We start from the raw sequence: 72,089 nt of genomic DNA, 5'->3' as shown, positions 1-72,089 counted from the left end.
TAGTTTGTTTCAATGTTTGAGGATAAATCAGAGACTATATAATGCCAGAACAGAGTAAAGGAGTTGAAGCAAGGTGGGGGAGGTCTTGAATGGCAGGCTTGCAAAGGTGTACTTTCTCTGATAGTCAGAAGGAAACCATAGCATTGTTGAGAGGCGATACTCATGGAGGTAGCCCATTTAGAAGACTCTGGTGGCAGAGTCTAGGATGCACTGGAGAGGGTACAGACAGAGGGCAGCGAGGTGGGTTGAAGAACATTGCAACAGTCAGGGCATAAGTCAAAAAGGAGCTGAACTAAAGCCCAGGCTGCAGAATTAGGAAGGAATGCAAGAGTTGTCATGAAGGATAAATCAGAAAGATTTAGGATTAGCCAGAAGGAATGAAGCATGATTCTGAAGTTTGGAATCCTAGTCGCTAAGTACCATGGCAAGATAAGTGAGGGAAAAGAACATATTGAGTCAAAAGATTTCGGTTTTGTGACAAATTGTATCTGAGGTGAGGGTGGGTCATCTAAATAGAAACATTCCATAAGCAGATAGATGAGAGGACTGGAACTTAGAGAAGGGTCAGTGGCTGAAATACGAATTTGAAAGGAATGACAAAAGAATCAGAAAAAAATTCACAGGAGTCAATGGAGAGAGAGAGTGGCAAATGGCAGGAAACCAAGTTAGGGACGCCATCCCGGCAGCTGTTAGGTTTTTTCCATCTTGATACCAAATATTTTGGCGTCTTTTGCAACACCACATCGCCAGTCTCTGACAACAGTGAGTGTCACCATCCACCTGGAAGAGGTGTCAGATACCGTAGGTGAAAAGTCTCCCACAGAGTGCCCCACTTCAGACTCCAATTGCGAGTTCAGGGTCACCCTGACTGATAACTATAAATCTATAAATCCTACAACCCCCTCTTCAGTTTCAATACTTTGCTAGGACAACTCACAGAACCCAGAAATCACTTTGCTTAGGTTTGCCAGTTTATTAGAAAGGATACACATGAACAGCCAGATGAAGAGGTACATAGGTGAGGTCCAGAAGGATCCAAAGCACAGAAGCTTCTATCCTCATGGAGTTGGGGTGCACCAGCCTCCCAGCACATAGATGTATTCACTGACTTGGAAGCTCTCCAAATACCATCATTTAGGAGTTTTTATGAAGGTTTCATTCCATAGGCATGATAGATTAAATAACTGGCCATTGGTGATTAACTCAATCTCCAGCCTCTAGCCTCAATCTCTTTTCTCCCAGGAGAGAGGGGGTGTGCAGCAGTGATGTTTGAGACTGAAAGTTCCAAGCTTCTAATCAAGGCTTGATCTTTCTGGCAACCAGCCTCTATCCTGAAGCTATCTAGGGGATCCCTAAGAAATGCCTCGACAAAAGAAACTCCTGTCACCCTTATCACTTAGGAAATTCCAAGGGTTTTAGGAGCTCTATGCCAGGAACCAAGAAAAACCACAAGGGCTGTTTTATATAATACTACAGGGATTGTCCTCATTGAAGAGTCAAGGGCAGGAAGAGAATCTAGTGACAAAGCAGTCTGACATGTAGGACAGGAACCAGACTTGAAAGTGCCATGAAGATAAGCTGGGGCACTTCCAAAGGAGCTGGAAAGTGGACATTTAGCTTTTCTTTAGACTTTCCAGCATCTGGGTCCCTTTGCTACATTTGGGAAATTCCTCATCTTACTATATGCAGAGTCTGATTACGTTCCCACCCTGCATTGCAGCTAGGAAGCAGGGGCAAAACCTCGACTCTGCCAACCAGACACCTGCGCCCCAGGCTCTGAACAAGAAGCTGGGGATGCTGCCGGGTACACTGTGAAGTGAATGGTGGCAGCAGCAACAGGCTGGTCCAGTATTGGTGCCACCAGTAGTGGAAGCAGCAACATCCAGGGCTGGCAGCAGATTCGATGAATCAATTTCCAGCATGACTGGGAGACTCATTCTTGGCTTCCTGGCCTCCAAGCCTGATTCCATGCCCTCACCCCATGTCCATCCCCCAAACCCCCAGATTATTTGAACTAGCCAATACCTTTGTGTCCCTTTTCTTCTTAAACCAGCCAGAGTGACTTCTGTTGTTTGCAACTATGACCCATGGCTAATACAAAGTTGGCAACTTTGTCAAGTACTGCAGATTATTGCATTCAATTTCATGATTTGGTTATTTGTGACTTTTAGACAGATATCTAGTAATGAGAATAAAATATTATTAAGAGTGGAAAAAAGAGTGAGTTCTAAGATAATACTTATCTAGCCACATGTCTGAGATCAATATTGTGCTAACCAAGACTATCAATTTGTTGGGGCGCCTGGGTGGCGCAGTCGTTAAGCGTCTGCCTTCGGCTCAGGGCGTGATCCCAGAGTCCTGGGATCGAGCCCCACATCAAGCTCCTCCACTGGGAGCCTGCTTCTTCCTCTCCCACTCCCCCTGCTTGTGTTCCCTCTCTCCCTGGCTGTCTCTTTCGGTCAAATAAATAAATAAAATCTTAAAAAAAAAAAGAATATCAATTTGTTGGGGCACCTGGTTGGCGCAGTCGTTAAGCGTCTGCCTTCGGCTCAGGGCGTGATCCCAGCATTCTGGGATCGAGCCCCACATCAGGCTCCTCCACTGGGAGCCTGCTTCTTCCTCTCCCACTCCCCCTGCTTGTGTTCCCTCTCTCACTGGCTGTCTCTATCTCTGTCAAATAAATAAATAAAATCTTAAAAAAAAAAGAATATCAATTTGTTTATAGAGTTCTGGAGGACTCATCACGGTCCAATTGTTAAAAGTCTTAGGCCTTCTCTTGTTCAGAGCTACATTTTATGTGTTAGATGAGGTTACAGACTGTTTCATTCTCATTCCTTCTTCCTCCAACAGAGAGAGACCCAGTCTTAGGATCATAGCCAAGAAGAGAATCGCACAGATTGGTCCAATGGAACAGTAGAAAGGTCTGATTATCCTTCTCTTTCCTCCCCTCCTCTCCTTCCTGTGGCACAAAACACGGGTTCATGAACTGGGCATCCTCAGTTCTTCACTCTCTGGTCTCAACCTTTCCACCAGGGTCTCTACCTCTCCCTTCCTTCACATGTCCCATCATAGACGCAGGACTCTCTCAGAGCACATTCCATTCACAAAAGTGACATGTTCTTTCACACATATGAGAAAACACTGCTATATTTTCCTTCTGACTAAGATGGTTCCCCCACTTTTCTGCCTGGCAAACTCACAGGCTTCCTGTATGACTCAGATTGAATATTGCTTATTTGGGGAAGTCATCCCGAGTTCCACACTTCAGATTAAGTGATTCCTGTTTCTGTTCTCCTTTAGCACTGCTCTCTAAACAATCGATTATGCAACATATCTGCCTGTATCTATTTATGAATTACATGGGTGCCACTATACCAATGATACATAGCTAAAAGCACATAAAAACAGAAAAATTTAAAACGTGAGATAAAAAATGCAAAACAAATTCTAGTATTTTTCCTTGTCCCCTATCCCCACCGCCAGTCCAGCCCAGTCACATCCTTTGTACATTATTCTTTTTTTCCTTTGTACATAATTCTATCACATTCATAGCATCAATTGCATCCTATCATAATTCTGTTTCAATATCCTATTGAATTTGCCTTTGTATCTGCACATAAAATAGGTGCTTATATATATCTGTTGAATTAGCCTAATAACATTACAAGAAATCAGTTTTTTAATAGTTTCAAGTCCCCATAATTTCTCAGTGATGACAGATGGAAGAAATTGGTATATTGACTGGGTCATGTGAACAACTGCCGTTTAAAATCAAGTGAATTGCTCTCTTTCATTTAAACTGCCCCGATCTTGTGCTCAGTTAGGTTTTCTTTCTGTCAGTCCTGGATTTATGCTTTAGAGCACAAATAAATGACAGTCCAATCCTGGATCTGGAGCTATTAAAAATTTCAGAATCTGGGTTTGTTTTTGAAATGAAGTATTTGGACATTACCATCACAGCTAAGACTGGGTCATTAATTTGCAAATGTGAAAGTCTTCCCAAACAAGCCAAAAGCCCAGTTATTCATGACAGACTTGAATCAAAGAAAAAAACCAATAGGAATATACTTTAAATAGTCACAATTTCCATTTCTGAAAATTCTATTCATTTTGGGCATTCAAGGCTCAGTGCTTTTTCTTATGAAAATTATCTGACTGTGAAATACTTGCTTAAAAATAGAATCTTTAAAAAATACTATTATGTTGTGGTACTCTCCAATGTTCATCCTACTTGTTTTAATTATATGCTGGTGGCCGAGCTACATAGGCAACATATTAATGTGTTAATATTTAAGTGAGTTCTGTGAGGAAAGCCAGCATGCACCTGCCTGATGGGAAGGTGGCTCGGTAAGTGCGTGTTGACTCACGTGATGTTCTAAAGCTTCGTTTCCCAGCATCCTTCCAATAACCCCTCCCCCCTCCAAATACTCCAATTAAAAGGAAAAAAAAAGCTCATCTGAAATAGGTCTGTACAGAGTCTTTACTGAGCACTTATTCTTTCTTTTATTTCAGTTTACTTCTCCCTCAAGACAATGGTAAATTTCTGCTGAAGGCTATTTGGAAACAATAATACGGGGTGAACTGATGGCAATACTGCTTTTATTTGGGAAATCCTACAAATGAGAAATTGATAGCAAGTTTAAAGGAGTGAAAGGAGTTGTTCAGCATTTGAGTTGGTATTTGGGGTAGTAGACCACTCATTCCTCCTTTCCTCTAGGGGTTTATTCCTGACTGTCCCACCTGAGGAACAATAGCCGAAGTACTGCTTGAACAATGACCCCATTGCTGGGCTATCGTTAAACTGGATGCATAGGGCTGGGGCTGTACCCACGGTGAATATGGCTGAATAGCGCTGAGGCCAAGAGGCTTCCCTTCCAAATATTAGATGACTGGGTCTGTACTGCAGAGTGAGTCCACTCGCCCAAGCAATCAAATGGGCGGGATTGATATACTCTCCCAGCAGCATAGTTCTGTGGAGGCAGAATGTAAAAAAGGAAGTGCGTTTTGTCCATCCTGACCTTTAAGACCAGCTCACTAGCAAAGCGCAGACCAGGGAATGCCTTGAAGTCCTACTCCACCAGATCAGCAAGTCCTCTTTCTGTAGGAGTACTAATAGAGTACTAATGTAGGAGTACTAATAGAGTAGAGTTGAGTATAAGGATAAATATGGGTTAAAGTATTCTATCCACTCTGGGGAAGGAGGCTTAATAGGATAAAGTCTGAAAATTCCTCTTCTCCAATAATGGTAATATTCAGTTCCAAAATTTGCTGGTGTTTTCTAAATTTCAGGGGTTTGAGGTTATGCATCTGTCAGGTTAGACCACGTTATGCTGCAGTAAGAAATGACCCCTAAACTCTCAGAGGCTTACGTGATAAAGATTTATTTCTCTCACATTATGCGTCTATCAAGGGTCAGCTGTACGTCTGCTCTGTGTCCTTTTGACTCTAGGACCTAAGATGACAGAACAACTTCTACTTGGGACATTAGCGGTTGCTGTAGCAGGAGGGGAAAGATACAGCAAATAATACAACACTTTTGCTCACATTTCATTGGGGAAAAGAAGTTGCACAGACATATATGAGGGAGGGGATGTGTCTGTTCTTTCTAGGAGAAGTCGCCCTAAGTAGGTCAGCGAATATGATTAAACTATATGACAATCTAATGCATGCTGTTACATTCTTATGTTTTATGTTGACCCCAGGGAACTTTAGAAAGGTAAGTCTGGAAATGGAGAAATACTACTAAGAACATATTCCAGCCCCAGGGATGCTTCATTATCAAATACTCTAAAAAAAAAAAAATAGGCTTTTTTTGCTCACAATACAAGTCCTTCTCAAGAGGCTCTGATCTATGATGTCCTCACTCAGAGACAGGGGCCTTCATCCCTTCATCTGCAACATGGTGGACCCATGGCAGGGAAAGAGAAAATAAGAATTTGCACATTCTGTCTTAAAGACTTTCACCAAGGGGCAACACAAGACACTTCTACTCCTATTCTGTTGACCAAAGTAGATCACATGGCCATGCCCAGATTTAAAGGGAAAGTACTATCCCACGATGTTCTTGGAAAGAGGAGAACCAAACCACAGTTGAACTACCCACAGAAGGTACTGAAGGTGGCCTAGGCTGAGCAATGAGAGAAGAATCCAGAATCTACCAGCCACCTATGACTGCTCTGGCCAGATTACAAAGAATAGGGGACAATGAAAAAAAAAAAGTACATCTTTTGTACGTCTCTTCAACTTGAACTTCTCTTGGGGAAAAAATAAAAAGGTTAAAGTTTCATATGTTGATGCAAATCTTGAGTTATTTTATTTACTAGCCCTTTATTATCTGGGCTGGGTTCCTGTCTGAGCTCACCATATAAACCTGCCAGACAAACTGAATTAGCCATGCAAATAAACTCTGGATGACTTCTCAGCCTCTTATAGAGTATGACCCTGGGTGTAACAATATCTCTTCTTGATTCAGTGTAGAGATGATGGAAACCACCTCATAAAGGCCTGATGGGCTCAAATACTCACCTTACAGACTTTGGGGGATGTGCAGAGAAGATAGGGTAATTCTGTGAAGGGGCCAGAGTAAACTTCTCCATTAGGCACAGAGGCATAGTGTCTGGGGCCCCCCACTTCTTTCAGGAAGTTCTTTGAAAATCAGAAGAAAAAAAGATCTTTTATGTTGAAGAAAGTGTTTTCATGTATATTAATATTCATCTTTTTACCAATGCTTTAGTAAAATTTTTCTTGTTTTATCATGAGGGAAGGGGCTCATGAAGACAGAAGTGGCTAAGACCCATGGAAGTCATAATGCGGTGCTAGAAAGGGCACCCAGGATTCTCCCCTAACCTCTCTGGAGAGCAACGGAAGTATGGTTGACTCAACCCAATCATTAAATACCCTAGGATTAACAAGCCAAGAACACAAATGAGGTAATTTGGCCTCAAGGGGAAAATAGGGCCTCGCCCTGCTCCCCAACCCAGGGCATACCATATAGAGGGTGCTAAAAAGCATGTTCAAGGTCTACGTAATAATTTGGGAATCAAGAGGAGGTGGAGCTTTGCTGGGTGATTGAGTGTGATGTGGAAGGGATTACATTGTTAAGCCAGAGCAGACAGTCTACTTCTGGATTCTTCTCTCCCATTACATCTTGGAGTTGTTCCCAATGTTGTTCTTCCTTCTCCCTATAAGGGGTAGGGGTGCAAGATTCTGCAAGTTCTAGCCTATGCCTTAAGAAGAAGCTATTGTTTCTCAGGTTGCTCATCCTGGGTGCATTTTTGCCCTTAGTGTCATCTTCCCTCACTATTATCTCCTATCTGCACTGTTGCAAGAATGTCCCAAATGGTGACCCTGTTTCCACCCTTGCCTTCTATGGTATAGACCTGTGTTACACATTATGGTAACCACAAGCCACGTAGGGCTAGTAAGCCTTTGAAATGTGACTGCTGAATTCAGAGGTGCTATAAGAGTGAAATATACACCAGATTTCAAAGATTGAATATTTTTTAAAAGATGTATGTATATTATCTTAATAATAATTTTTATATTGATTATATGTTATATTAATAATTCAGACATTAGGTTAAGTTAAATATACTAAAATTATTTTCACCTGTTTCTTTTTGCTTTTTTAAAGCAAAAAAGCTGTTTCTATTTGCTGCTTGAAAATTTTTTAAATTATGTATGACTCATTTTTTGTGGCTCACGTTACACTTGTATCAGACAACACTGCTCTAGACTTCATGCAACACCTAGAGTCATCCTTTGGGAATCATGAATATCACGTTTCTCCTCTATTCAGAACACTCCAAAGGCTTTTACATTTTACTCAGAGGCAAGTAATAGATCTTATTGTGGTCTGTAAGGTCTTATGTGATCGTAGATGAAGCCAGCTACCTCTCTGAACCCCTCTCCTACTACTTTTGCCTTTGCCACTCCATTCAGGGCACAGTGGCCCCCTCGGTAAACATGCCAACCGTGCTTTTACCCCAGGGCCTTTGCATGTGTTTTTCCCTCTGCTCAGAATCCCTTTCCCCAGATACTGGTATGCCACTCCCTCGCTTCCTTCAGGTCTCTAATCTTTTGTTACCACCCTATTTAAAGTAAAAGTGTGTGCACGTACGCACATGCATGCACACACAATCCCCTGAGTCACCTGTTCCCCCCTTATTCTGTTTTAGTTTTCCTCGGTACTTACCAGAAGCCATCAGTTTTTCTTCTTTCTTCTGTCTCCCTCTGTTAGAAAGTAAGCTCCACGAGGGCAAGGCTGTTTGTATGTTGTTTACTGCTGAAGACCAAGTACCTAGAACACTGCCCGGCATGCAGTAGACACTTAATGAATGTTTGTTGAACGAATGAATATCAGAGCAGTAAATATGTGTGGATCGGAGTGGGGGGGGGGGAAAGCCCAGGAGGATGACCCTCAGGTTTGCCACTAGCCTAAGTAAAAGGATCTCCTTCACCACCAAGAGATTTGTACACCGGGGTTTGCAAAAGCCTCTCAGTAATGGGGTCCCCTTTGCCTGACTTTGTTCTCTGTAGAAACTCAAGGACACGACAGGCCCTGGGGATGCTAGGTGCCATCCAAATATTATCAGCCCTAACACAGCTCACAAAAACCTCTTTTGTGTGTGTGTCCTTTTTTTCTTTTCTTTTCCTTTAAACACAACTAAAACAGAATACAGTGCTTTAAAATTCTTACGTTAAATGAAAGGAAGCTAAGAAATCCGAATAGTGTAAAACCAATTACTGTAGGACTTGGGCTATGCTCCTACAAAAACTAGGGTCAAGTTCCAGATTGATTAAATTTTCAAGGGCAAGGCCTGGCTTCCTCCAGCTTCAGCTTTCATCTGTCTCCAGCTCATATGTGCTCAGGGCATTACCTCATTTCCAACTACCTAGTACACTCCAGAACATTGCCCTCAATTCAAGGAGAAACTGGAATGCCAACTTTTCTAGCTGCAAACCCTTGCTTGCTAGAGACCCAGTTCATAGTTTATGGTTCCCTCCAAACGCAGTTAATTCCCACTTCTTCCAGTCAGCCTCCTCTCCTGCCCTCACTGGCTCCAAGGTTCGCTTCTCTGGGCCCTTCTCACCCCTGCCAGACTCAAGCGAGCCTTTCTGGCAAGATTTGGCAGCTTGGTCTCAATTAACAAGGAAATGGAGTACCTGGAGGCCGAAGGCCCCAGGTGGTAGAAGAGCCTCTTGGAACTCAGCCTCACCATCTGAGAGCGGCTCCATACTGTCTATGCCCCTTCCCCAGGGGAGGGTTAGGACCTGCTCTGTGTGAGATCAGAGGGGAGTACAGTACCCACCTACACTCCGGAAGTCACACCCCATTCCATCCCCACACAGCTGCCCAGCACCAGAGAGAGTAACCTGTGTCTTTAATGTGATGAACATTGTTTCCTTCTCTGAGACTCGCCTGTGAGGGATTTTGTGGCTTAGGCTGTGCTTGAAGCCAAGGGAGGGAATGACTTAGAAGCACTCTGCTCTGTTTCCTCTCACTGCCTGCATGTACACCCGCTACCTCTCTCACCCAAGCCTGACAGCCAACGCCTTTCCCCCACCTGCCCGCCCCTTTCCATCCAGCAAGGACTTCCCTAAGTAACACCTGGCTCCGCCACTTAACAGCTGTCCTTCGGGAAATCACTTAATCCAGCAGGGCTGTACTCTCAGTGTAAAATGAGGATGAAATAGAAGGTACCCATCCCCGAGGGGCCTTGGGAGCTTATCTGGAAAGCACGTGTGACACCCACTTGCTCTCCTCTTCTGAGCTGTAAGTACCGTGTCCACCTGGAGCTGCAGGGCCTGACTTCCTCCCCAAGACAGAAGGAAAGAGCAGAGCTCAGCTGAGAGTTGGATAGAGAAAGAACAAGTCCTGATAAGCTCAGTGGAGCCCCTGGATATGGTTGAGCCTAAACCAGATGTACCCCAAAACTTCCAAGTTGGGGGCATCAACAAATTCCCGTTTTTATTTTGTTGGGTGGTTGATTGGTTGTTTTGTTGCCTGCAATTGCAAAAGCTCAAACTAAAATATTGCTTTTCTATGCCCTGGCTCTTAACTTTGGCAGCTTCGTGTAAGATTTTCATGAGTCTCTGGCTCCCCTGGGTGGCAAAGAGAATAAATTCACCTTTCTAGGATTCCTACTCTACAGAAGCATTTTCATTTCTACAATTTATTCACACTTTGGCGCCTCTAGTCACGGATGTATTTGGGTTACTCTTAGCCCACAGGTGCTTTGACAGAGATTTTTTTCTCATAATTTCCCCCCACCCCCACCCCCTCCCCCTCGCTGTGGCAGTGCTGAGTCTACTGAGCCAGTCGAATCCTCTCACTGGTCCTATTTGGGGTGGCTACTGGGTTTGGGGCAGTTGCATAGTGAATGGCCCAAATCAGGGGAGCAAACAGTCACCTGCCTCCAGAAGCAGTCAGGGCACAAAGCACCATTTTGGTATTATTACAGGTTTCACCAGCTATGTGAACCCGCCCAGGCTCTGCCCCAGCCATGTGAATTAGCCTCATCCAAATTTCTCTGAGTGAGGAGAGTGCAGAATTGAAAAAACGTGCAAGGTGATAGTCATTTTCATTATGCAATTCATAAAGACATATTTAAAAACACAAAGGTTTGGCCATATTGATTTTATTTTATCATGATTAATTTTCTGGAGAGCCGTTGCTATTGCAAAAAAGCAACAGTTCTCGGACCCCTTACTCACCTTTTAGTACTCGGAGACCATCTGGAAACACGTCTTTAGTACGTGCCACACCGTTCTGCTCACATTTTTTACATAATTGTTGCTCATTCCTTCCTTCGACCCTTGCACTTCAGAAGCACTAACCTGCTTGTCCTTACAGGTTATCGTTTACCTCCTGTGTATTTGCATCCTCTGGCAGAGAAATGGAGTATCCCTCCCCCATCCTCCTCGCCTCCTCAGCTCAGGTGTATCTACTTTATCCCCCCATTCTGCATCCTTGGCCCAAGTTGGGCTAGGTGTCCCCCTTCCATTTCCAGTAATGTTCTATGCACAGTGCTGTCATTACAGCGATTACATTGGATAATTACCAGCTTATGAATTGTGTCCTCAACTAGACTGTGAAGCTTCAGGTGTGGTCTATTATCTCTTTTTTCTTTAAAAAGTGCTTCCTAGCACAGGGCTTGGCCCAAAGTTTATTAAATGAATATATGAATTAGAAGGGCAGGAGAAGATTAAATAGCATTTGCTGAGGACCTACTGGCCAGATGCCTTATAGCACTGTGGTAAGAATTCCACAAGAGAGCGTAAGTAAAGGACCTGGAGACATACCTAGCACAACGTGGACATGCATGTTGAGTGAATGATGGTAGGTCCACATTCTGAAGAGGAAAGCTAAGGCTCAGAGAGCTTAAGCTACTTCCTGAAGTCACCCAGTTACAGTGAGAGAGCTGAGATTTGAACATAGCTCTCTCTGGCCCCCAGGCCTGGCCTCACCTACACCCTGTAGCCTTCCACTTCCGCCTCACCATCCCTCACTCCAGCAGGTAGGCAAATTTTTTTCTGTTGATCATGATCTTTGAATCAACTGTAACACTTTTACATAATGACTTTCCATGGGAAGAATTCCACAAATATTTGTTGGATGAATGGGTAAATGACTAGACTGGGGGAAACTCCCAGTGCCGTACAAACACAGCCGGCTGACTAGTCCATTTAGTGCACAGTATTAGATTACTCCTTCAGAAAATGTACAATATCACTATAACAATCTATTAAGCAGAAACATAATGCATGATAAAATAACAGCAGGTAAAGGGCTTTAAGAACAATGTAACAGAAGTAAAGGTAAAGAAAATAATCTTTCCAGGACAATGACAAAGTTAAAATCTGTGCTATTCAGAATATTTTTAAGAATTTCTCACAACAGAGAGGAGGCATTTTTTTTTTAAAGATTTTATTTATTTATTTGACAGAGACAGCCAGTGAGAGAGGGAACACAAGCAGGGGGAGTGGGAGAGGAAGAAGCAGGCTCCCAGTGGAGGAGCCTGATGCAGGGCTCGATCCCATAACGCCAGGATCACGCCCTGAGCCAAAGGCAGACGCTTAACGACTGAGCCACCCAGGTACCCCGAGAGGAGGCATTTTAACCTCCCTGCTAAAATCTGATCCTCTGATCTTGAATTATCTGCAGAGATATTCACACAGATCTATCTAACGTTTTGAAATCTGGATGGTTGATTGTCTAAGCAGTTAAGCAGTATGAGTAGCACACTGTGAAATGTGAGGATAAGTAAAGAGTTTCAGGTTCTCTTACTGGGAGAGGATTAGGAGGAGAATGAAGCTAACTGGAGGCATTGTGGGTGACCAAGAGATCAAGGAATCAAAGCAGTAACAATCATAACTGCTGTCCATCATGCTCCTTTTCTGTGACAGTCACCTTGCTTATGCTCTATGATTGAATTAACTGGTCCCCACAAGACCACAGTGCAGTAGGATTTCTTATCCACATTTCACAACTATGATTTCAGAGAGGTTAGGTATAGTAATTTGCCCAAGGGATGTTACAGATGCAAAGATTTACACCCAGATCCATCTGACTCCAGACACGGAGGCTGATGGATTGTCTTGTGACTCTCACAAGAGAGTAAAGGCAAATTCACAACCCTGCTGCCCAGGCTGTGAACCTTACCGCGCTGGGTTCTAAGAGCTGTGCCCCCTTCAGTGTGCTGAGGATGTGGGCTGATCACCATCAAGTCTTCAGTACAAAGCAAAGGCCTTGCACACTGAAGGTGCCCATCCACTACAGGTGACGACAAGGGCTACTCTGTAATAAGCAAGATGCAAAGTTGACTAGTTAGGAAGAAAGCATATTAAGCTGAAGGCTAATAGGCATTTTAATTATGTAAACTGTAAGGACATATTTAAAACTCCAAGTTTTGGCCATATTGGTTTTATTTTTTGTGACTAATTTCCTAGACACCCACTGCTATTGAAAAAAGTCAACAAGGTCCTTGCAATCCTTCTTGGAAACAGCCCAGTGCTCCTCACTGTTACAGTCTTCCTGCCACCATCCCTGCCAAGCATCCCCACATTCTCTTCTGTAAAAACTCTGCCCCAGGGATGAGTTCCATTCAAGGACAACTGTGATCCTCAAGGACAGTTCCTCAGTCACAGTCATTAGGGTGGGGCTTCCTATACTCCCAAGGAACAAAAATGTACTCTTCTTTCATCTCTGTCCCCCAAGGGAACAAGCATAGTTGGTACCTCCTCTTCCTTCGGAGGTGTCCTTACCATTGGAAGATCAAGCAAGGCCAGTGCAGGGCCAGAGGAAATAAAGTTCTGTAGTGGTTTGTTCTGGGAGAAAGAGGCCCTTTTTTCACTGCTTCGCACTTAATGATATAAAACAGGACTGGGGCTGCCTTTTGCTGGTAGGCCTCTCAGGCCTTGGAAGGTCAAAGAGAAATCAGACAGGAACAAAACATGCATATGTATAGAACCTTAGCAGAGGCAGGTCAGGGATTTGCATTCTGGGCCACATAAGAGACACAACCAACAGTAAATGAGGAACCCAGAGGCGGGTATAAAAAGGCAGGGGTTGGGAACTATAGACATTCCTGAACTTTTGCTTTAGGTTGACCCTGTTCCTTCTTGTACAGACAAAGGAGAAGAAATTTACATTGTCAGAAAGTAAAAACAGTTGACAAATGGTGAGCTTCTCAGAAGGGAGACTTTGCAAGTGTAGAATAAAGTGCAATAGCATATTTGTGGAGTGTACTTTTTAAAATGAAAAATAACAACACACAAACTTCCTCAGGAAAAACAGACTTAATATATAATAATTTAAATAGCTGGTTTCAGGGTTGTTAGTCAGCAATATCAGGTTCCTACCAGTAATTGCGTTTTTCTCTTTCTGGGAGGTTGGAGGGATACATCTTCTCCAATGCTTTACTCATAACGTACCTTATGCCTTATGTTTGTTGATAGAGAAGGCAGTTGGAAGGCACGTGCTATTATTTTGGAGTGCCTCGTCATTCAGAATTGGCAAGAGTTTTTGCTCCCTTTTTGCTATTTCTCCTTTTTTATTGGAGAATTAAAGCAACTTTAATTTGCATGAGTCTTAGTTCTCATGTCTCTCTCTTTTCCAATTATTCTAGCTGTCCACCGTTAGACAACTGACTTTTTGTGATTATATGCATTTTTGCTGAGATCTGACTTTGCAATCAAGTAGCCAACGCTCCTGAAGGATCTAGAAAGAGGGATTTCATTTCACTCTGCACAAACGAAGTAACAGTTCAACTTGCCCAGTGAAAACAAATCCTGAGCAAGTTATTTATTCCAGCACTCCCACCCTCCTGACTGGGTTATTAATTCATTTGGGAAACTGAATATATATACGTTGGTTCCATGAATCTAAGGTGCCATCTTACAACAGCATCCATAAAAGCGCTAACATCCCTGCAACTCAGACACACCTGGTCTCAGAATCTACCTGACTCAAAAAAAAAAAAAAAAAAAAGCACTGACACTTTGGTGGTTGTTTCCCACCAAAATGAAGGTGCTTCCTTTCAACAGGGAAAATCCAAATAGTCTGCAGTGAAATGACTCATCTCTATGTACAAGGACTTAGAATTTACCCCATTATAGCTCAGAAAAGAGAAGACACAGGAATACTAATTTTTCTTCCTTTCCTTTTTCTTACATGTGCTGAAGAAACAAAGAAAAGGGAAAAAAAAGAGGAATCTATTTCTGGCCTACGAATTTAGTTTTCAGGATGAAAAATGTAGGGCAACAATGATTCCGATTATCCAAATGTGAAATCTCTCATTTCTACTCTCATAGAATGGCTCAGGTAACCATAGATTTACGAACTGTTTAATAATTTTCAGTAACAGAGCAGGAATTCTAATGACTAGTTCGTAGGTGAGGAAACGAAGGCAAAGAAATGTGGTGAGTTACATATACTTGTCTGAATTAATTTATAGTCACAAAGTCCTTTTCAGTCACAGTCAAAATCAACTCCTTGGAATGGGCAGGGCAGGTATTCACAACAGCAAGCATGTCCTTAGCTAAATAGCAGACACACCATCCCTTCTCACCTACTGGAGGGAACACAGGATGGAGCTGGTTGTCTTATTCATAGTGAGGTCATTGTTCTTCCATCTCTTAGCCTCTGGTTTCAGAATCAAACATTACTCCATTTTTTTCTCTATTTGTGCCAGTTAAGCTTAAATAAAATCTTATAGATATTCTAGCAGTGGTTCTCAATCAGGGATACTTTTGCTTTTTTCTGCTACTGGTAAAGGCTTCGGGTGCTGCTAAACACTCTAGGACAGCCCATATACAATAAAGAATTATCTGGCCTAATATGTCAATATGCCAAGCTTGAGAAACCCTGTATTAGAAGAAAGCTGACGAATGTCCCTTTTCCCAAATAAGTTTGTGATATGTTTCTATCATCCAAATCATTCACCAAATATTTACTGAGCATCTATTAAGGCACCATGAAGAAGAAAAACAAGATCACTGCCTTCCTGAGCCATACAATTTAAAAAGAGGAAATAACTAACTAAATAAATAAATAAACAATATGTCAGAGTGTGGTACATATTGTAAAGGAAATAAATGGATAACAATAGAGAATAACCAGAAGACACTCTTGATAATATAGTCAAGGAAGACCTACCTTGATAAGGAAATGAGGATACTTTTAGCCACGAATAACAGAAACTCCCAACTCAAACGGACTTAGTAAGGAAAAACATGGTTTCACTTATATCCAGAGGTAGGATGAGTCTCAGAATTGAGTTAATGCCTAGACTCCAATTTCTATCCAAGTCTCTATATCCAGCTTCCTTTTCTGGATAGGAGTAAGGTCGGTTGTAATCATGAGGTCTCATAACGTCACATAATATGGCTTGAGGGAAGGCAAGGGAGATGGAATGGGGCACACAGATAACAGTCACATCCCAGGGCTCTAAGCAATAGCACTGAGAATCACCTGATTGGACTGTGTAGGTCACGTGCCCATCCCGAACCAATGACTGTGGCCAAGGGGAATGGAATGTGCAGATTGGCTTAAGCCCATAGGTGCCCACCCTTGGCACGGGGTCTGGCATCAGCTTCTCCTTAACAACTAAACAAACACTGGGAAGAGTGATGTACTTACTGGGTGACTTGCTCTGTAGAAGATGAGGTTCAAACTATGCCTTGGAGAATGAGAAGGAGCTGGCCTAGCCAGGGACCCAAGGAAGAACATAGGGATGGCAGGGCGGGGCACAAAGGCTTTGAAATGGGGAAAGGAGGCCATGCTGCTCCAAGGGAAAAGTGGTCCACAGTAAGCTTGGAGGGTTAGATAAGAACATTATCCTCTAATTTGAGTTTTTGCTAACCACATTTGTTATAAAATATGGCGATCCTTTTTAGGTTGGAAAAAAAGTATTTCCTTCAGGATTTTTCCATGCATTCCTACTTTTAGGTAATGGTTCTAATGTCACTTAAGATTAAGACAAAATAAGTTTTATCAGAACTAATATTAACTTTCAAAGAATAATTTTCAAGTTAATATATGAAAAGAAAAAATCCTTTAGAAAGCAAATATTGAAAGAAACTCAAGTGGACGAGATTTCAGATATTTGAGCATTCAGAGAAGCTATACAAAACTCATCTTGATTTAGAACAAGTTTTATGTACTTCTGTAACCCCCAGCACCTGCCACCCTCCTAAATACAGAGGTGGCCTCAATAATACTGATTCACACCGGAAGTTGAAGATCATGAGCACTTTCAAGTTCATTATTCTACCTACATATCCACTGTTTTGACCATCTCTCCTTTCCTTGTAAGGAAGCCCATCACTTTTTTATATTGACTGCACATTATCTCTCTGAATGGCATGTTGGTTTGGGCTTTTCTTCTTTTGTCATTGTGTTTTTGTTTTATTGTACTTTGGGAGCTGCTTCTGCTTCTGATTTTGATGACTCTGTTGTTCTCCAAGACAAATATGGGGGACCCCCCCCCCCCGTAACTGCACTGATAGCTGCTAGCAGATTTAGGATAAAGTCACCTTAACTTCTGGTTTATCTTTGACTCCATAATTACATTATAATGATGTGTTGCAATTATGTTTATCCGTTCTTAGTTTCATCCTAAAATTTGACACTATGACAAATAGTGTGAGAAATTATGTGTATTAAAAATGTAATAAAATAATAAAATATGATAAAGTAATAAAAACAAGGATTCTAATTAGATAATAAATGCAGCATTATCTAATTAGATAATAAATGTGGTAGTTCATATGGTCCCTACTCGTCCCAATAATTAGTTAAAGGTTATATAAAATGTTAAATAAGGTTAAATAAAAGGGGGCTACAAAAATGTACAACTCAGCATTCACAGCAGTGTGAGCGGAGATGTAAGTTCTGGTACTGGCTTTTCTTGAGTAATATTACTGTTGCTACAATTTATTGAGTGCCTGCTACCAAATTGGTGTTTCATTTATAGGTAATCCTTCCAAACTCCCAGCGAGATAGTATGATCTCCATTTTTACATATGAGGAAACCGCGGCTCAAATAAGAATTGGAAGATTACACAGCTATCACATAATAATGACATATGTTTGGTGGTTTATATACATTTTCAGTCATTATATACAACCTATGAGGCGGAACTCAAGAAAGCTTAGTAATTATCTCAAGGTCTCACAGCTGGCAAATTAGTAAGTCTCTAGAGCCAGAATTAAAGCCCATGAAGTTTATCTCTGGGAGGCTGGCACTCTTAGAAGCTGTGCTATAAAACATCTTAGTATTGCCCAGGATTTGAACCTGACTCAAATCTGTCTAGTTCTAAAGACCAAGAACGGTTCCTTTCTCCTTTCTGCACAAGTTTCCTCATATACAAAATGTGAGAAGACCAAAAAATCTCAAAGTTCTATTTCTGTTCGAAAATGCTACAATTCCATGGATTTTAATATATAAAATTTTGTTATGCAAACAGCATGGGGGCCAGAGAAGTTTTTGTAAGGCAAAACAAAAATCATCATAGCTACCACTATTTTGTAAGAATACAATCACCTTTCGTTAGCTAATGAAGCCTTTAAAGGTTAAGTAGATTGTCTAAGTGCCATGCCAACCATCATAAAGCACATATAGTTTACTTCACGTGTAACAAAATCTAATCTAGACTTGTATCTAATACAACCTTCTAAGAGTTGTTGCACTCTTCAGAAGACGGATTTTTGTATCTTTGGGTCACCACTCCTAACTTACCCAGTTACACACCTTTGAACTGTGCTTTTATTTCTCTGTGCCTGAGGGAGAGTGAGCAGAGAGCTATCAGGAAAACTTGAAAGACACAGAAGTGTGTAAAAGACCTAATAATAGCCACAGAGTGCCCACTTTTTTCTTTTCATACGCGTCTCTTTACTGAAAATAAGTTGATAGCACCATCACCATTCAGGGAAAGAAACAAAAGTTGTTTTCTGATCAAACCTAGAAGCAAAACTTAATATTATGGCTAGGAGTGGCAGGGTAGAATAAGGTCCGCTGAAGTAACACATCAAAAATAAGCAGCAAGAGATACCACAGGCAGCCTTCCATATTACGTCACATCTAAAAACGATTCCCTTAAAAACAAATCAATAACAAAAAAACCTTTTACATTTTATTCCACAAAAGAATATCCTGCCGACTGAAGAATACAAGAACATTTAACACACACCCTGAGCCTATTAGCGGCTTAAACGGAAATTCCCCCTTCTAGTTCATAATTCCCAGGTGGTGGGGTAATCGGTACAACAATAGAAGCGAACACAAAACAAACAGCAAACAAAATGCTACTGCTACAGAACGCGCGCAAAAGCACTAAAGGGAAACCAGCCTCTCCCGGGAGTCTCCCAAGACAAAGCCGGATCCCGGCACGCACTGCGGCCAAGACTACACATCCCAGCATGCAAGGCGCACTCCATCTCCCAACTGGACTACGGTTCCCGACATGCTCTGTTGACAGCCGGTCGGCCTCCTCAGGGTCTAGGGGTCTAGGGTCTCCGCAGAAGTGGGGTTTGTCTCTGCCCGATCAGCCTTCCAGGGTCGGACACCATCACCCACTAGTAAATTGTGAAGATTACGATTTTCCATTTTTCCATTCTTCATTGTCCGTTTTATTAGGACAGCAAAGAGCCTGGTGGCTAGGGCGGGCGGGGACGTAGGTGGGTCAGCCTGGCCGGCTTGAGCCAATAGCGCCGGAGCGGCTTTTCTGCCACTATGGCAACCGCGGCCGTCCCCAGAGGGACCAGCCACCCATTGGGTAGAATCTTTCGAGAAGGCTCGAGAAGAAGGAAGCGGAAGTGGCACGTGGAGGGGCCGGTGGAGGCGCCGGTGAGTAAATGCCGCAGATTCTGGAAAGTTCTGATCAGTGCGATACATAAGGCTGAGGAATTGGGACCTCCCCTTCTGGGTCGGTAGTTGAGCGCCGCGCCGGTGAGCTGTGGGTGCAGATTGAGGCAGTCAGCCCGAGCTTGCGGAGCGACCTGCGGAGACCGATCGCCGCCTTCTTCCGTGCTTAGTCCTCTGAGAGCTGCCACTGTCCCCGGGAAGGCGGAGGCGCCAGCCAGGCCGACTGTCCGTTCGTCCGTCCGAGTGACAGAGGAGCGGTCGGACTCCGCGGGAGCCGCGCGCGGCCGGGGCAGGAAGCGGCTGCTGAAGGAGCGGGCGGGCGGCCGGAGGACGCAGACCCAGACCCAGACCCAGAGCCCAGGCGGAGGAGGACCGCGAGCCGGCCATGTCGGTGGTGGGGCTGGATGTGGGCTCGCAGAGCTGCTACATTGCGGTGGCCCGAGCCGGGGGTATCGAGACCATCGCCAACGAGTTCAGCGACCGGTGCACCCCGTAAGTGGGAGCCTGCGAGGGCGCCAGGGGAGGTTCTGGAGTGAGGAGAGGAACCCGGAGGGGGCTGGGGAGCGTGGGTACCCGGGGCTTGCGGGCTGGCTGCGGAGCGCCGGGCCGATCGGAGGGCGATGTGAGGAGTGGTGCGCTCCTCGGTAGGGTCTGGGTACCGGCGGCCCGGTAGGACAGGACGCTTGCCCAAGAGTAGGGGTGGGGGCTTGCCGCCCGGATTGGACAGGGTGGGGGTGTCTCGGCGATTCACGGGGCCAAGAGAAGTCCTAGAGTGTAGTAGCCCAGGGTCGACGTTTCGGGGGCGGGCTTCCTACTGGGGGCCGAGCTGCGGCCAAGCCCCGCGACTTCGTTCCTTTTCTTGGCAAGCCTCAATTCGCTCTTTCCGCGGCCGCCCCCGTTTCTCCACGCGGCTTCTCTGAGCTGCCTGTGCCGCCCCCAGCTTGTCCCCCTCCCTCCGAGCATATCTTTGCGCACCGCAGATGCGGGGCTGCTGAGTTTTTTCTTCCGCATTGTGAATCTCGAAATGAAGTGGAAGCTTCCAGAGCCTGTGTGCTGCTTCTTGTCCAGTGAGCGGGCGGACTGTTGTTAGCGACCACAGAATCACTCCTTTCATAGATACCTCTTCTTGCGCACTTTGGGTTGCTAACGCTGTCAGCCTCAGTGCCTGGGATCATTTGTGAAGATGTAAACATTCTTTTGCTCATTTTATGAGAGCCATTCAAGGGGAATCCTAAATCGTGTTCTAGTTTATTAATTTTGCACATTTTAAATACAGGAAATAAAATGAAATTTGCACAGTTTTGTGCTAGAACTCGGGGATGAATGTTGTCACCGAATTAAATGTTATATTCTACAGCAGCGCAGGGTGGGCAAAGGTAACATTTTATTAAAGCAACTTTTTCGAGGGGCTTATTTTCTGAAGATAATACATGAAAACATGCCTGCATGTACATTAATGAAAACAATTGCTTCTCCGGAAAATTAATGTAGGTATTTGTGTTTTAAATGCCTTAAACCCAAGATAAAAAGCGTAGAATGACACATTGAAGCCCAAAGGTAGAATGACTTTATATGTCACGATTTGAGTACAAATGGCCATTTATGAAAGTGCATGGAAAATCAGAAGATAAGCAAATATTTGACGAGTAGCCTTGGGAATTATTCCATGATATTGCCTATTTGCAAATTTACAGTCTGTGCTTTAGCTGTGTAAAGAGCTCTGTAATTGGAGTATAGTAAGAAAGACTATATCAGGCTTTCATGCTTAGGTACAGTTCACATCTTTGTTCTCTTTGATCCAATAAAGGGAAGAAAAGCTGTTCAAATGAGAGTAGGGAAAAAAATGGGTATCTGGCTGTAGTGACCACCGTGAAACTAAAGACAATAGATAAAGTCTCTAAGAAGGGTAAACAGGGGGCAGCTTGGAATTCCCTTTAATCTTTTGATGTAATAGCTGTTTGACTCATTTGCATTGGCCACTATTGATTGCAGTGTGGAAAATGAGTAAGTCGTTCTGCAAGTGAGTAGTTACTGAGTCTAGGATGATACACTGTTTTTGGAAGGTTCTGGCCTTTGCTTGAACACTTCTTTGGCTTTTAGGATGCTGTTTAGCACCTGCTCAGAAAATTTAGGTTTAGGGTGTCTCCTTAATAGCAAATTGAAAGTTGATTTAGCCTGGTGTATAATGCCCTCAGCATATTCCCATTTTGTTGCTCATCTCACTATTACTCCTACCTGCTCTCTGACTGAAAACCTAATTTGCTTACCTCCTCCTGACAAGATTTTGGGAGTTTCTCTCTGCTCTGTGCTACCTGAGAAGGCTGTCTCACAGAAGTCCTTTTTCATCTCTTCAGGGCTGACTTAATGTAACAAATTATTCACTCCTTTCTTTCAACCCCATTCTGCTGTGATACTTGATCTGCGTCATTTTTACTTGGTTTCATTAAGTAGAGTCTTCCATGTAAGAGCCTCTTGTGCTTTTAAACTTCAGAAACATAACTTAGGCCTATTTGTTTGGCTTTATATAAACCTTTTTTTTTTTTTTTTTAAAGATTTTATTTATTTATGTGACAGAGAGACAGCGAGGGAGAGAGGGAACACAGCAGGGGAGAGGGAGAGGAAGAAGCAGGCTCCCAGCCAAGGAGCCGGATGTGGGACTCGATCCCAGAACGCCAGGATCACGCCCTGAGCCGAAGGCAGACGCTTAACAACTGCGCTACCCAGGCGCCCCTATATAAACCTTTTGATACTAAAGAGGCCGATGGTGCATCAGAAGAGCATGGATAAGATAGTGATACTTAGATTTGTACAGAGTTGCCAACTGAGAAGTGGAATGACACCATATATTTTGTTAATCATGTATCTAAGGCCAAGTTAATGATACCTTTTATTCAAAGTATTTTCAGAGTTAATGTGCACTTCCTAATAATTGGGGACCTGGAGAATTATACTGGTATTTGAGGTATTGGAAAATGTCCCCTGAACCATGAGCAGACTTTTTTGGCTAAGATGGCCACCTAGACTGGATTCTCAGAGTAGCAATTAAGCAGGCTTCTGCTGAGTATCTGACCAAAGCTTTAGAGTCCAAAATTGTGCTATACTTCTGCTGTCCTCCACCCGCCATGGGTAAGAAATTACTATTCTCTTGTCAGTTAAAGATGTCCACATCTATGCCTTTTAACAGTTTGAGACATGTGGTTTGTATATCTTCTAGATCAGTCATATCATTTGGATCAAAAAACAGGACAATTGGAGTTGCAGCCAAAAATCAGGTATGTTCTTCAAGAGAATTCTGGTCATTTTTTTAAGGGAGGGGAGATTTTTAAGGTAAAATCTCAAGGGCATTCAAAAGTATGAAATATCTCAGCCTATGTATTTTTGAATTTTAGAAATGTAATGCAAGTATTCTTTATGAGCCCTCAGATGGCTCATTTTCCTTCTGTTCCCTTCCTCTTTTCCTAACATCTACCTTAACTTTCTAATCTGCCAACCTTAATTTTTAGTAATTTTGCTACCTTCTAATTTATCTAATTTTTAAAAATTATAAATAAGACACTTGAAGTTCTTTCATGTGGAATTTCTTAGGATATACATTTAAGAGTTAAAGATTCCTTCTAGAAGTTCTGTGTTTGAAAGCACGTTCAGGTTATTTAATAATCAAGGTAAGACTGGGAGAACTTTCTGTATAGACCTGTACTGTCTTATAGGGTAGCCGTTGGAAACATTTCAAATGTACAAATGTGAAGTAAGTATGAAATACACATGAAATTTTGAAGTCTTAAAAGGAAATAAAGTATTTCTTTGATATTTTATATTGAGTACATGTTGAAATGACAGTATTTTGGATCTATTAGGCTTTAAAATAAGTTACTGAAATTAATTTCACCTGCTACTTAATGTGACTAGAAAAGTTATGCGTGCCCCTCCCATGTAAGCCTTATAACTGATGAGCCCTTAGCGTTGGGGAGGAAAAAAATGAAAGAAGATGAAATATGAAATCTCTTCTGAGAGGCTTTTAAAAAGAGACTGAAAAAGTTCTTTTAAATACAGAAAATAGTATTGCTGAAACAGAAACAAAATTCTAAACCCTGGAATGCTATAATAAGGCTAGTTGGAAGAGATACAAGATATAAGAGGAAAAAAACAAAGGCAAGAAAAATAGCTATATATACCCAAAATAATATACTCAGAAGGAAAGAGACACATTAGTGAAGTAGCTATCTTCCTGAATATGGCCGTTTAGAATATTGATAATTCCAGACCTAAAATTCTGTTGATTTTTTTGTGTTTATTTGAGGAGAGTCAGTTGAGGCTCAGATCTAGCCTGTAGGTTATTAGATATACTTCAAGTCAGTTTCAGTATCACAGGGAATTTTAGTATATAAACATGCTTCAGTTCTGTGTTATTTGAAAAACCGGTGCTGACAACTTTAGTCTTCCCTTTAAAAGAAGTGGACCAGAGGAAACAGTAAATAGTAAACAATTTTGGGATTTTCATTACTTCAGAAGTCTCAGTTTTTAATCTTTGAACTATTTCTATATTTTAAAGTTCCCACTGTGGACTTCTGTGAGCGAAATATACTGTGAAGTGTGGGACTTTTCAGTCCAGAGCCTAATCATCAAAAATATGCAGTTGAAAGCATTAAGTCACTTTGGAACTTCTTGAATTATCCTTGCCTCTTATGCTTTTGGTATAGATAATAAACATTCCATTATTGTCCCAATCCATGTATTTTGTGGCACAAAATGTTTATCCTGACCACTTACCAATTTATTAGACTGTAACAATTAATTTTAACTTAAAATATAATTTGACTTGTGCTTCTTGATCTCCTTATTCATTTATTCATTAGGTATAAAACTTCAAAGTTTAGTGGGGAAAAAGGAATAAAATAAAGGGATGCAGTTCTTAGTTTGTTCAGGGCTTTAGTGATAGTTTCACCATCTTTGATTTTATCTTGCAGATTTTGAAATCTTTTTAAAAGTCTGTGGTGCCAGTATTGCCTCCTGTTCCTTCTCACTGCCTGCCTTCTGGCATTTCCCGGGGTTGCGGAGAAAGTTATTTATGTTCTTAATGGTTTGAGTTGTACAGTTGACTTTCTATAAAATTGTAATAGCTGATAGATGTTCAAATTAGAAAAAAAAAATTAAATTTCTAATTTCTTTTGCAGCAAATCACTCATGCAAACAATACAGTGTCTAACTTCAAAAGGTTCCATGGCCGAGCATTCAATGACCCCTTCATTCAAAAGGAGAAGGAAAACTTAAGTTACGATTTGGTTCCAATGAAAAATGGTGGAGTTGGAATTAAGGTAATACAACTGAGCAGGCTTAGAGTCCTTAGTAAGAAATGGAACTCACCTATAGAAAAAAACACTTAATTCTTAATAAATATTTAATTTAAAGTTCTTAATTACATGGCCGAGCATTCAATGACCCCTTCATTCAAAAGGAGAAGGAAAACTTAAGTTACGATTTGGTTCCAATGAAAAATGGTGGAGTTGGAATTAAGGTAATACAACTGAGCAGGCTTAGAGTCCTTAGTAAGAAATGGAACTCACCTATAGAAAAAAACACTTAATTCTTAATAAATATTTAATTTAAAGTTCTTAATTAGATGAGATCTTTTTTTTTTTTTTTTTTTGGTCAAGTTCTTGTAAACTGTAGGTATGTTTTAAGGTCTGAAAATTATTCATATCCTATATACTGCTGGAACTTAATTTGTGTCTCCTAACTTTTTTATAATTGTTAAAATTTAGGTTTCCTTAGTGGTGGTTAAAAAAATCTCAGTTGTGTTGTTTTATCAAACAAAAGTCTATTCCATGACCACCCGATTACAGTTGTTTGGAGAGCAATCATGTAATACAACCAGAAATCTGTTTTTAAACTAGCAGGAGCATTCCTATCATAAGATCTACACAAAATAATATTTGTCATAGTGATTCATCTCTTCAGTTAGAGTGGAGATTTACTACTTTCTATAATATTTCGACTACTACTTTGGGGAGAGGAAAAAATCTGCCCTAGCTTTTTTCCTTCTCGTCATCTCTAGAGAAAAGTTTTTCTTCCCTTTTTTTTTTTTTTTTTGTTTCTCTTTCCTTTCTTCTTTTCTAACAGCTGTAACAATAAAGCTTTTCCGGAAGAGAATATGTAATAACATTTGGAAGTTAGTATTAGCATGTAGCTTTAACTACTACAGTGTTTAAAACATTTTCTTTCCTCAATATAGGTCATGTACATGGATGAAGAACATCTCTTTAGCGTGGAGCAGATAACAGCCATGCTGTTGACTAAGTTAAAGGAAACTGCTGAAAACAACCTCAAGAAACCAGTAACAGATTGTGTTATTTCAGTAAGTAGAATTCAGCAAGGCAATGTGTTTTATTTTAATTTGCCTTTTTTGCCGCTCTTAAGTATTACATGTGTGAAAGCTGTTCTATTACTAGAGATCAAAATCCTACTGGACTATGTTAGCATAGGGTTCGGGAGCAGTTCAGAGTATGTTTGAGTGGTATTTTTAGCCAGAAGTTGCAGAGGTTCTTGGCTGGAGGAGCAAATCAGAATCTCCTGGGGGGTTCCTTGGAAAAAGAGACTCATTGGTTGAATGGGGAGGGTGTTCTCATACAGTCAGTTCACATGCTGTTAGACAATTTGTATACTTAATGGGAGATTTTCAGAATTCTGTCAGTTGAGAACCAGTTCATTAGAAGTTTTACAGTGTCACCTACCAGTAGTGACAAAACTTCTAAGATTTTTTAAGATTTTATTTATTTGAGAGAGAGCGTACAAGCAGGGAGAGAGGGAGAGGGAGAAGCAGATTCCCTGCTGAGCAGGGAGCCCAACATGGGATTCCCAGGACTCTGGGATCATGACCCGAGCCAAAGGTAGATGCTTAACTGACTGAGCCACCCAGGGGCCCCAAGACTTAAGATTTTTAACACTGGCACATCCACTACCTTGAATGAACAGTTGGTAGGTTATCAAGGCGTATTCTAAATGGACAAAAGTCATCTTGTATTTGGATACCAAAGAGGTAGCAGAAATTCCCCTCCCAAATGTCTAGGATCACTTTTTGATCTTCTGTGGTTATGCCCTGGACCAAGACGGTCTGTGATGGACTTACTGTGTCATGCGTGGTCTTTGCATTATAACATGGGCACAGTGGCCTGCCCAGACCATTCAGAAGCTTTTATGGCAGTGTGTCTTAGGATATGAAAGAATAGAGGCAGAGGCTTAAAATTTCTCCTATTATTGCCCTTCCAAGACAGAAGGTGTTCTAAAACAGTATTTGGTTGTTGCTTGGAAAAAAATATTAATCTCTGGTAAAAGTAAAGAATTAAGTTTTAAGTCCGTGGTTCTTCCTTTTTTTTTTTTTTTTTTTTTTAAATAAGCAATATGGAAGACTGATGAAAGCAGTGTTCCTGATTTGAAAGGTGAACAGAGACCCACTTTTGCTCTTGCCTCTCTTTCTGAAGCAGCTACAAATACTTTGGGGAAAAAAATGAAAGCCGCTTATACCAAGTTTTCTCTTCGGTACTTTCTAGTTAAGTGAGTCTATGGCTGTATTGTTAGACACTTCTCCTGAAGAGTGTCCTAGTTAACGTGCTGTCCTAGAAAGCGATCAAAAGAGTTAACCTAGCTGGAAGCACAGGTCGGCACCATAAGAAACTTCATCCCATCCCTTGAGCTGTTTTTGCTCTTCTTTCTTTTAAGAATATCAACAGGCTTTGCCCTGCCTAAAAATGTTTTTATAATCTTAACAGGTCTACAGAATTAGAAGGTACCCTTTCCTCTACTAATGCTTAAATGCAATGAATAGCAAAACTATAGGGTAGTGGCATATGCTAGAATTAGCTCTGTATTATCTTTAAGCTCCTGCAGTATTTATCTGTAGTTCAATTATGTTTAACATTAAATGTTGACTTAGCATTGTGATTTCCAGCTGTCAGAAATTTAAGACTGGCTTTGGAAATGGTATTTCATACACTTAAATTTAAAGCTTTTTTTTTTTTTTTTAAGATTTTATTTATTTATTAGAGAGAGACAGCCAGTGAGAGAGGGAACACAAGCAGGGGGAGTGGGAGAGGAAGAAGCAGGCTCCCAGCGGAGGAGCCCGTTGTGGGGCTCAATCCCAGAACCCTGGGATCACTCCCTGAGCCGAAGGCAGACGCTTAACGACTGAGCCACCCAGGCGCCCCTAAGGCTTTCTATTAGATAGAAGCAATTGTGACTTAGCGAATACTCCTGATTAATTTTTATTTTGGGTTAAAATTTGGTTACAGTAAAAATTACTTTGATAATAAAATTTTGGGGCAATTTTTTTTTAAAGTAGTTACTCTAAAAGTTAAGGAACTTGCTAGGAATTAAGTCTGAAGTTCTATTTATGTGTTGTGATTTCACTGGCACCTGTTTAGCTGAACTGTTGTTAATTCATTATAAGTGGTTGTGAGGAATTTGTATGTATATGTTGTAGACAAGTTAAAATTCTTTCCTTTCTTGTTGGTAGGTCCCCTCTTTCTTCACAGATGCTGAGAGGCGATCTGTATTAGATGCTGCACAAATAGTTGGCCTAAACTGCCTGAGACTTATGAATGACATGACAGCTGGTAAGGGAAAAAAAAAAACCCTTATTTTTGTGTAGAAGTGAATATACTATCAAAACTAGGGTTAAGACACATCAGATATCATAACCAAACACTTTTTCATGTACTTGTAGAAACATAGCATATTAAAAAATATGGGTTAGATTTGAAATTAAAGAATTCTAATTTTTCAGATGCTTACGTCTAACGAGAAATTGGCACTTTGTCAGATTTATGATTCTGTTTTCATTAAGAAATTCTTTTATGTGTATATTTTAATCTTTTGAGTTGTGTGTGTTGGATTTAATTTTTTATTTCCTTACATGGCTTTTATAGTTAAGTTTTCCCAAAACCTTAGGATTTGGGGTTTTACAACTGTCTTGACAATAAGTATTGATTAAGTAAAAAAAAAAAAAATTTCCCTTCTATATTTCCTGAATATATGCAGTTAGTCATTGATAATTCATCTTCTATCAAATATTGACATAAACTATATCATTTACCAGTCACTGTATTAGGTACAGATATAGTGGTAAGCAAAGCAATCACTGTTCCTTCCCCCTAGAGCGTTTTCTAGATCTTTATAATTACAGGTGAACAAAAGGTCAGTTACAATTTAGTGTATTCAGACAAAACAAGTAAGACTTTTTTCCAGTGTATATCTAATATATGTGTTTTATATCTAATATATATGTCTTTCAAATCTAATATGTGTTTTAAAACTGCTAAAGTATTGATAAAGATGTGTTCTTAGGGTATATGTATTTAGAAATACAGTGGTTTCAAAGTTCAGAAAAAGCTAACAGTCTCTTTAAGGTAGATCCGTTATTTGCCTTGGATCTAAAAAGAAATTGGTAGGAACTGCAGTTGCTGTAGTTGTATATTAAATTCTTAATTTTTTTGGATAAGCAGTCTCCTGGCAGGTTGTGGTTCAAATGTAAGTATTGCGTGATGAGCCTGCTACTGTTTGTGGTTACATTTCATTGTATTTGCACCTCGCACATTTTCTCTGTCACATCTCTTCATACATTGAAAAGTGATAGAGCATTGTTCTAAAATCAGAAAGGGAAAAAGTTATTGATGCCATGAAAATTAGTTCGAAGTCAGGTATAAAAAGAATGTGTTCACCTTTAAGTGTTTGAAGTATAGTCAAGTTTCCTGCATGTATAATTATTTTGGTAATGATGAAATTCCTAAGAAAATGTGAACCAAAGAATTGAAACAATTATTTTTTTGTAGTTGCTTTGAATTACGGAATTTATAAGCAGGATCTTCCAGGCCTGGATGAGAAACCTCGGATAGTGGTTTTTGTTGATATGGGACACTCAGCTTTTCAAGTGTCTGCCTGTGCCTTTAACAAGGGAAAATTGAAGGTAAAGCCATAAATTGGAACTCAGTGACCAAAACATATTAAATGTGTTGTATTTGTCATTACTTTAAGCAGCTGAGCTTCTTGACTTTGCTTCTTGGTAATGAAGAGTTTGGGGTAACGATATTAATTAACAAGGAATTATTCCTAAGGTTGCTGTCCGTAAAGATGATGTAATTATCTTAACATTCTCCTAAGTATTCTTGCTTAAGAAAGAGCAGCTTTTAGGATTATCTTCTATGTAATTATTAAAAGTAAATCAGAGATTAGCATTTCATTTGGATTTGGTAGTAACATTTCTCTTGACTTGGATTTCATGTTGTAATTTAAGTAGAAGTCTTGATCCTATTTCTCTTTAGTTGGTTGAGTAGCAGTATTTAAAGATTCTAGTTAAAAATACGATTGAAAATAACCAGATTATTTGTCGTTTTAACTAAATTAGGTACTGGGAACAGCCTTTGATCCTTTCTTAGGAGGAAAAAAATTTGATGAAAAATTAGTGGAACATTTTTGTGCGGAATTTAAAACTAAGTACAAGTTGGATGCAAAATCCAAAATTCGAGCACTCCTTCGTCTGTATCAAGAGTGTGAAAAATTGAAAAAGCTAATGAGCTCTAACAGCACGGACCTACCACTGAATATCGAGTGCTTTATGAATGACAAAGATGTTTCGGGAAAGATGAACAGGTGCGTCTTGAATTCTGCTAGATTAAATAGAAGAAACTTTTGGTTAAATCTATAGCCCAGACGTCAGTCTAGCTATGGTGTTGAGAGTCTTGGCCCACATTTCAAGATTGTATACTACACACGAGGACTGTTCACACCATTAGAAACTAGAGTCACTTCTGCAAAGAGGTGGTTTTTTATTTATTTTAGAGTTGGGGTAAGGGCAGAGGGAGAGAGAAAATTTTAAGCAGGCTCCACGCCCTACAGGGACCCCGATGTGGGGTTCGATCCCACAATCCTGAGATCATGACCTGAGCCGAAATCGACAGTTGGATGCTTAACCAACTGAGCCACCCAGGCGCCCCATGCAAAGAGGTTTTTTAAAAAGATCTTTGCGAAGTGCCCTCACAATGGAGTCTCTTTGGTACCTATCATCTCTTAGTATTTCTAGGCCAGTAATTGAATAATGATTTCACAAAAAAACTTTTAGGATTAAAACGGCAGTCTTAATATAAAAGTGATTTTTTTCCAGTAATACCAGTAGAACTGATTTTCTCCCCCATTTCTTTTCTGTACCTGTTTTGTATATTTATATATATTTTTAAAAGTTACAAATTACAGTACACATGGAATCTGAGGTTGTCGAAGGAAAAAGAAATTCATTGTGTTAATAGTGGTTAAAAAAAAATGGACAGGATATTGGCTTTAAGATAACGTTTCTAAAGATTTATCGTGCTCCTCTTATTTGCCAAGGGCACAATTTGAAGAACTCTGTGCTGACCTCCTGCAAAAGATAGACGTTCCCCTTCACTCTCTGATGGAACAAACTCAGCTCAGAGTTGAAGATGTGAGCGCTGTGGAGATAGTTGGAGGCACTACGCGAATTCCAGGCGTGAAAGAAAAAATTGCCAGATTCTTTGGAAAAGACATTAGCACAACACTCAATGCAGATGAAGCAGTAGCGAGAGGATGTGCACTGCAGGTACTGCTTTCTCAGCCCTTCTTTCTCTTGGTGCTCATTTCTGCTTCACTTCATTGTGGCGGGGTCATACGGAAGCAAGCCCTGTGTCTAATTAGGTGTCACAAGGGAGTTCACTTCCAAACACATCCATAAGGCTGTGGGGAAAGAAGCATCTTCAGATCTGGAACATCCAGGAAATTTTCGATTAGAGGAAATTTGCAGCTGATGTTTCTTAAACTGCAGATCAGGAACAGGCATGATTCTGAGGGCACACGGGAAACACAACAGTCAAGCACAAATCAGCTGTGTGGTGGTGGTGGCAGTAGTTCCAAAGCACTAGAGGGGAATTCGAACGGCAATGTGGTGTGATGAGGAAATGGTTTGGGGGAAGATTTGCGGGCCTGAGAGTATTAGTTAACAAGAAGTTTTAGAAAGTAGCTCTTCTTCCTCCTCCAAATTGATTGTAACTTGCTTAGCAAGTAAGAAGGCCACTCAGAGGCTTAATTTGTTTGGGAAAGCGAAAGCACCAAAACTGGATATGAAAATTAATATTTATATTAATATATTGGTAAGAAAATTATTATTTTCTTTGATTAGAAAATTGATATTTGCTATTGATAAGAAAATTTATATTTAGAATAATAATATACTCATTAGGTAGTTTTTACTAAAGTTTCAAGAGAACTGTGCTTCAATTTTAATCTAGTCAGCACAGTTACTTTTAATGCAAGACAGCAAGACTTTGTGTACACAGAGGTTTTTAGAAGGACTATGCTTAATACTTTAAAAAGGGAGAATATGTATCCATTATTACTGATAATGCATTGTAGCCTCATGATGCATCATGGGGTTTTTGTTTTTGCTTTTTCCTTGATAATGGAGTGTACCTCCTTAACTAAGTCTCTAATTCCCCAAAAGATTGGAAGTTTATAATTTCTTTAGAGGAAGGGCTTATTGTGGCCTGTCTTTTGAAGGATGCTGTGCTAATCAGAGATTGACTTTTAGTTTAGTCGTGTATTTAGTCAGTTGTATGTGACTCGTCTGAGTCCACCTGTCGGGCATTCCCCACCTCAAATTTGAATTTACCATAGCTTCCTTCAAAAAATTACCTGAAAATATGAACCTTTTGGGTCTTATCCATTTTCAGTTTCTTAGACATTTGAAAAGTGATGTGGACAGAGCTGTTTGTGGATATATACACAGATTCAAAAGTGATACAGCTTGTAGTTGAAATTGCTATCAGGGCATTTCTGGCAAGTCCAGTGTTTTTTTTCCTAAGCTCCCGTGAAACTTGTTACTAGTCGCCAACTGTCCTGAGAGACATTGTATTATCGGTCTATGTTTAGTGATCGGCATAGTATTTAGATGTTAGATCCTTAGTACTTAAGCTGGCGTATGCTGTAAATAATTTTGAATTTGAATTTAAACTTAGCATCCAATTTGAATTGTTTTATATTAAAAGGTGAGTGCAGTTATTCATAATCTTATGATAATCCTTTCTTTTTCTTTTAAAGTGTGCAATTCTTTCCCCGGCATTTAAAGTTAGAGAATTTTCCATCACAGATGCAGTTCCTTTCCCAATATCTCTGGTGTGGAACCATGATTCCGAAGATACTGAAGGGTATGTAGCAGAAGATAACTTTATTCAGCTACTGTATTTTAATATAAAGAGGAAAAAAATCAACAAATGACTTTTACAGTTGAGGGTCTGATTAATCGGGATCTTTGAACAACCAAACCTATCAAAATACTTCTCTCATTTTGGTGTTAATAAATGGTGAGATAGAATTGGCGGAGATTCCCGAGCATTTATTCCATTTTGTGAGGCGTAGTAAGCTGAAGTGCTTGCAATACTGAATGCCTTTTCCTTTCCTCTAGGGTCCACGAAGTATTTAGTCGAAACCATGCTGCTCCTTTCTCCAAAGTTCTCACTTTCTTGCGAAGGGGACCTTTTGAGCTAGAAGCTTTCTATTCTGATCCTCAAGGAGTTCCATATCCAGAAGCAAAAATAGGTGAGCAATTAATTTGGTGTGTTTAGGCTTTTAAAGACTTAGTGTACCAATGTAAAAATTTTTCTTCTCAGTGACATTGAGTGGAACATATTCCGTGTAAAGACATTGTCAATTTAGAGTAATGGTGGTGGAGAAATCTGTTCCTTTTATTGATGAATACATTGGCCTGTAGCGATGAAACGACTTGCTTAGTGCTGCTGTTTCTTCCATGTTTTTGTGTTTAGGAGCATGTCCGTCTTTCTTTTCTTCTGATACAGTCTCTCCTTAAAGGATTGCCACCTGTTTTTAATATCAACCTTTCTTCTAGATGGAATGTTACTTCCAGTTTAAAACCTGGCTCAGAAACCATTGCAACAACTTTTCAAGTGTACCTTTCTTTTGTAATCTCTCTTTAAAAATGTACCTTTCTTTTGTAATCTCTCTTAAAAGCACATCTTTTTTGGTACATTTTTCTTTGAGAGGTTTGGCACTATCCATCTGTTTTGACTCTTGGTAACTGGAAATTTATGGGAGAGCTACAGATATCTTCCTGAGTGGCCATGTGCCTTGCCCAGGCTGAAGGTAGAGTTTGCCAGTATTGTAAGATCTGTTCAGGACTCACCCTTGCCCCACACCTTTTCATAATGAAGTTGTTTGAAGAAGTCTAACCTGACTAAAAATGTTCTGACACAGAAGAGGTTTTTTGTTATTGTTTTGTTTTTAAACAGTTTTTATGAATTTATTGCTAGGAAATTAGTTTGAGAAATTGTTCACTAGAGATGGTTGGACTCTCTACATTAATTCCCCATCATGCAAAGGATAAAATCCAGGCTTTTTAGTATGACATCAAATCAACATGTTATCACCAAAACTGAAAAGTTTGCATGTACTTAAAGAACGATCTTATGTCTCTCTCTCCTCTAACTCATCTCGGATACTCCATAGTAAATGCTGTTGCTTTAAATGGGTCTTATGGTAATTATTTCCTGTGCTCCAGTGATTTGATAATTATCGAATGCCTACTCCAACATCTCTCATTGACTTGGTAATTAAATCTGTAACTTCTGTGTTTGTGTAAACAGCACCTTAAATATAAAGATGTCAAACCCCATATAGCGCTTTGCACATAGTAGGTTCAAAATACTTCATTTTGGTTTAGTGGCCCCTGGATTAACAAGGCCGTCAGTGGAGATGGTAGCTAACACGTAGCGCTTGTTCTGTAGTCTTCCATGCTCACGTGAACACTCACCAGCTCAGTCCACAGAAGCATAGATAGCTTAAATATCCGTGCAGTAGGTTACACGGCCAGGATTCAAGCCCAGAGACTGGGTCAGAGTCCATACTCTTAAGTCCTATTCTGTAATGCTCTGGAACTACTGTATTTTGCATAATAATTTCAGGCTTTGATAACAGGTTTTATCAAAACGTCTCCTATTTAAAACATAGGAAAATGTTTTGATTATTCAGTCAGAAAAACAGTATTCCCTAAAGACTCTGTAGGATTAAAATGCATCCGGTGCTTGGTATCACTTGAGATCTCTGCCTGACACTTGCTAACAGATTTTCATGTCTAGTGTGTGCTTACCCATCTGGAGAAATAGGGTAGGAGGAGGCAGGGATTTCTCATCATCAGTATCTTACAGTATCTGTTAAATAAAAACAATATAACAAGAGTGCCTTGCCTTTGAAGGTTTTATGGCCTATTAAGACTAATTCCAAGTATTGAAGTAATAACCATGCAGCTAAATTTATTTTATGTTAATAGTATATGTCAGTTGGTAGAGAAAATGGGAAGATTTGGGAGTAGCAATACTTTGAAACTGTATTTCTTGGCCTTTGTCTTCTTTACAGACATTTAGATTCACTTCGAAAATTGTCAATTTCTTTTTGTTCTAGGCCGTTTCGTAGTTCAGAATGTTTCTGCACAGAAAGATGGAGAAAAATCCAGAGTGAAAGTCAAAGTGCGAGTCAATACACATGGCATTTTCACCATCTCCACAGCATCAATGGTGGAGAAAATCCCAACTGAGGAGAATGAAGTATCTTCTGTTGAAGCAGACATGGAGTGTCCAAATCAGAGACCAGTAGAAAACTCGGACAATGATGTAAGTTTGTTCATAAGCCTTTGGGTTGGAATATGTAGTTGACTCAACTCTATAGGAAAAGAGTAGGGAAGGGTTCAAATACATTTTTCTTAATTTTATTTAGAATTTTGGGGAATGATGATAGCAATTGCTAGATGTGATAATATATGGCCAGAATTTGGTGAATTACGCTTAAATTTTATATAGTTAATTTGAACTGGCACATTACAAAATCATTAGAGTATAATAATTTATTACAAAATAATAAATTGGTTTTTTTTAAAGGCATTGATCACATACTGAGAAGTTTTGATTGATGATTAAGAAAAAAAGAAAAGACTTAAAAATTAATTTGGTAGAATATATACTAAATATTAAAGCTGATTCTTAAAATATTATTGTAAAATTGGCTTTGGTATTTCAGGACTTATTTGCTTTTATTGACCTGATTTGCTATATTGTGGGAGGGAAGGAAGAGAAGTATCTGCATGAGGTACAGAAAAAAAATTGTTACTGTTCATGTTCTTTGAATTAGCATGAGTGCAGACGAATTTTAAGAAACTTCAAAATAGATTCGCTGTTAGAGTTTACTTCTGGATAATAATAATCAGAAATAGCTTAAATGAAGAGGCAAGTGAACAGTGTTTTAGTTAAGATGTGAGAAAGTGTGCTATCCTGTGGTCAGACAACTCTTATCACTATCATTCCTAGAACATTTAAGGAATATTATTATCTGAGCCTTAGCTTTGTTCTCATTTTTAAAAATTTCAAAATAATGCGTTAAATGATCAGTGCCGTATACTTTTCCATTTGGGCTATGGACACCATTATTCTAATGCCTGTTGTATCAATTTCTTAGTACCTTTTGGATCTATTTACATCACGAGTGCCTTGTTTCTGAATACTTCAGTGTCTGCCTTAGAATCTTGAAGCTCTGAAAGAAACATTTGAGAGACTTCAGGGTGGACAGAAAGCAGTTAAATTAGAATGTTTCAGGCTTCTCCCGAAGATGGGAGAAGACTAGAGCAAGCACTGATTTATTGGGGATTGAGGTCTACTAACATGTAGCACATATTCTTTATCCTGAGATCTTCTGAGGTGGAAATAGCTGGATCACGAGAAGAAGGTGGGGACAGAAGGAGTGTTGGGTATCTCTAAGCTGAAATGATGAATCCCTGAACGACTGATAGTTGGCTGTTTTATGCAACTGTTCAGTTCATTGAAATGGCGATATGTCGAGACGCTGATGGCTGCTGGTGAATTTAAGTTTTGGAATTTTGTTTCTGGGAGAGAGGCCTGGAGTAAACCTATTTCTTGTGCTTCTGAGAGTTAATAGCTGTACAAAGCTAGGTGAAAGTTTCTTAAGGGAGAGTTCTTGGTAGTCATCACATCAATCAAAATGCCTACTGCCTGGTTGTTTAACAATATTAACTGCTCTCATTCAAAGAATTTCTTACAGGTTTAAGATTTGTAAGGAGTCTTCAACTATTTTGTGTTTATTTTGCTTTTATCCAGTATCTTTTCTCCCCCACCTATTAAGATTTCAGAAATTGAGTGTACTGTCTTTGGTGCCCTATAACCTTTTAAATTTATATAAGTACACCTGCTTTCTACATCCTTTGTGCCTGGGCTTTCATTTCAGAAAAATATCCAGCAAGACAACAGTGAAGCTGGAACACAGCCCCAGGTACAAACTGATGGTCAACAAACCTCACAGTCTCCCCCTTCACCTGAACTTACCTCAGAAGGAAACAAAATCCCAGATGCTGACAAAGTGAGTGACTCTTCTAGTTCATTCCTTTAGACAATGTTGCAACATGTGATCATTAATGATATCATTAAATCTGCAGTTTCAAGAGCAAGCACCAAGTTAACTTACTCTGTATAGGGTTTTTCTTTTAGTTTTTTATGTGTTTTTCAATTAAAACGAGTTAGAGGTACTCAAGCTCAACGAAGGGAATTGAATATCCTGCTTTAGACCTAAAAGCTTCTCTTGATTAACTGCTGGTCCAAGCAACAAGAGGCGAATGCATGGCATTTCTTGTCTTCTCTGGTGTCAGAGGTATCTGCTAATGTGGGGAGAGAAATAGGTACATCCCAGTGCTGTGTGATGAGTTTTCACTTGAATTAATCTGATGATAAATACATGGGCTATAGGAGTCTAGTAAACTTTTTTCTCCTCTCAAATCACCTGTCAAAATTAAATTGATTATGGTCTGCTAATAACCAGATTGTACTTCAAAGTCATTTTTCTTTGCCATGCTTCCACAGTATGTATTGGAGGCTAAATTAAGTATTTGTGCCGGTCCCTTGAAAAATGACAGCTTCTAATCAGACCTGTAAAATTCATGGTGGGATAGATATCGGGAAGTTCACATTGTCACTCCAGATCATTCTGTGCTTTGCAGAACTTCACTCTTCCTACAGGTTGCATGTAAATTATTAACCTTTCATTAGTGGTTTGGTTTTCTCTTTCCTTTGGATGAATTACAGAATTGGTCATCGGCAAAAATACATTTTATACTTGATAAAAGTTTCCAGTTTTTAATCTCATGCCCCGATTGGTCCTGTGCGGTTCCTAAGATGAGCTTTAGTTCCTGACTCTGAAAGCTCTGTGATGAGGATGGTGGAGCAGCATTGCTTTCTTTGCCACAACAGCTCCTTAATGTCCCGTCCCTCCCCTCACTTAGTGTTGAGTATTAACTGACTCGTGCTGATAGTCTCAGTGCCTGTCTGGAACGTGACATTGAGTACCATCTCATGTTCTTAGTTGTAGGTGGGACCGCTGGCATCGAGCCCTTTGGAACATTCTCACACACCCCTTTGGAGGGTTCTTCATCTGTGCCTTGTCGAGTGCCATTTTGTGATCTATCGGTTTAGTCAGTAGTTGGTTTAATGTTGTGCCGTCAGAGTCTTATGCTGACTTTAACTGCCACGCGTGTACTGTCATCCATTTGTTTCCCAAATATCTGTTGTACTCCTGTGTTTTGCGAGGTGTGGGTGTCCTCTAATTCATTTGCCTTGTGGTCTGTGCCCCCAGAGCATGCACAGTATATTGGGGGGTTCTCAGGTACACTAGAGTGAAGAAGACATGGGGACTGCAGGCTGTGATTGACTAGATCCTTGCTGGTGAGACAGCTGGCTACACTTCTGAGGCATGTGACTTTTAGGAATACTGAACTAGAAGTCTGGGAAACATGAGTTCTAGTCCCATCTCTGTCTTTGTCATTTTAGGCAAGCCACTGAACCTTTTTCAAGTTCCAGTTTCTTCTATAAAGTGTCTAGAGTTCTAACAACCTTTTAACTTCCCAGAATTAGCCAGTGGTGCTACCCATTATACTGATGGGCTAGTCCGTCCTATGTGACCATCCCAGCCAGCCATGGTATATGTTTTATTCCCTTGGTTATTTTCTGATCTGTTCTACAGCTGAGTTTCCTAAATTGTGTTCTTTGTCATCTCAGCTCGTAAGAACCTGTAGAAATGGAAATACATAGAAAAGTGTTGGAAAATTAAAGGCCTTAGGAGATACTTCTTTAGCCCTGTATTTACATATTTTGAAAAACCTGCAGTAAACTCTTAGCATTTGCTGCATCATTTCATTTTCTACTTTAAGGCTCCTTTGTCTCTTTTTAGCTTATGTTTGCTTATGAAAAGGGGTATGACTCAAAGGCAGATAGTAGGAATAAGGATATTTATGCATACATATATGTATGTATGTGTATATATAATCCCCAGGTTCAGTAGGAAACTTCAAAAGGCGCCCCTCAGTGCAGTGCTAATTGTAATTGCAGCAGGTATTATACTGGGATAGAGGGACTCAAGTATAGAAGGGGAATAGAAGTGATCCTAACGTGTTTAGCATTGGTCACAGTCTGTTTTAGTTACTGTTAGATTCTAGACTGTTACTTAAAGATGTGGTAACATAATAAGTTCTGACTTTTTTTGGAGTCCGAGACATTGCTTTACGGGACTTAAAAATTAAAGACCTATGAAGAAAAGTTTAAAAGTTTTAGCAGAAGAGATTAAATTTAAGCTTAATATGCAAAGAGAAAAATATCCTCGTGAATTCTTGAGAGAAAGTATGACGTTTAAGTTGTCATTGCAGCCCGGTTTGAAATGGGAGGGTGGGAACTAGGTGATCTGCACTCCAATTTAGCATTTGAGGGATTTTATTTTTAGTAAGTATGATAAGGAGGTTTTGTTGTTTTCAAGAATTATTTAGGAGTTTTTCCATTTCTTTTTTACCCCTTCCTAAGGCAAATGAAAAGAAAGTTGACCAGCCTCCAGAAGCCAAAAAGCCCAAAATAAAGGTGGTGAATGTTGAGCTGGAAAGACCTTCTTAACATGTACATTGAGACAGAGGTAAGTACTTCAGGTAATTATTTTCCATTCTGGAATGTATTTAGTTGGTTGGCCCTGTTGCCCATACTTCTAATAGAGAAATAGCTGTGCTTTTTTCCCATACCGCATGTTTTATACAGTTTCAGGAAGAGGATGAATCCAAAACTAAAGGTTCTTCAGTTTAATTTTTTTAAACAAGTTTTGTTTACTTTTTTGCATCCTTATGAAAGAGATCTATACCATAGATCATTTTGCTTGGTATATAATTGACTGCCCAAGTTCTTGGAAGACATTGGATGCCAGTATGTCCTAGCACAGGGCACAATACAGTTGGTGTCTCAGGCCATACTAAATATTTCTGTTAAAATACTTGTGCTTCTGTGTGGTCAGAATAAGTGAAATAATTGAGATTCGGTTTTGTTGTTTTGTTTACTGAGATGGCAACATTGTGTTTCAAAATTTAATAATAAATTGTAGCTCATTAATATTTTATAAATAAGTAGATAAATTTACTTATAGTCCTTGATTTCAAATATGGTTGTAGCATATATATTGGCCAATATTAATCCCAGTGTGAGACAACCATATAACTACCTAAAAGAAAATACAATTATAGTGAATTGGGTTTTTTTCCTTCTTGGTATTAAACCTGAGATATGAAAGCTATGTAATTTATTATATAATTAAAAAAAAAAATCACAGTCCACTATGTGTGTTTTAGTAAATGAAGAACTTTGTAAGATTGGTTATAAGCTTTATGAGGTATAAATTACAACTGTTAACACTTTTTTTTTTTTTGGTATAATTGTTGATTTTAACTCTAGAGTCTAGTTAACATTCAGTTACAGATAACAGAAGACTAAGGCTGGAATTAACGTTTTCTGTTTTCTGACAGGGTAAGATGATAATGCAGGATAAATTGGAAAAGGAAAGAAACGATGCTAAAAATGCAGTGGAGGAATATGTGTATGAGTTCAGGGACAAGCTGTGTGGACCATATGAGAAGTTCATAAGTGAGCAGGTGTGTGTGGAGCTGTTTTTATTCAAATAATCTCATAAAGTGTTTCATATCAGATTTGACATTTAAATCTCTCCTAGACTATGTCATGAGCTTTTTGAAAACAGAAAACTTGAAATAGAAAGTGAACAGAGTCCTGGAGAGAAGCTCATTAGTAATGTGCCGTTTTATTCTAACTTGTCCTAATGACTTTTTAGTTTTTACCATCCAGAAGAAAGAACCTATCAAACATTTATGTAGAGTCCGTGACACTAAAGGTATGGGGGCTAGAAAGATAAGAGAAAATCCTTGGTTTTAAAGACCTCAGACCTTTTATTTCTGTTTTTTTGTTATGACTCTGGTTCCCTTGGTTGCTCGTGGTCATTGTTTTATCCCGTAAGACTCATTCATCCAGTCATTCCAAATTTTATCAGGCACAGTATTCCCCTTAGCCCTTTTCTAAGCTCCCAAAGTCAGTGTGGCTCTGAGTAAATCCCAGAAGCACAACTGTGAAAATGGGGCTTAGAAAGCAATTGGCTAGATAAAAATCTGGGATGGTTTCAGGATTAACTCTGAAGTTAAAAGAATTTAAACTTAGGGGTCTGTTTTAGTTCTAAGATCCTTGGGCTCCCTTGTAATAAACGTTAGTTTTCGGCTCTGCCCTGACATTTCCTGGGTTTCTTATTCTTACGGTTGAGATTCTGAAGGCGAGATGACCCAAGCAGGATAGACCTCCTAAGGCAAGAGTAGAAATACATTATGGGAATTGGTTTGGAATGATTTTTTTCAGGTTCAGTGATTGAGTTGTGAACTTGTCTAATTTCCCTTTGATAGTGTGGGGTGAATAGAAAGTTACCTGATTGCTTTGGAGAGCAGGAAGATAGTTGCTCTTCCATAACCCCATTTCAGTGTATAAATTGTCCAAAACTGGAACTCTCTTACACATGTCCCCGTGTAAGAGAAGCCAAAGAATTATTGTTCATCTTTCCTATAAAATCTAGTGTTCATTGTTCCTTGATACTTTTCAGTAAAGAGAATCCAGCTAATCAGAGTGCTGTCCTAGAAATAAGATTGGTGGGGCGCCTGGGTGGCACAGCGGTTAGGCACCTGCCTTCGGCTCAGGGCGTGATCCTGGCGTTCCGGGATCGAGCCCCACATCAGGCTCCTCCGCTATGAGCCTGCTTCTTCCTCTCCCACTCCTCCTGCTTGTGTTCCCTCTCTCGCTGGCTGTCTCTATCTCTGTCAAATAAAGAAATAAAATCTTTAAAAAAAAAAAAAAAAAAAAAGAAATAAGATTGGTGACTTAGTGTTTAGCATTTCTGAGGATGACTCTGTTTTGTTGGGAAAACTTTTTTTTTTAAGATTTTACTTATTTATTCAACAGAGATAGAGACAGCGAGCGAGAGAGGGAACACAGGCAGGGGGAGTGGGAGAGGAAGAAGCAGGCTCATAGCGGAGGAGCCTGATGTGGGTCTCGATCCCAGAACGCCGGGATCACGCCCTGAGCCGAAGGCAGACACTTAACCGCTGTGCCACCCAGGCGCCCCTGTTGTGAAAACTTTTAAATTGCCACTGATACGGACTCTCGTGTTCCGTATACAGGATCACCAAAATTTTTTGAGACTGCTCACAGAGACCGAAAACTGGCTCTATGAGGAAGGAGAGGACCAAGCTAAACAAGCATATGTTGACAAGTTGGAAGAATTAATGGTAGGTCTATCTCTCCCCCTAGAAAGTGGTACTTGTGTTTTAGACTACAGACTTTCGAAATGCAGTGAGACAAATGTTAATTTATTACATTTTGTTTTAGAAAATTGGCACTCCAGTTAAAGTTCGGTTTCAAGAAGCTGAAGAACGACCAAAAATGTTTGAAGAACTGGGACAGAGACTGCAGCACTATGCCAAGATAGCCGCAGACTTCAGAAATAATGTAAGTCTTTTTGTACAACGCGAGGAAGTTACCCTAGATTTTAATAAGCTGATACTAAGTTGAGGAACCTTCACTGTGAACACATCTTCTTAAATGAGAAATTTGTTTTTGGTATTTGAGACTGGAGATAGAGTTGAACTTCATGGAAAATTGGGTCAAGTTAGAGGTTACTGTTACTTTTTTTTTTTCCAGATTTTATTTATTTATTTGAGAGAGGGCATGAGCAAGGGTAGGGCAGAAGGAGAGGGAGCAGCAGTCTCCCCACTGAACAGGGAGCCTGATGTGGGGCTCAATCCCAGGATCATGACCTGAGCCGAAGGCAGACGCTTCACCGACTGAGCCACCCAGGTGCCTCATGTTAAATACTTAAGTCTACAGAATGACCATGCCTTTTTCCATTCAGGATGAGAAATATAATCATATTGATGAGTCTGAGATGAAAAAGGTTGAGAAGTCTGTTAATGAAGTGATGGAGTGGATGAACAACATCATGAACGCTCAGGCTAAAAAGAGTCTTGATCAGGATCCAGCTGTACGTGCTCAGGAAATTAAAGCCAAAATAAAGGTAAGTATTATTGTCCGATTACTGCTGTGTTGTCTTAGAAACTCCAGTTGCAATCCTGTGAACCGTAAACATAGCTCTTTCTTTGATCAGTCTTATACCTCATCCTGATTGAGACCAGATTTCTCAGTTCCTTATTGATACTATAAAATATAGAAAACCGTATGTTTCTCTTAAATTTCCATTTCTTCATTATTTATTCAGTTCAACAAATATTCTTGTTGAGCCCCTACCACGTGGCAGCCATTGTCCTCAGGTTAAGCTTTGAGTGTACAAAGTCAGTCCCTGCCCCTGTAGCAGTCACCCACTCGCTGGTTCGAGGAAGGCTTGACAGCAGACGAGGAGAAGTGTATCAGATGGGGTCAGGTGCTGAGGGCAAAAATAAAGTAGTCAAAAGGGTTAGGAGATTCTGGGCACTGGAGAAGGACCCACATTGGTATTTTATCAAGGAAGGCCTTGCTGAGTGTGTGAGACTTTGAAGGAAGTTGAGAAGAAAACCAAAGAATGCTTTCCCTCTGGAAGAATGTTGACACACAATGAAGGTTAAAGAATTGTGAGCCTTTTTTTGTTTTTTAAGATTTTATTTATTTATTTTAGAGAGCATGTGAGTTGGGGGGGGGGCAGAAGGAGAGAGGGAAAGAACATCCCAAGCAGACTCCACGGTGTGGAGTCCAGTGTGGGGACCCTGAGATCATGACCTGAGCCGAAGAAGTCAAGAACTGGAAGCTCAACCAACTGAGTCACCCAGTGCCTCAAGAATTGTGAGCCTTTGAAGTTGGGGGGCTCTAAGCTTGAATCCCAGTCCTTCGCGCACTGGTTTTCCTGATCTTGAGGTTAAGTTACCTAACCGCTCTGGACCATCTTTCTTCTTTCATTGGTGGAGATTAAAATTTCTACTTTTTAATATTGTTGTGAGGTTTAGATGAGGTAATCATATGGGAGTACTTTGCAAGTTCGTGACTCATCATAGAATATTTCCTGCTCTTTTCTCTTTTGATCAGGCTTCAAGCCATAGTTTTGGGCAAGTGTGTAATGAGGAAATTGAATTCATTGAGATATGTATAATTGGAGTTGATAGAAAAATAACAGCTCAGCTGCTGTGTTGGGAAAGTAATTGCAAAAGACAGGATGGAGCGGAGTTAACCTGATTACCAGTTTTGTTTTCCTTGCTTTTAGGAGTTGAATAACACTTGTGAACCCGTCGTGACACAACCCAAGCCAAAAATTGAATCACCCAAGCTGGAAAGAACTCCAAATGGCCCAAATATTGATAAAAAGGAAGAAGATTTAGAAGGCAAAGAAAATTTCGGTGCCGAGCCTCCACATCAGAACGGGGAATGTTACCCTAACGAGAAGAGTTCCATTAATATGGACTTGGACTAGATAACTTTACGTTGGCTTAGTCCTTCAATGAATAAAATATTTTTGCCATAGTATGTGATTCTACATAACATACTGAGACTATTTATATTTTCTTTTTTAAGGATGTTTAGAAATTTTGTGTATTATATGGAAAGAGAAAAAAAGCTTAAGTCTGTAGTCTTTATGATCCTAAAAGGGAAAATTGCCTTGGTAACTTTCAGATTCCTGTGGAATTGTGAATTCATACTAAGCTTCTGTGCAGTATTACCATTTGCATCACTGAGGATGAAATTGACTTTTGTCTTTTGGAGAAAATAAAACAAACTGTACTGCTTGTTCAAGAGGGCTGTGATTAAAATCTTGAAGCATTTGTTCCTGCCAAGGTAGTTTTCTTGCATTTTGCTCTCCATTTCAGCATGTGTGTGGGTGTGGATGTTTATAAACAAGACTAAGTCTGATTTCATAAGGGCTTTCTAATATTAATTCTGTCCAATAGAATATGACTTTTTGCTTTGATATTAAAAATCAACGAGTAAAGCAAAAGCTAGTGAAATGTGTTAGCAGCATGCAGAACAAAAACTTTCAACTATATCTCTTGTTATACAGTACATTGTCATGTGAAGGTGTAAATTGGAAGAAATGTTGATTCTGTTTGTAACTGATATTGTGAAGCCTTTTATGAGCTTTAAAATAAAGTTCATCTTACGGTGTCATTTCTAAACGGTTTTGTCATTAACTCAAAAATGGAATTGGGAAGGGGCAGGTGTATAAATTGTAGCAGAAATGAAGTTACTTTGTATGAAAATCCAATTTTCCTTTTTGCTGCTCCTTACATATGCTTTCTCCTGATAGAAAAATGGCATATATTTATCACATTAAACGTTTTTTTAATATAAAGTTGAATATAACTCCAACACCGGGAAAAAACCGTTAACTTGTTGCACATCCTTCAAGCCTTGTCCTCCTAAGGAAGGTGTGTTGGGACCAGTATGCGTGTTCTGCTGTTGTGTAGGCTGTCTTTTAAAACTGTTCATAACCAAGGGAAGAAGTAAATATAGTCAGGTGTTGTAACTGCGCTGCTCTCCTGAGTTCCAATATAAAGACATACAAAAAAGTGTTTTAAGCAGTCCCAGTGTCAGTGGAGAGGTTTCTCTGGGTTTTGCTATCTAATGCTGCAATGAATCCTGTCTATCTGCTTATTTTCTAAGGGCAATGAATCCTGTCTATGCTTCTTTTCTAAGGACAAGAAGTGTTGGGGGTGTGCTGGGGAAGACGTGGGCCTACGAGAGATAAGTAACCACACTACCCTCAATGGGGCCAGTCTTACATTCCTTTAATGAGGACCAGCTTTCCCTCACCAAGGCGCAGAATTCATGTTTTATCTGTTGCCAGTCTATTATAATACCTACTGTTTAGCAACTGTGTACCAGGTATTTCAGAGTTTGGTCCTCAAAACCTCCTGGGTACCCCAGTCACTCAAATTTTAAAGTCCACACTCCAAACAGCCACTAAGCACTAAGTAACTTGTCTTTGTGTGGCGTGTACTTCAACATTGTAAGTGTGCCTATTCCTCTTTCCTGAATACTTTATTCTAATTTGTGATGTTTGTTGATTTTTTGTTTTATAAAATGTTCTTCGTAATTTTTTTTCATTTTTTTTAACCATTTAGAGTGTGTCTCTTTTGTGGTTTTCCTTCTGTTCTCTTAATGCATGTTAATATATACTCATTGGGTATATGATTCCCCCATTGAGAAGTGAAGATAGGTTAGTGTTCTGTGTATAATTGGGAAGCTCATTAAAAAAAAAAAAAAAAATGAAAGCTTTTTAAAAATATGAATGGGAAAACTTTTTTACTTTCACCCCAAAATAGTACCTGGTGATAATGATAGAGGAACTATCAGTCTGGTCCAAGTTTGTTTTTGTAATTAAAGGTTAAAAATTTTCTGTAGTATCACCTTTCTGTAAAGATGAGGTATTTTTTAAAATGGCTCAAATGGCTATAGTTTGCAGACCTCCGCGTTGTATTTTTGGATGTGGGGGAAAAAGCACATTGTCAACATTGACTACTTTGATTATTATATCTAATACAGGCTTACACAATTGATATATATATCTAGTCATCACCTAGAATCCTCAGGACATGGACTAGTTTCAGTAGTCCTATTTAACAAAGCATTGATTTTTATATTTAATTTTCACTTAAGTTATTATGTCATGACTGATATTTCAAAATGTCTACTCACTGGAGAACACAGGCAGTAACCTCTGACACTGGCCACAGTAACTTCTTACTAGATAGGTCTTCTGAGGCAAGAAAAACAAAAGCAAAAATAAGCTATTGGGACTTCATCAAGATAAAAAGCTGCATAGCGAAGGAAACAAAACTAAAAGGCAATCTTCGGAATGGGAGAAGATATTTGCAAGTGACATACCTGATGGGGGGTAAGTATCCAAAATATATAAAGAACTTAAAAAACTGAACACTCAAAAGACAATCCAGTTAAAAAATGGGCAGAAGACATGAATAGACATTCTCCCAAAGAAGACTTACAGATGGCTAACAGACACATGAAAAAACGCTCAACCTCACTCATCATCCGGGAAATAGAAATCAAAACCACAATGAGATACCACCTCACATCTGTCAGAATAGCTAAAATTAGCAATACAGGAAACTACAGGTGTTGGTGAGGATGTAGAGAAAGGGGAACCCTCTTACACTGTTGGTGGGAATGCAAACTGGTGCAGCCACTCTGGATATAGTATGGAGGTTCCTCAAAAAGTTAAAAAATTGAACTACCCTAGGATCCAGCAATCACACTATTAGGTATTTACCCAAAGATACAGAAATACTGATTTGGAGAGAGACACGCACCCGATGTTTATAGCAGCAGCATCAACAATAGCCAAACTATGGAAAGACCCTGAGCATTCATCAACTGATGAATGGATAAAGAAGATGTGGTATATATAATGGAATATTACTCAACCATCAAAAAAAATGAAATCTTGCCATTAGCAACAATGTGTATAGAGCTAGAGGGTATTAACCTAAGTGAAATAAGTCAGTCAGAGGAAGACAAATACCATATGACTTCACTCACAGGTAGAATTTAAGAAACAAAACAGATGAACATAAGACAGAGACACAAACCAGGAAACAGTTAACTGTAGGAAACAGGTTGCTGCAGGTCGGGGATGGGCATTAAGGAGGGTACTTGTTCTGATGAGCACTGGGCGTTGTACGTAAGTGATGAATCACTAAATTCTCCAGAAACCAGTATTACACTGTATGTTAACCAACTGGAATTTAAATAAAAACTTAAAACCAATAAAATAAAATAAAAATATCTACTGATTTTAGTAATCAGTAATGGACCTCCGGAGTCTAGTTCATCATGAACGTTGGTTAAGTCTGAGCAATGATGAACTTTTGTGGGTAAAATCCCTAATATTTACTTGATCTTTATTGTCCTTGATTTCTCATCAAAAAGTACAATATGGCTCTTTTAAAAATAGCAGTCAAGAGTTACTTTTAGAAAGACCAAAAAATAAACTTCAGCTGTTGCCAATGACTCGCTTTTATCAGCAGTGTTCAATATTTCTTTTTTGACATTACCACTTGTCAACTTGTACCCAGACTGTTGCCTTGCCTGCGGTATTTGCTGTGCGGGAAGATCTCACTATCTATATGTAATCAGCACAAAATAACCACGTCATACTTTTCTGGAGAGATGGAGTCCTGGTTCAATGATATTTTGAGAGAGAGAGAGTCGCTTTCCCAAAGAACGGAGGAGTTTGGGCATGGTGAAGCTCTTGCAGGGGCCAGGGTGAGGGGGAAGTGTCCCCTGTGCCCTTGCAGCTTGCTCTGGCAAATGTGCTCTGGTTTTCTCTTGGTGGTCTAGCTTTGCTAGCCTTGGCTACTTCCTAAAAGACAACCAGTCAAAATTAGTTATTTTTGAGCCTGTATTTGCATGTGTTTTGTAAATAATAAGAGCATGTGTGACATATTTGAAAGCTTTAGAATAATTAGCTGTTCCAGTCTCTAGTTTTATTTTCTCAGAATTGTTGCATGGTGTGGGTCCCTTCACAATTCTTACTTTACTTAAGGACAGGTGGCACTATGATACAGTGGAAAGAGCACTTTTGGGGGTAAAAAAGGATTTAGTTTCACGTCCAAGGGTCCAAACTGTGCCTCCCTCAGCCCCCTCCCCAAGTATACTATGATTCTTGGATCACCGAACTTTCCCAAATCTCCCATTTCCTCATCCAAAGCTTCATCACATACCCTCGGCAGAGTCTCTGATGTTGTGCACCCTTCGGTGGCAGAGCTTCTCAACCTCAGAGCCACTGACACTGGGGAATGGGTAATACTGTGTCGTGGGGGTTGCCCTGTGCCTTGTATAATGTTCAACAGCATCCCTCCTCCACTAGGTGCCACTAGATGCCCCTGTTGTGACAACCCAAAATGACCCCTGCCCCTTGAGATCCACTCTAGGGAAAGTGACTGAACCTCAAAATCATACGGAAAGAGAAGGTTCGCAAGCGGGACGTAACCAGCCCTGAGTGTCCCCGCGCTCTGCCAGGTGCTCTTACTCGGGCTTCACAATCCTTTGAGGGGGTGGGTACTTCCCGGTTTTCAAGTGGAGAAATGGGGCAGAAGACAGTCCGGCCAAGTTGGAATGTTGATCGGAACTTACATCTGACTGACTGCAAAGCCTGTGTTTTCTCTGTGGCAGTAGAGCGAGAGAGGGTAGCACGCACTGGGGTGTATCAGCACTGTCAAAATACACTTGTATCATCCTTGGAAATGCTTCACGAGAGGATTCAGAATCTGTTTTTTGAAATTCTCTGTTGAATTCAACGATCTTACGATTTGCTGTTTTTTTTCCCACTAGGCTGTATATGGTTTTGTAAACTCATGCTTATATGAAACACCAGAACTTTTCTTTACCACACACAGACCCTTAATCCAGTATTTTCAACCCTGGTCAAGAGACAGAAAAGGAGAGGGGGCGGGGGATTAAGCAAAATATCAGTGTATCAAAAAGAGATGAGTATCGGTTCTGTTAGACAATTGCAATTGTTGATCATGCTTTTATTAGGCTTTGCAATTGTTCATTTAAAAACAAAACAAAAAACAAAAACCAAGCTTGCCTTTCCCTTAAACTCTGGCCTAGAAACAGTATTTGCAACACTGGCTGCAACTTACAATGTTTCAGGGGCTTAAAAAAAAAAAATACACCCACACGCAGAAGTTCTGATTTAATTGGTCTGGGATGGGACCTGGGCGTCAGGATTTCCCACGGTTCCCAGATGAGTGTAATGTGCAAGGTCAGGAACTCCTGAGCTGCTGACCGCTTGTGTAGCATCTGTGATAACTGATACTTCAGCCCGAAGAATTTGAAGTTTCATTTTCCCAGCATTGATACTGTGTTCTGTAAACTGATATGTGCTCATCCATTTACCTTTTTCTGCATGTAGCCTCTTCTCATGGGCTGTGGATGTTCAGTTCTCACTTATAGCTCCCCAACTTCCTTACACCTCCCCTGTCGCTTCGCACTAGGGGAATTTGGGGACTGACGTGAAATGGTTGCTGCGCTTTTCCATAGGTCTGTGTACATTACTTTACTGGCTTCTGTTTTCATCACTTGAAGTTTGAGTCATCTTGAGAATGAACCCCCGTGCCGGCAACTGAATGAATGGTAAGAGTTATTTGCTCCAGTGCTCTTCGGGGGCCCTTCCCTGCATCATCACCACCCCTCACCCCAACAACCTCTGCATATAGTTATATGCCTACTCCATCCATCCCAGAGATTTCCTACAAATGTGCTCCTTTTAGATACTTTGGTCTTTTATTACTAAAAATCAAACAAGCCAAGTAGAGAGAATCGGGAAACAATCCCCTCCATCCGCAGTCCTGGCTCGGGCTCAGTTGGGAATTGTGCTGGATAATAAATTAAGTGCTTGCATGGCTTCTAAGTCAAGCATACTGGAGTTTCCATTCTGGCTCCACTTTTTACAGTCAGCATGGCTTTGGCAGTGACCTGCCAATTTCCTCTGTAAGCCCAGTTTCTCCCTCTACAAAGTGGTTGTGAGGACAAAAGGAATTTAGACGCGTGAAGTGTTTGGTGATGGGGGCACAGAGCGGGCGCCCAGAAGGCTTGCCACACCAAGAGGAGGGAGTCACTTCCTCTTTGCTAGTTTTCTTCTCCAACATCAGCATATACTATTTACTCCTCAACTGCTATCACTGCACACACACAAACACAGCAATATTTTTAAATTTCCTCCCTTTCATGTTTTCTGTAAAAAGCATGGCTTTTTAAATAGACACAGGCACTCGAAGCATGCCTGTCTTCCTGCTCAGCGAATTAACCACTTGCTGTGGGGTTACCGGAAATTCAGCCCATTTATTATTGCTGGGTGCCCAGGACTACCTCTTTGCTAACCACTTCCAGATTTGGAATGTTTTAAAAGCCAGATGGTGCCAAAAAATGGCTCTTGGGAACCATGACTTCATAGTCCATAAGCAGAGAACAATATTTTCCCAATTCCCAAAAAGTGGTGACTGTCAGGATTTGTGAATTTTCCTGTTTACTAGCATAAAAAAACATCTAAAAAAGGAGTGTGCCTGCGTGGCTCAGTCAGTTAAGCATCTGGCTCTTGATCTCAGTTCAGGTCTTGATCTCACAGTCATGAGTTCAAGCCCCATAGAAGGGTCCACGCTGGGCATGGAGCCTACTTAAAACAAAACAAAAGAAAAACCTCTGAAAGAGTTACCTTAATAATATCCCTTTCCCTTAAAACAACAAATACCAGAGTAGCATTGTTTTTTTTTAAGTACTCCTACCTTTTTATTTAGAAAAGTTAGTAAAATATTACAGTCATGGCAACACTCACCTCTCTCTTCCCCACATACCTTCTCAGAATAGGGACCTTGTCCTCCTCCCAAACCACAAGTCCAATGCCACACCCAAGAACCACTTGTTGGCTCAATAGCATTATCAGGACCACTTGTCCCCTAAATGTCCTTTACAGCTACTTTTTAGATCCAGGATGCAATCGAGGATTATACACTGCCTTTGGTTATCATAAGCAGCCCAACCCTTTTTTAAATGTGTAAAGTAAGTTTTGATTGAGAATGTTGGACATTTTACAGCAATACTATTCATAAATGTTTTGCCTAAGGAGAGCTTTACTGAGGAATTAGAAGCTAGTTCTTTATTAGTCAAATAATTAGACAGTACTTGTATTCACTTAGATCAACTGCAGCTTTATAAAAGCTTTGGGGGTGATCTTGTGATTAGGGTCATAACATTCTTCCATTAGTAGATAAGACACATCCAAGAGTAAACAGCCCTACTGCTTAACGGCTACCAAAGTCAGACCTAGACTAGCAGATCTCCACTTCACAGTCGTTGTGTTTCAGTGGGACACAGGCGTCCTGCACACAATTGGTCCCTACATTTTCCGCTCACGGCTGATGTGTCGCGGTCGTGAGCCCTGCGTCCTCAGGAGGAAGCCCTGCCTTCGCTGTACTAGTCAGGTCTCTCAGCTGTCAAGTGTGAGACACCCAACTTCAAGTACTTTGGTTCAAAGAGGGAATTTATAGGAAGAATGATTACATGTAATTAAAGAGCACTGCAAAACCAGTGTGGGAATAACCTGGGGCGACTGGGCTTCCAGAACGTCGGGACGGCATGAGCCCGGCACGCCTCTCCTCTGTCCTTGCTGATGTCTGCCCTGCCTCCTGGATGCACGCCTGCTTCCTGGGCTGGGTGTGAAGTCCCCCAGCAGACCGTGCTGACCCGCACCTGTGTCCAGGGGTCAGGGCGGGGGGGGCACTTGTGATGGGCGCCCTCCTGGGGCCCAAACTGTGCCCACAGGAGAGCTCTGTAAGAGCATCACCTTCCATTCAAGCCCTGGGCGACGTGGCAGGAGGAGCGCGTCTCAGGACGCTTGGCACAGCGAGCCACAGGGTCTGCCAGCTCCTAACCCGGGTTCCCTGGGCTCTCCGCAGCCCAGAGCATCACACAGCACCCTCGCGGGGCATGGAGGAAGGTGGGCAGGAGGTGATTCTTCCGTGCTTGGAGGGCAGCCTCAGGAGTCCAGCTCTCCCTGCCCGTCCAAAGTTGTGCGCAGTAAGGATGGGCTGGGATGCTGAGAGGGAAGCAGGCCGTTCTTATGCCTTTCCTGTCGCTGGGAATCATCAGGAATAACCCAGCAGTTCGCAGATCCCTTCTCTGAACTCGGCGCCCGTGGTTTGCCCCAGAAGGCTCACCTCCCCCGAGCCCTCAGAGTGCTCCTCTGTCACTTCAGCGCCTCTCCTCCCTGGTGTGCTGTGGGCTCCCAGTGAACGGCAGGGACAGGGACAGGCTGAGTCCCAGGGCTCTGACTTTGGCGTCATTCCTCAACATGGAGCCCGCATAGGGGGGAGGTGAGGAGAGCTGACGTCACCTGTGTGCGTGTTGCGTTTGAACTGTGCCGAGAGCCCGGGCAGAGAGCCCGTGAGCAGGGGGGTGCCGGTGCGGCACTCGGGGGGAGGCCTGAGCCGAAACAGACTGCCAGTTAGCGCGGAGGCCGTGCCCCAAGCTCTGGGTGTAGAAGCACAAATGGGCCATACATGGAGCCAGGGTGAAGGGTGGGTGGTTGGGGGGCCTTTGGGGGAATCAGGGCAGGGGGCGCACAGGGTCCCTGGGAGTCACTCCTTCTCCCCAGGGGAAGCCACAATCCTGTTCCAACATTTCCGCATCAACCCCTTCTCTGAGGGGAGGCTGATCACAGTCTCAGGGACCCTCTTCGACAAGCCCCGGCTTCCCCAGACAGCTACAGGAGGATAGCCTCAGACTGCTCTCCCTGGTTGCCCAAACTGGCCTGACCTCTCCTCCTACGAGGAAGTGAGGATTTATTAACTTCCGTAAGAAATGATGCACCCTGTCAGGAACATGATGATCTGTGTAGACTTCAGCCTGGAGTCGGTCCCAAGGGCCTGCAAGACCCCTCTGCAGACTTGTTTCCGGGGGCCAGTGGCAGCCCCCTGCCCCCTGCATGCCCTCTCCCTGCCCCCACGAGACAAACCAAAAGCAGGATTGGACACATGTGGATTTCTATTTCCGGCCCGGTATTCCAAAGAGATCTTTGTGTCATGAGACTTGACAGTGTCTGTAAGGGATGGAGTTTGAAATCCACTCTTGGCTAAAACTCTGGATCGCATGGGAAAGAGGGGAAAGTCAGTTCTTGGCTGCAGTTGAGATTCGGAAGGGTCCCAGGTAGGAAACAGGCGGAGGCAATGGGGCGAGACCTGGGTGACACCAGATAGACAGAAGGGAGGACCCAGGACGCCTGGGGGTTCTTTCTGGGCTCCATGACAGTGGCTGAAACAGGTGGTTCTGATTTCCAGGGCCAGTTTACTCAGTGGGACCAAGGACGTGCAGGCACTGGAAGTGATTTAGGGTTCTGGTTTACTGCTCCTTCTCCTAAGTTTACATGGGGGGGGGCGGTGTTCTGCAAACACCATGTCAATCGTTTCTTTACATCCATTCACTCCAACTGCTCTGCTCTCAGAAATCACCAGTGAACTTTCTGGGGCTAAGGCTAGTGACCTTTTGGGCCTCATCTCCTCTGGCAGCTCTGTAGCACTCACTGCTCTCCATGCCTCGCTCCTCTCTCATGGGTCGGGAGGCCAGAGGTCTGAAATCAAGTTGGTGGCAGGGTTCCCCTCTCACTGAGGGCTCTGGGGGGAGCATCCCTCTTTTCCTATCCCAGCTTCTGGTGGCTCCAAGTGTCCGTTGGCGTGTGACCTCATCTCTCTTTTTCATGTCACCTTCTCCCCATGGTCACCTTTCCCCCATGTTCTCTCCTTTGCCTCTCTTACAAGGACACTTGAGATGGCATTCAGGGCACACCCAAATAATCCAGGGTCATCTCCCCCTGTCATGATACTGAGGTTAATCACATCTGCAAAGACCCACTTCCCAGTAAGATCACATTCACGGGTTCTGGGGATGAGAACTTGCTAGGTCTGGGCAGCCATTGTTCAGCCCACTACTCTGCCCTACAGTGGACAAGAAGAAATAGTGCCTGTCTTTCTTGCAATGTTTTCCTGTGTTTCACCAGAGAGAAATCTCCCAGATAAAATGTGCTTGCTTTGTTGTTGGGTAGGAATATTAAGCCAGTAATTAAGATTTGTAAGCCTTTAGTAATACCTCTGATGATCAAAAAGAGGCATGGAGATGACATCTGTCTTCATGAGCGTCACCACAACAGGAGGCAGAAGAGAAAGGGAAGGCTAGAAAGTGTGTCTCAGAATGGGAGGGAGGGGCAGGCGTGATCTATCAAACTGGCCAAATTATTTCAGACTAGCGTCTGAACTATAGAATATTCTCTTTGGGATCTTGGAACTGAGGGTGGGGAGAGAAGAGGCCCAGGTTTAACCTGATCAGAAAGGGCAGGGGGTGGTATGAGGGGTGGAGGGTAGAGGCTGACCTCGGGGAGGGGTCTGGGCATGGTCAGGATTCAGGTAGGACAGAGTGGTTTCCAGGGTCTAGAATAATGATCCTGCCCCTGTCTTGAATCTCAGAGGCTGCCCGTCAAGCATCTAGGAGCTGTAGCCAGCCTCCCCCAAGCACCTGGAGTGGAGAAAAGACTGTGGTTCCTCTTTGATGGGCCCCTGCTTTCTACCAGAGCTTCCCAGGAAGGCAAACAAATTGTGCTCCAAGGCTTGGCCAAGTGGCGCTACTCTGGGTTGTCCCCAACAGAGGAGAGAAGACAGTGCCATCACTCAAATACCACTGGTGAGAGATGGGGATCCCAACTGGGCTTCACCACACATGGTGGGTCAACTCACACCAGAGTCTTCAGCTCGCCAAAGTCCAGTGGTAAGATTTGGAGAGGAGAAGGAAAGACCTGCTCAGGCGCTGAGCTGTCATAAGCCCCAGCTCAGCTTCCTGGAGCAGTCCAACCGAGGGTCGACTGGGCATCCCAACTAGCAATAAAATGGCACCTGCTTCCATCTTCTGTTGCTCCTTGTTGCATGTCTCCCCCTGGGCTCTCACCAGTAGAAGGGGTTATTGCCAGGGCATCATCAGTATTTCACATCCTATCCGGTCTCATCCTTCCCACCAGCTGCCCAGCCATTCTCCCCACTTGGTAGTCCATGATGCCTCATGCTGTCCTTTATGTACAAGGGAAAGAGGACAGATGGAGGAATCCGGAGACGTCGGTCCCAGACGTGGCTCTTGCCACCTTCTTGCTTATGATCCTGAACGAGTTACTCTCTGTTATGGACTGCGTGTTGGTGACACCCCCAAATCCATATGCTGAAGCTCTAACTGCCATGTGGGGGTGGTAGGAGGTGATGCCTTTGGGAGGTGATTAGCTTCAGATGGGGTCAGAGGTAAACAAACCCGCTGAACGGTCTTTAATCCAACATTTCCCAGACTTATTTTTGCAAGGCCCTGCGGGTAATGGCTGCACTTGTCCCTGCTCCTGCTGTGTTGGGCAGCGGGCAGGTGAGAAAGCAGGATTCTGGCTGCAGAGGTGGAGTGGGAAGGGGCAGAAGGAAGAGCTGGGTCAGAAAAAGGTCCGATGTTCTTCACTGCTTTGCCCCATTTTCTTCCAACAAGGCCAGACCAAGAGGAAGTAGCACCTGGAGGTATCTGGAACCCTGCTTGTCATGATTTATAAGATGGGTTTTGTTTAGAAGGCCGCTGACTTCATATAATGACATTATTTCCTCAAGGGATTAGTTAATGGAGGGAACACTGCCCTCAGCAAAACAGCATTAATGCAGAGCTCTCAATTTAAAATAGTACCAAGTAGGCAGGCTAGAACCCCGAGGATTAAACTCTAAATGTTATGGTCCAAAAATAAAGGATTAAAAATGAGTACTTCATTAAAATAGGGAGAGATCCGGTGTTTTAAAGGTTTACATAAAGTAGGGTGGGAAAGGGGGTCTGGCCAAGGTAGGTTGGTTGCTTAGGAGGCTCAAAGATTCAGAAACAGAAGGACAAAACCTGTGTGGGGAGCAAACTGCTCCCCCTTCCCTTTTTAGCAGCTGAGGATATTAAGGCTTAAGGGATTGAGTAATAATACACTCTGGCCCATCAGCAAGCTGGTAACAGAGCTGCGAGCAGGTCCTGCCGGTGCCTCTGGAGCCTGGATTCAGTAGGAAGGAGAAAACTCAGGATTTAAACCCATGTCAGGAAGAGGGGAAGGAAGGAGGGAGGAAGGGAGGAAGGGAAGGGGAAGGAAAAGGCAGGCAGAGAGGCATAGTTTGATAGCCTGAAGCAGTGGGAATCAACTGTCTAGCTTTCAGAGACGTGCAGAGGATTGTTTGTGTACCCAGCCCCCTCCTCTTCAGGGGACAGCAGGGCCTTTGCATCACCATGGCTCTAAGAGAGCAGCCATTTCTAAAGGAACCAGTCCTTTACTTTCTAAAGGAACCAGCCCTTACTTGGTTTGAGCCAAGGTAAGCACTGACCCAAGATACATCAGCAAGTCCCTTTGCCAGGGATTTGAGACTTGGAACCCAAGAGAACTTGAAGTCAGTCTCTCTGTGGAATTAAAGCTACAAATTAAACCCAGAGACTATTGTGGCCATGTTTCCTGCAACGTGGACAGAACTGGTCTGCAGAGAAAGAGAGAACAGACAGTACCATGGGGACGAGGATAGAAGGTCAGTCCTGATGGGGTTTTTAAGTCCTCGGTCATCATTTTTCCCAGGATTCTATGAATCAATACATTTCTCATTTTGCCTAAGCTTGGATTGCCCAGCAGGTAACCAGGAGTCTTCACTGATGTGAGGGTTTCCCACCGGTGTCAGCTGGAGGTACTGAGGCCTGGGTTCCTGCGTGGCTGGGTCAGAAAAATCATGGGGAACAAGCAGGCAACTTAACCAGAAAGCAGAGCAGCAACTGCCCTGGAGCTGCCGAAAACACAGAAACCTGTGGAATGCCCCTCATGGTGGGGGGCGGAGGGGGGCTCCTAGAAAGAGCTCAGTGAGGATCCAACATTCCTGGCAAGGGCGGAACAGGGAATAAGGCCACGGGGGCCTTGGGGTGTGTGGGACAAGAAGACTCTGAGAAGAGAAAGGGAAATAGCGGCAGGCTCGCCCCTGATATTTGAGGGGCCAGGGCAAGAGTACAAATGGAGGTTCAGTCTTTAAAATTAAATATCAAGGGGCGCCTGGGTGGCACAGCGGTTAAGCGTCTGCCTTTGGCTCAGGGTGTGATCCCGGCGTTATGGGATCGAGCCCCACATTAGGCTCCTCCGCTGGAAACCTGCTTCTTCTTCTCCCACTCCCCCTGCTTGTGTTCCCTCTCTTGCTGGCTGTCTCTATCTCTGTCGAATAAATAAATAAAATCTTTTTTAAAAAATTAAATATCAAGTTAACAGAGTGTTCAGTAAAATGTTAACAGATGGTGAGTGTTCTCTCCTCCTACCTTGGCCACTCAGAAGGCCCCAGAAGGCCAGGAGGAATGTAGAATTTTTGGAGTCCTCATAGTTCCATGGTGACGTGGCAATGCAGGGAGGGCAGCCGCTGGTTCCCAGCCCCCAGCTCACCCTCTTGCTCCCTCCACCCTTAGCTTCTTCCTGCACCATGAGGGACATATACGGGCACCCCCTGTCAGGATGTCCACTGTGTGTCTGCACCCCAGCAAATACCCGCCCTCTTTGCTGCCCTGCTGGCCTGGGACTGCGTGGTCTCTCCAGGGACGGACAAATCACAGAGGACACGGCGTGGCTCTGGACATGGATTCAGGGCCGTCTGGACTTGAGATTTCCAGGTCCCAGGACCTGCAGCATGGTCCAGAAGCAGGACACGTGTCCTCAGTCCTGTAGACTCTTTGCCCTCTGGGGACGTGGGGATGGCCAAGACAGTACCCCTCTTGCCCTTCTGAGAAAGCTACTGCTCATGGGCTGACCACCAAAGGTGAGTGGGAACTAGAAAGTACTGGACTGCGGGGTCAAGAGACTTCCTGTGTTTGCAGTCATGGACTCTGCACCGTACTGTCCTCATTTGCAAAATGATGGCTTTGAATTAAGGGTAGAGATTGATAGCCCAGTGACCAGAGCCAAACTAAGGTTTGAAGTTTGAAGAGTTGGGCTTGTGTGACTTTGTGCAAAAACCCCATAATCTCTCTGAGGACCAGTTTTCTCATCTATAAAGCAGGGATGCACCTTCCTTCGGCTGCTTCAAGGTGAAATGATGCCCCTGAAGAGATTGGCATAGCAAGTGCGCTGTAACTGGCAGCTGCCTGTTATTCTTTCTCTCCCACTGTCGGGATCTCTGAGAGGGCCGATAGCTTCAGAATGGCTGCTCTAGGACCACGCTTGGAAAGGAGAGGGCAATTGGCCTTCTGATTTTATTCCCAGACGCTGCTTTTCTCTACTCAGTCCAAATTATTGGTAGTTAGGACTGTGGGCTCTGGCTTTTCTTGTGCCATTTATTTAACAGACAGCCATCGGCCAGTCATCTAACCTCCTAGAGCCTCAGTGTCCTTGTTGGTGAAATGGGACACTAACAGAATCTACTCATAAGGGTGTTATTAGGAATAAAGGAGATAATACCTTCCAGCTCTTAACTGAGCCTTGTCCGGCACAGTTGTTTTTTTTTTACCAACAGCCTCCCTTTCCTGGCCACTGTCCCATCCCATGTGCAGGTGGTGGCTGGTGGTGATACTTGGGGTGTGGGGGAGCTGCAGGCCATCAGTTCTGCCCTGTCTTCACTTAGAGAAATCATGGCTTCCAAGGAAGGAAAACCTCGAATTCAACTCTGTTGCTTCAACTCAAGCTCTAATTGCTTTGGGAGGAAGCCCACATTGGCTGGAATCCTTGCTTGCTCTGTTCTTCATTGCCCCTGTTGGGCAAAGCGGACTCTCACTCAGACATCTGGGTTAACTGGGGAAAAAGAATTTGCCAAGAAAATAGCAACCTGGTCCCTTCAGAGTCCAGACATGGAAACTGCTATGTGATCAGTGCTCCTTCAGGGCAACCTCACTTCCTTCTTTTTCCGGCACGAGACAATTGTGATTAAACAAATCTGAGCCAATAATAGACAAGTCTGGCTTCTTCACTACAGTGGACACGCAGGCAACCTCGTGGCACTGGAGGGTCTGGTAGATGCTGGGCCACCCCAGCTCACACGTTCTCCCGGAAGGCTGGTTCCGGTGCAGCAGCAGCCTGGAGGAAAAGAACCAGGTGAGTGGGCGGATTCCTCGGGCACCTGCTGCCTCCTGCTGAAACACAAGCCCCCAGCTCAGCACGGTGGTCCTTCCCATCAGCACACGGCTTCTGTTAGCAGAAACATGTGCATGTTGGTCTCTTCTACTCGACCCTCCATCATCAGCTAATCTCCCTCTTGTTTATTTCTCAACACCTTGGATAGCCATCTACTCCCACCCCTCAGAATCCTTCCTTTCATAGTCAAGTCCTTGCCACTGTTGCCTCCCCCCACCCCGGACCACCCCAGCGGGCACACGGAGCTTCTCGCACTCCCCGGAACTCCTCCACCTTTCTCTCTTGCCTTGGGCCTTGCCTCATGCTCCCCTCTCCCTTCCCTTCCCTCTCTCCCTCCCTCCTCACTCCCTTTAACTTTTAATTGTGGTAAGATTCGCATAACTTGCAATGTACCATCTTAGCCATTGCGAACTACAGTGCAGCTCGGTGACATGAAGACCATTCACACTGCTGTGTAGCCATCACCACCATTCATGTCTGGAACTCTTTGCTTCTTGTAAAATGGAAACTCTATCCCCATTACACGATGACTCCCTATTCCCCTCTTCCCCCAGCCCCTGGCAATCACCTCTCTGTCTCTCTGAATCTGACTACTCCCAGTTGTCCTGTAAGTGGAGTCCTGCAGTACTTGTCCTTTTGCGTCTGGCTTCTTTCACCTACCTTAATGTCCTCACGGTCCATCCGTGCTGCAGCCACGCTGCCTTTTCTAAAAGTGCCCTTCTAAAGGGCTATGTCCTATTCAACTTTCAGGCCTGGGTAGGTATTCCATTCTTCCAGGAAGCCCACACTACTGTTTCCATGATGATTTGCACCTGAGCTGTCGGGGGGGGGGGGGGGCCAGCCAAGCCGTGAAGGGGTGGAGCCTGGGGACCCCCTGCTGCCCCGAGTGTGCACTCCTTTGGGTCACAGACTCTCCCTATTCCCACCATGCCCAGCAGAGAGTGGTGCTCAAAAAACAGTGTAGCATGAATGCTGAATAAACTCCCTGGAAGTATTCATGGACAATTTCCCACGAAAACCTCGAGACCAAGCCTGAATGTTCCAGATCTATCAGGGATAGTTGACATACTTGACTACTCTTTACTAGAGCACAGTTTGTCTCTGTGGTGCTATTCTCTGTCTGTTTATAGGTTTCCACGGCCTCAGTCAGCACCCTCTCCGTGTCTCTGGGAGTCCAAGTGTATCCTCTCCCTCCCTCTGCTCCATGCACGGCCGCTGGGTCAGCCGCTCGCCTCCCTGGTACCCGGTCTCTTTCCAGTCTGCCTCTCCCAGCCTCGCTTCACCCTGCACAGCCTGGAAAGCACCTGCTCCTGGCCACTTGTTCACCCCTTTCTGTGTAAGTGAACCCCAGCTAGTTAGCACTAGCGCCCTCACTTGGGCCTGCATTTGGGGGAGGGTGCTTGATTCCACGATAACCTGCCCATTGCCAACAGCTTCTACTTCGTATCTGGAGCTTTATAAAGCTCCACCTCCCTGGGGCGCCTGGGTGGCTCAGTTGGTTAAGCATCCGACCCTTGGTTTCAGCTCAGGTCATGATCTCAGCGTCTTGAGATCAAGCCCTGCCTCGGACTCCACGCTCAGTGGAGCATCTGCTTGACGATTCTCTCTCCTTCTCCCTCTGCCCCTCCCCACCGCCTCAAATCAATCAATCAATCGATCGATCGATCAAACAAAACAAAACAAAACTACAACTTCCTTTCTATGCTCATATGGAAGCCCTTCTCTGAGGCACGGTCCTTTCACAGAGCAGTGGCCACTGACCAGTGGTTTGACTTTGGGCAAACTCCTAAGCCTCAGTTTCCTTATCTGTAAGTGTAGATAACACACAGTACACCGTGAGAACGAAACAAAATAATTTAGTAAATCCCACCTAAATATCAGAGGGGGCCTGGAAGATGCTCAGCACTGTTTGGTGTTGGATAATGTGAGTGCTATTGGAGAAGCCCGGGCCCCCCCGAGAGAAAGTAGATAAGCTATCCGTAAAACCAGTAGGGGCAGACCAACCACAGGGTCATCTCCTCCTTCCCGCCCATCTTTTCTTCTTGTCCTCAGTGCTACAGCCAAGCTGTCCAGGAAAAGCATCAGTTTGATTTGTTTTGATTCTTGCTACTCAAAGGATCACATGTGGCAGACGCCCTCCAAACTGAACTGATGGATTGACTGACTCTGTAAACACCCTGCTTGATGCCCGCAGCTTCCCAGCGGTCATGGCTGGCAGATGACACGCCTGTTCCCAATGGTTGCAGGTTGAGTTGTATGCGTAACAAGGACCCACTGCATTTGTTCCCAAGCCTAGTGATGCCAGTGGTGCATTTGATTGTGGTTATAAATCAACTTACATGATATGAAAATTAATGAAGTTAGGGTGAAAAAACTTGTGAAAACTAAGATGAATTCTTTGGAAAGACCAGATGAAAGGTGATATTGAATTGAGGATAGATGGGATGACTTTTAAAGTGTGGGGAAAATTCTAAAAATCTAGGAGGCTACTGTGCTCATGTTGCTTTGCAAATATCTTTCAGTTCTTGCTCTACTTAAAAAGAGCAGAAACTGAAATTCGTACATAATATATTTATGGAAGACTGTGCTGAACTTGTCTCTTAGTTGAAGAAAGAGTCTTGGCCCAGCATTCAAAGATTGGGGAACGAATGTTACTGTTGCAAATTGAAATAAAACATTTACTAGATGTACATGGGTTCCCTGCCTTAAAAAAACATATATTTTTAAGTAGCCCAACAAACTGGTGTCTATCCAGTCGGGGTAGAGTATTTCCACTGGTTCCTTTCCTGGTTGGGACTCTCTAAGCAGCTCGACTCTGACCTCTTCTCTTCACTGCTCACAGCTCCCCCTTCATGTTCCACTCTCGTGGCTGTTCAGTGGTAGAGAATTGGTGCTGAGTCCAGAGGCGACATTCACGCTGCCCCACTTGGAGTGGACCTAACGGGTGTGATGGCGTCTTCCCACAGCTGCCTCCCGCTGTTGGTTCCTGTTGTTTTGCAGCCTTGCCCCACCTCACACCCCCAGCCATCTCTGGTGATGGACAGAATGGTGCCCCTCAAAACTCAGATGTTAGCGCCCTAACCCCCAGTGTGATGCTACTTGGAGATGGGGTCTTTGGAAGGTAATTAGGGTTGATAAGGTCATGAGGTGGGACCCTTAGGATAGCATTAGTGTCTTTAGAAGAAGAGGAAGAGAGATGGTCCTTGTTTCACCCCATGAGGACATAGTGAGAAGGACCTCACCTGGAACTGAGTTGTCCAGAACCTTGATCTCAGACTTCCCAGCCTCCAGAACTCTAAGAATAAATGTGTGTTGTGTAGGCCACCCAGTTGTGTTTTGTTACAGCACTTGAGCAGACTAACACTCTGAGGAGAGGCAACTAAACCCACGCTGGTTCTGCAGAGGTGTTTAAAGAATGACGTTGATTCCGCTGCTGCCCATGATTACAATGATGGAGATGCTGGTGCTATCAAACCCCAGGTGTCTGTGGACAGAGGAGCCCTCTCCCTTTCTGTCTCCAGACCGACACCCCGGCATGCTCACCGTCTCCTTAGAGTGCAGCCACCTGGCAGATCACCAGGTGTACCAACAGGAAGTGTAAATGACTGGCCTGAGGTCACACTGTTTTCAAAGACAGACCTGTAACTCTAACCCTAGTCCATGTCATTTTCTAACGAGCCAAATAGTCTCCCAGACCAAACTTTAGATTCATGACTGTCAGCCTTTTTCTGGCACGGTACACACGGTGGGGTTTCCATGTGTGATGTCCTCCGATTTCAAGAGCATCTGAAACATCTTACTATTTGACCCACTGGAACAGAGATTGCTAGTCACCTACCAAAAATCCTTTGTTGCTTTCCTCCTTGGTTACAGAACTCTGAACTTCTCTTGCAGCTAGATGTGGCCTGTGTGACTAAATTCTGGCCAATAGGATGTAAGCAGAAGTGTGCAGGACCCCCTGGAAAAGTCCATAAAGGGAGCCGATCTGACGGGGATGTGCCTCCCTTCTGTCCTGGACTTCCATGCTCCTGTTTCTTCACACTGTCTGGAAGGTGGGGGTCCCTGGCAGCTGTTTGTACCATAAGGTGACAGTGAAGACAGAAACCAGAGCTAGGACACTGAGCAGAAGTTTGAAGGAGGGGCCTGGGCTCCTGATGACAAGGACCCACTGTACCAAGGAAATGGACAAGTCAGAATGGTGTCATCACTCATGCAGCCCCACGGCCTAGACCTAAATCCCATGATGCAAGGAGCAGCAGATGACACTGAAGGGGCTGTTTTCAGGCCTCTTGGGGATTGGGGCCCATGAAGGCTGGTACGGGGTTGGGGAACAAAACACCTCGCAGAACTGGAGAGAGGCTTTCGTTCATCCTACTTCTCTGCAGAACCCAGCCACATCCAGGTGCAGGGAGACTGGAGGGCACACAGGGCCTTTGTGGTACCCCATGTTATCTGAGCTTTGGGCCCCCAGTGTCTGCCCCCAACCCCATGGCCTCAGGAGGTCAGAGCGGCTGCAAGAGGAACAGTGATGGGATAGTGCGTCACGTGGCCTTGAGGGCAGCAACGTCAGCCATGGAGCTCAAGGTGAAGAACCCAACAGGTGGCCCTTAACCACCTGGAATGGTTAGACAAAACTGGGGCTCAGAATGTCCGGTCATGCAGGTAGGACATCACACTGATGAGATCAGAATAGTGACCTCGTTATAGTCACAGGCTGGGGGCTTAGGGACAAGTGACCCATGCTGATGACAGAATGGCGTGGGATGCCTCAGCCAGGAAAGCCTGCCTTACTTCAGGGGGGGCATCAATTCCCCCTGCCTATTCCTGTTAGGTGGACCTGCCGTTGCGAAATGCATACCATTGGTCTATGTCTTCTTTCATTTCAACTTCGAAGATAGGGTCTTCTGGAGAGCGAAGGTTGGGGGTCTTTTGAGGCTGGAAGAAGAAGGAACAGTTATGGGAATGGGAACCCATGATCACACTGTGACGGGGAACAGGGATAACTTGTCAGTTACAAGAATTTTCCATGTTGGAACAAGATCCAGGCTGGCTGAATCTGTTAGAAAACAAGAGCATGTTCCCCTGAGCTTTTACTCAGTTTTCAAACCACAACCTCATATGTGATATTTTCCAGGTGAATGATTTTCTGCATTCCATCGACTTATTTTAGTTGTAGTTGTGTTTGCTATGCTGGCATTCTAGAAGAATCGCTACTGACACCCAGAATTCAATCAACACATTCGGTTTTGCAAAACAGACATTCAGAGAAACGTAACATTTTTAGGGCTGGAACAAAACTCACAGATCAGCTAATCCCCCTCTCATTTCATAGACTAATGGGAGGGATTGCTGAAGGTCACACACCCAACGCAGGTGAGCTTGAGATCAGAACTCAGGTGACCCTACCTTGTAAACAGTGCCGCAAACACTTTATTCTGCAATTTCACTGGCTGGCCCAAATGCACTATATAAGAGCTCAGATTCTTTTCTTTTTTTCCCCAGTGTATTTCTCTCGGAAAGAATTTACAAACTGTTTCCTGTGGTACCAGCAGTCAAATTGGACAGAATAATAAACACAGAAGCACCTAAAGATTTATCTACATAAGACCAAGGTCAATCCTGGAGTCCGCTGCCCCACCCCCTCTCACCCTCAAAGAACAAACGTCACGTAAATTATCTATTTGGATTTGTTGAACTGAGTAGCCTTCCGCCCCTCCCCGCCTCTTCCTTCCCCTCCCTTCCTTCTTCCTCCTGCTTTGCCCTCCCTTAGCTCCCTCCTTCCTGTTCCTACATTAGACTTGCAGTGGGAATTTCTCCCTAGGACTGCCTTCTGGCCAAACATCCGCCTGGCTTCTGCACACATCAGCACATTTCCCCGTCCTGGCCTTCCTCTCTTCCCACCTCCCTCTGTGCTTTTGTTTCCAAATTGCAGGTCTATCAAAATTAATGAACTCATTTATTTGCTCTATATCAAATGCATGTGGAAATTACTCTATTTCTAAATAGGCCGATAGTGCTGGGTTGACACATTCTGATCTCCTGCGAGCCACCGCGGTACCTCTTTATAACCTTGGGAATGCTTATGAGAACACGATCGTGGAAATGTGAGAGGCCTCTGACAAGACGGAAGGTTTTCTTGATCTATGCTTGCCCGGTCCCTCTATTTCCTATTTTGAACATGTTTGGGGCTCTCCACAAAAGTCAGTGATGCTGTGTGATCAGTATTCTAGGAGGCTGCCGAGGAAAAACCTGAGACACATTATTTTGCTGGCAGAGCAGGTGTTCTGCTTTGAGTTGTAACATAACCAGCGAGCAATAGCTCATGAAATGACCTTCTTTTCAATTTATTAAAGGGCAAGCATTTCTTGGAAATCCATATATTTCACTAAGCTCTAAATCAAGACTGCATCTACCAGAGCCCCTCTCAAAATCTCTTGCTCCAATTTTGACTTTCATAGACTAGGGCACTAACCCGATCATTTCGCCCTTTCACTTGTTAAAAAGCCAAGCCTTTGTGTTTATTTCTTAATGGGGAGTGTGTGCAGTGGGCTGAATTTTCAGTGTCTGTCGTTCTCAGATGTGACAGCGGGGCTGAGCATAATGGTGAGTCTCCTTACTTTCCGAGGCCATGGATGGTCACTGCCTTTTTGTTGGTCAAAAGGAGGACAAAGTCAAGTGACACTGGGAGATGAGCTTCAACCACTCCCACAGACGGACCAACCCCTACCCCCCCCCCCCAGCTCTGGTCAGTAACATGATCTAGGGACACACTTTGAATCTCCATATTTACTTGGTTCTCTGGGTCATTCCTTGACTCTTTCAGGATGCAGTTTTTATTCCATGCTGATCTGCCTGGAAGCCACAAAATTCCAAAATGCAAAAATGTGAATTGGATGTGCCAGGACCAACCTTAGCCTTTTCCGCCACCACGTTGTCTTGCTCCCCCTTTCCTGTGTGCATAGCAGCCACATCCCCTTCCAGCACCGGGTGAGCAGGCATGCTCTGGGGATCGGTCAAAATTTCATCCGGCACTCTAGGGTGGCTCCAGGAGGCAGGAGTGAAAATATCCCAGAGGTTATGCTGCTGCCCAAAGGTTCCTGGAAGAATAGAGACAAGCATAGGGCTGGAGCTAACCTGTCTTCTAATCGGAGCAAAGCTTACTGCTAAGATTGCTAGGTCAACCTAATCAAATTTAGTTCTGCTTCTGTAGTTCCGTAAGGAAGAATTCCAGGGCGGCTGGCTCTGGAGACTCGAGCCTGGTATGCCTCCTACCAAATGCAACACATGGATGCTTAATCTACTCAGTAATATCTCAGGACTTACAGGATAAATTCTAACGAGTTTTAGCACTTGCTTCAAGGAATATCAGTTAGGGAAACAAGATGACCTGCTGAAACAGGTATAGAGTCTCTGTACACAGTAAGTCGGGTTAATCTCATTACTTTAGCCTACTCCAACTAGGCGTGCACAGCTCCCCCAGTCCTGAATTGTTCCTATCGAGACATGACCCCATGATAACATGGTTCCTTACCAAACTCACCGAGTTCAGTCTAGCTGATTTCTCGAAGTTTAAATGTCTTTGATTTTGCTAATTTTTGTGAAAGTAAGCTAACTTTAAGGTATAGACTGAATTTTGTTTTCCCCTAAAACTCACATGTTAAAGCCCTAACCCACAATGTGACTACATTTGGAGATAAAGCCTTATGGAAGTAGTGAAGGTGAAAATGAGGTCATAAGGGCAGAACCCTGATCTGAGGGGGATCTGATAGGAAGAGATACCAGAGCAGTCTCTCTGCCATGTGAGGATACAAGAAGATGGCCCTCTGCAAGCCAGAAAGAGAGCCCTCTCCAGAACCCAACCATGCTAGCACCTGATCCCAGACTTCCAGTCTCCAGAACTGTTCTCATGTGAGAAATAAATGTCTATTGTTTCAGTCGCCCAATGGATGGTATTTGTTAGGCAGCTTGAGCTGACTAATACACTTGGCCTCAGAGAATTCATGACTCCACAGAGGCTACATCAGAAGCCCTGAACTGGGACTGAGGCAGCAGCCGGGTGGATGTTCCATACCTATGTACTCGCCATCCCTGCTCCACAGGCACACGGTGCGGTCGAGGGAGGACGACAGCAGAAATTTTTCTTCTATCAGCTCCAAACTAATAAGATAAAAAGGGAGGAGAGATGGTTCAAGGCTGCTCCAGCATGAAAGGGACATTGGATCAATATGTCAGTGGTCCACGAATTACAGTTGGAATATAGAAGCCAGGTCAATCTCCTGAATTATTCTTGGTGCCATTCTTTCCCTGCCTCCTACCACATCACGCCCTCCAAATTCTCCAGCTCCAGCCCCAAGATATCAAACAAGATACACTGGAAACCATCTTATGGATGATGGGTCCGGGGGGAAGATCAAGAGTTTGTAAAGAACAGCCCAGCCAGAGTTCAGGTCTTAGCACTACTCCTTTCAACTCAGTAAAAAAAATTTAAAAATATAAATAAATAAATTAATTAATTAATTAATTAATTTACTAAGTTTCTAAACTTACAGTAAAATACCAGATCAGATCTAGTCAAGGAAGACAATCATCCATTTACGAGAAAAATGAAGACTTCCAGTCAGCCCTGCGCAAGCAATGCACACATCTTGTCTCCCCAACAGCAGGACTGTAATACCGCTTTCCTATTTTGACTAATTCAGAGGCCTTCTGAGAGGGTTGATTTGATCAAAGCTATGAAGAGTATCTTAACTCTTACAAATTTTTGAACTCTAAAATGGATGGTACTCACGATGTCACCACACCGACATGGGCCCACCAGAATGTCACATCTAAATCGAAAGAAAGAACATACCTGAGTACAGTGGGAGAGTTAACCACCGTGATGCTAGATGCTGTACAACAGTTCCTACAGGATGGGGTTGCATCCGGATGAGTGTCCAGCAAGGGGAGAGGTCCTGGTGTGGCAGTGGTTGGTTTTGCTCTATTAATTGATAAGTGTTTCTCGAGCACCTACTATGTGTAAGACCTATGCCAGGTCGAAAGACGTATAAAATGGGTCCCATGCAAGGTGCTTATGTTATGGTTTCCCTCACTGCTTAGGGTTTGGTAAGCACGCAGGAGTAGACAAGTAATCAAAAATGATTTGTAAAATAGCCAGGTAAGAGCTATGCTCCTAGTACTTGGAGTAAAGGACCGATGCTAGATAGGTGTCTCTTACTTCTAAATTCCAATTTCTCTTACTATAGCATTTAAACTTCTGTGGCGAGCAGGAAAAGGTGACTAAATGGAAGTATGCAAACACTTACCTCTCTATTGGCTTTATAGAAATGTATTTAATGGGATTTCATATAACCATGTAAATATGTTAGATATTAAATATGCTAAACAGGGGCGCCTGGGTGGCTCAGATGGCTAAGCGTCTGCCTTTGGCTCAGGTCATGACCCCAGGGTCCTGGGATTGAGCCCCACGTCAGGCTCCCTGCTTCTCCCTCTGCCTCTGCTGTTCCCCCTGCTTGTGCTCTCACTCTCTGTCAAATAAATAAATAAAATCTTTAAAAAAGTAAAGAAAAAAAGAAAAGAAAAGAAGAAAACAAATATGCTAAACAAAGCTAAACATGCTTAGTTGGAAAGTTGTCTAAGGGATACAAAGAAAAAAACAAGTCCTGAGAATGATGTATTGTGTGTATGTAGGTGTCCTGTATGTATATATATATATATATATATGGATAGAAACTTTCTGGAAGAAAATTAAAATTCACTAACAGTGTTCCCGGGATGCAGCAATGGCAAGTTAGGTGGCAGAAGAGGTCAGGGTAACAACTACTACTTTTCATTTTCCATTCTTTTGTGTGTCTGGTTTTTTTTTCCAAACTTGAGCACTTTTATAATTGTATGAAAGGGTTTTAAATTTTTAAACATTTTTTTCTTACTGCTAAAGCAATATGTTTCTGGAAAATTTAGTAAATACAGATTTCCAAAAATAAAAAATAAATACCCTTATCTACAAAGAGCTAACATTTGCTAAAACCTCGGTGCAGGTCTTTCCAGACTTGCAGTCTTCCACATACATCTTCATTTTAACAAAGACTCGTACTTCACTGTTTTGCCATCTGAATTTCATTTAATAGTTTACCATGACTATTTTCCCCATGAAGACATTTTCATTTACAGCATTATTTAATGACTAGACGATATTCCAGTATATTTGTTACACCATCGTGTACTGAATCAATTCTCCTTATTTTGGATATCTAGGTTGCTTCTAATTATTGTCTTTCTTACAAACAACATATTGATTCACAACCTGATAACTAAATCTTTGTGCACCTGTCTTAATCTTTCTTTCGCCCAAGTGCCTACAAGTAGGACCGCAGGTTGGAAGCTTTAGCTATGTGCTTTCAAGTTGCCTGCTGTCTAAGTGTATATAAGTGCCCATTTTCCTGTAGCCGTGCCAACCGTGAATACTTTTATGAAAATATTTGTTTCTACATCTATTCTTAAAAGGCTAAGAGTCCCCCTCCCATCGTCACTGGTACAATTTACTTTTATCAACAAGAATATTCAATTAAAACCAAAGCTGTGCTCATCGTGGTATTTAACATGAGTTCATGGCCTACTCTTGGGGGACTGCAGCTCAGGTCCCCGCAGGCCGTACTCTTTGATGTCATAGACGTGCACGAAGCCTTCCTGGTCAGCCACGTAGGCAAGGGCATCTCCTGCTGTCACCGCGATGCTGCTGACCTGCGCTTTGTCCCTGGACTGAAAGACACATGCACAGGGCCCATTACAGAGACACCGACACGGTCCATCACAGACACACACAGACATGGCCCATCACACTTACATACTCATAAACATAGCCTTTCACAGACGCATAGATACAGGACCACTCCTAGACAGACAGACAGACACACACATACAGGGCGCATGACACAGACACACACACACGCACAGACACACACAGACACACATACACACACACGGTCCATCAGACACACACAGACATGGCCCATCACACTTACATACTCATAAACATAGCCTTTCACAGACGCATAGACACAGGGCCACTCCTAGACAGACAGACATACACACACAGGGCCCATGACGCAGACACACACACACACACAGACACAGACACACACACACACGGTCCATCACAGATGCACACGGGACCATCGCAGATAAAGCTTACCTGTCAGACAATGGCAAGTGGAATGCTGTATCTCATTTACAGCAAGAACTAATCACTGTGCCTGTGTTAATCTTTCAGCAAGATAGGAACGTCACATAGAGAAATAAAGCTAAGAACTTGGAGCTCACAGGAGTTGCTGTGTTACATAGTCAGGCTAGTGTCAAAAAAGAAAAAAACAACAAGGGGCGCCCCGATGGCTCAGTCGGTTAAGCGTCTGCCTTTGGCTCAGGTCATGATCCCAGGTCCTGGGATGGAGTCCCATGTCAGGCTCCCCACCCAGCAGGGAGTCTGCTTCTCCTTCCACCTCCCCCTACACCCCTCCCCCCACCCCACTCATGCGCATGCTCTCACATGCTCTCTCTGTCTCTCAAATAAATAAATAAAATCTTTAAAAAAAAGAAAAAAACAACAGGCCCAAAGCATGGAAGTTATTTCCAACCAACTGCCCAACTTACCAGAGTGAAGTTTGCAATAGGACAGGCCCCACCGAACAGCCTCCAGAAGGTGACAGAACCTGTGAGGAGGGGACAGCAGGGAGGGCACCTTAGGTGTGCCCTCTGCCAGCAGGGCTGAGTCTCTGAGCCTTTGCTGACAGGCACTGCAGCCCCGTGACACCAGGGCCTTTTTCTTTTTCCCTTGGCTAACCGATAAGTTAGAATTATCAGTAAATATTGGGGCAGGGGTCCTCTTCATGGATTTTGGGTTAAGTGGCTCAGTAGTCTTTTCTTTCTTCTTTCTTCACTAATCTGGGCAGCTTTCCTGATGAGAAGGGCTCCAGATTTGACTATGGAGGAAGGGTCCAGAAGTCTGGGCTACAGCAATAATACGTGTGTGTGTGTGTGTGTGTGTGTGTGTGTGTGCGCGCGCGCGCGCCTGTATGTAGAAGCACTTATTTGAAATATACAGTGGGACTTTCCTAGTCAAAGGGATGCTTGCGGGCGGCAGTTCTTTTTGGCCTACCAGTCACACCCAGTTCTTGACTGTGTTTTAGACACGGCTGCTCATGTAGCAGGCCTTTGTGAAGTGGGCCCCATGCGTATTGCTTTCTCTTGGGGGCTCCCTCATGAACGCAGTTTCCTCCTCTTCTCTCAGGGGTGCAGGGGCTCTGTGCCCCCCCAGCCCCCTACCCCCCCGCTAAAGCAGAAGCCATGGACGCCTCGGTGGGCGGTGGAGGGACGCCTCCAAGGGCATCTGCAGCTCGGGGGCTGCTGGGGCCGTGAGGCCGCAGCCTCCTTTACTACCTAACGAGAAGAACACGAACGACCAAGTACCCTGGGACCAATACACACAACTCGAGCCTCCCCTGGCCCCCAGAACACAGGTGGCTGGCTGCTGTCAACTCGCAATTTTAATTAAAATCTTAGAGCTCTGGAGCAGGACTGTGGCCCACTTGTTTACATCTTACTAAAGCCCAGGGGTGCGGGGGGCGGTGTCATGTCATT

At 42.8% G+C, this 72,089-nt stretch overlaps 2 protein-coding genes across 2 annotated transcripts in view; one reads left to right on the top strand and one right to left on the bottom strand.

Moving 5' to 3' along the window:
• The first annotated feature begins 19,355 nt into the window (after positions 1–19,355).
• Positions 19,356–44,923, top strand: HSPH1 (heat shock protein family H (Hsp110) member 1). The gene is given in 19 exon segments (XM_040621933.1): positions 19,356–19,859; positions 22,582–22,639; positions 24,539–24,679; positions 25,597–25,719; positions 27,874–27,973; positions 29,189–29,322; positions 29,761–30,005; positions 30,738–30,966; positions 32,460–32,566; positions 32,824–32,957; positions 34,833–35,041; positions 36,663–36,794; positions 39,278–39,348; positions 39,350–39,383; positions 40,258–40,383; positions 41,962–42,069; positions 42,170–42,289; positions 42,693–42,854; positions 44,028–44,923. Coding segments are annotated over 19 exon segments (2,547 nt in total). The 5' UTR covers positions 19,356–19,752; the 3' UTR covers positions 44,235–44,923.
• Positions 44,924–59,145: 14,222 nt separating this feature from the next.
• LOC103664412 (WD repeat-containing protein 49) overlaps positions 59,146–72,089 on the bottom strand; it is a 113,522-nt gene continuing 100,578 nt past the window's right edge. The window contains 7 exon segments of the mRNA XM_040620917.1: positions 59,146–59,399; positions 64,294–64,391; positions 66,366–66,553; positions 67,528–67,613; positions 68,245–68,284; positions 70,073–70,214; positions 71,103–71,161. Of these exon segments, the coding sequence (XP_040476851.1) occupies positions 59,192–59,399; positions 64,294–64,391; positions 66,366–66,553; positions 67,528–67,613; positions 68,245–68,284; positions 70,073–70,214; positions 71,103–71,161 (821 nt within the window). The 3' untranslated portion in view covers positions 59,146–59,191.

Source organism: Ursus maritimus, unplaced genomic scaffold (assembly GCF_017311325.1).
Source record: "Ursus maritimus isolate PB19 unplaced genomic scaffold, ASM1731132v1 scaffold_10, whole genome shotgun sequence".
Classification (NCBI taxonomy): domain Eukaryota; kingdom Metazoa; phylum Chordata; class Mammalia; order Carnivora; family Ursidae; genus Ursus; species Ursus maritimus.
The sequence above is the reverse complement of the archived record's forward strand: the minus strand, read 5'-3'. Positions and strand labels throughout refer to the sequence as shown.